The 71,659-nt window shown below is 43.1% G+C and overlaps 2 protein-coding genes and 1 pseudogene across 2 annotated transcripts; 1 reads left to right on the top strand and 2 right to left on the bottom strand.

Annotated features, from left to right (window-relative positions):
- Positions 1-18,464: 18,464 nt before the first annotated feature.
- LOC110545164 (cytochrome c, somatic) lies at positions 18,465-20,439 on the bottom strand. Its single transcript, XM_021631078.2, has 3 exons — positions 20,282-20,439; positions 19,259-19,436; positions 18,465-19,160 (listed from the first exon to the last, which is right to left on the bottom strand). Exons 2-3 carry the CDS (start codon positions 19,425-19,427, stop codon positions 19,012-19,014), a joined length of 318 nt encoding a protein of 105 aa, XP_021486753.1. The 5' UTR covers positions 19,428-19,436; positions 20,282-20,439; the 3' UTR covers positions 18,465-19,011.
- A 6,966-nt stretch (positions 20,440-27,405) lies between these two features.
- Spmip4 (sperm microtubule inner protein 4) lies at positions 27,406-55,419 on the bottom strand. Its single transcript, XM_021631083.2, has 10 exons — positions 55,293-55,419; positions 54,608-54,763; positions 48,449-48,625; positions 44,124-44,195; positions 42,214-42,243; positions 38,127-38,308; positions 37,739-37,827; positions 31,924-32,098; positions 31,543-31,634; positions 27,406-28,632 (listed from the first exon to the last, which is right to left on the bottom strand). Exons 2-10 carry the CDS (start codon positions 54,739-54,741, stop codon positions 27,817-27,819), a joined length of 1,767 nt encoding a protein of 588 aa, XP_021486758.1. The 5' UTR covers positions 54,742-54,763; positions 55,293-55,419; the 3' UTR covers positions 27,406-27,816.
- Positions 55,420-56,907: 1,488 nt separating this feature from the next.
- On the top strand, positions 56,908-58,866 carry LOC132652847 (HAUS augmin-like complex subunit 8; annotated as a pseudogene).
- The last annotated feature ends 12,793 nt before the right edge of the window (positions 58,867-71,659 follow it).

The raw sequence follows: 71,659 nt of genomic DNA, 5'->3' as shown, positions 1-71,659 counted from the left end.
GTTATTATTGCTATGAAGAAAAATTTAAAACAGAAAACATATTGATCATATTTTCCCTTTGTTTTCTATATTTATTTGCTTTTCTTGTTAATGTGGTTAGAAAATTAAAAATTACTTTAAAGACATATTCTTTTGCCTTTCTTTTCTCCATATTTTTACCAAATTTCTAAGGAAGGAAGGAAGAAGAAAAAGAAAGGAAGGAAGGACAGACTGAGTGGTGCACATGTAATCCAAGCACTGGGGAAATAGAGGAAGAGGAAGATCATCCTTAGCTACATAGGAAGTTCATGGCCAGCCTTGGGACACATGAGGTGTTATTTCAAAAAAAAAAAAGAAGAAAAAGAAAGAAAGAAAGAAAGAAAGAAAGAAAGAAAGAGAAAAAGAGTATACATACTCCCCGAGCCACCTTTTTAATGGTATTTGTTTTAATTATAGAAAATTGAAAAATTAAAGAAGCAGAAAGAGAACAGAGTAATGAGTAAGTTTCCATCATCTGGGGCCACACTGTCAGTTTGGTCAATCATGTTCCCTCTTCCCTCCCCCACCTTACCCTGGTTTTGCCCCCAGATTACTTTGATACAAATTCCAGACACCTTGTCTCTTAATCTCTAACTATTTGTAACATCTAAGACAATCAACATTCTTAATACTATCAAATATTCAGTCGCTCAATTTCCCTAATTGCCTTGTGCATTTTTAAGTTTGTTTGAATTAAGATTCAGACCAAATCAATACATTGCACTTGGTTGATGCATTTTTAAGTCTTCCGACTGTGACTTCCCTGCTTTTGTTTGTTTGTTTTTGTTTTCTGACAATGTCTTGAAGAATCTTGAGCCGTTAATCTAGAGGAGCGTTCTATAGTCTGGATTTTTCTCATTACACCCTTTAGGGTCACTTCTTGTATTCCTTTGACTCCTTATTTCTTGTAAACCATAGGTGCAGCTGGAGGCTCTGACCTTGAATATAGTTATCAAATTTATTACCCACCATTTTAGAATATTGCGGAAACTTTGATTGGAGCTTATTGCGACTTGTGTTGGTCTTCTACAGAACTCACATTTGTTCTTTTTTATTTATTTTTTTTAAGCCACTAAATTGTGATAATTTGCTATAGCAGCAACAGAAGAGAAGCAGCGTCCTGTTGACCCTAGTTAAACTGGCTTCCGCCTGAAGCTCTTGCTTCCGCTAGGACAAGGCATTGCAAGGCCAACCACTGTTGAGTTTCCCTGCCGGAACATACTCTCTTGAAAGCATTACCAGCTGCTTTTTGACAGCCTCCACCCCTACAGACAAGATCCACCTCAAACTCAGGGCAAAAACCTTAAGTTCCGTTTTACCTTCTTACCTTCTCTTTTACCTTCTTACCTTCTCCTTTTAATGGCTTCTCCAGACCCCGAGGCAAACTATGAACGGTATTTCAGTTTCCCCGTCTAACAACCTTCCTAAATTCAGACGCGGAACCGCCACAAACGCTGTAGCTTATCTGATTTTCTCCTTTGTTTTGCCACAGATAATTGGAACTTTTAGATTTTTGTTTGTTTGTTTTTGTTTTTGTTTTTTCCTCCTTGAGGGCTCCCGGGCACCGACACAGACCCCTGGGAAAAGCTGAGGAATTTTGAGACGTTCGCTTTGTGATTATGGAGCAAGCAGAGGGGTTCGAAGGATTAACAGTCTCCAGCTCAGAAAGCGTTGTGTCCTGTGGGATGAAAGCACTGAAGTCTTCCCCAAGGCGTCTTCTTCGTGGAGGGTTCGAGCGATGCCACGAGCGCTTCTTGAACCACGCCGGACCAAACTTCTGTTTTTGTTTGCAGATCTATAATTCCTCAGCCTGCGGATGGGCAAATCTTTGGGACCCAGATAATGAACCGAGACGATATTCACTAAACAAGAGGTAGGCAGTGTGAAGCTGTCTGTCGGTGTAGCTCGCGTGACTTAGGGAAATGCTTCTCCAAATAACGCGCGTGACCCGTGCATTCCGCGGCAGCCAGTGAAGCGTGCAAGCCTCGCGCCCTCTTGTGTTCTCTCTGAGGCCAAGCACCGGGGCTGGCTCTGATTTTCAAGGAATTTTTGGTTTGTTTTGTTTTCAGATTTCAACTTTCGTTTTATTTATTTGTTTGTTTGTTTGTTTGTTTGTTTTCTTCGGTTATTTTGAAAAGACCACCGCAGGGCATTAAACCGAACAGCTCCGTCTTCACCCAGAGAACCAAGCACGGCTGCCATTACCGGAAGGGTGGGGATCTGGCCTCCAGTTTCTATTCTGTCACCCTCAGAATCACGTGTTCAAATAGCCAGCTTCCGGGTGGCCAAGCCCACAAAATTCTCTAACTCTTCTCTGTTTCCCCCTACCCTCCCCAACACTTGGCCTTCCTCTGCTTATGCCTCCTGGAGTTCCCGGATCCTTATCTGGCTCTATAATGCATTATGATAATAAAAATCTAAGTTTAAACACACGTTTCAGGTTTCCAGGGAGCATTTTCATATATCCTACATTGAAAATACACCGTGCAGGGGTGGTTCGGTGGTTCTGCGGAGTCTGTTCCCAGCAGCCACGTCGGGCAGCTCACAACACCCTGTAACTCCAGCTCCAGAGGATCAAACGCCTCTGGCCTCCTCAGGCACCTGTAATCGTGTGCAGCCCAAACCGCCTGCAGCACACACACACACGTAATTTAAAAAAATAAGACACATCTTTAAAGCTATGTTGTGGGTGTCGACGGAGTATGGAAGCAGGGAGAACCCAGTTAGTCACTTGCCTTAAAGTCGGCACTGCAGGAAGAATGGGGAACAGACAAGAGGTCGGCACAGGCTTTACTTTTATGCCTTCCCCACGAACTGGGAAATGACTCACCAAAGACGGGTCCAAAGACCATAGACAATGACACCAACTTTAAGCCTTATACACTTATTTAAGCTTTATACACTCATTGTCTAACTTGGGCAAGCTATTTAACTTTGCAAGCTCTACTTTCGAACCAGTATTGATGGCTACTTGATAGGGCTGTTAGGACGACTAAGTGAGATAATTTGTGTAAAATATTCAGTGTACAGTGTCTGCTTAGAATCCATGTTGAGTGTTTTAGAAAGGTACAAGACAAATGTCACACATACCAGGCCATATCAGGATGACTTGAATTATTTATGTAAAGGTGTGGTCAGGAATGACTCTGAGAGGAAGGAGAACACATTCTGGTGAACAATGACTTAAAACCAAACTGCCACAGCTCTAAACACCACTGGGAAACACAAGCAGGATTTTCAGTCAAAGGCCGGGAACTGACTGTGAAGAGAGAGACAGATACACAAACCCCTACTGTGTCAAAACGGAAATGATAGCTGACAATCAAACAACAGGACACTTACACCTTCGCTCAATGTGAAATCTCCAACAAATATCCAGGATTTGCTGAGCGGGATTCTAGACTACACACAATCATCCGATTCTTCCAACTCTCCTTCAGGTAATGTGCATAAACATGTAGCTTGAACTTTCGGTAAAGCATTTATCAATCATGTCACTCACAGGGCCTGGTAGCCCCATGAGCCGCTGCTTAGGAAAGAGGACCGGAGAGCCCTGGCCAAGGGAAGTGGGCTGCAGGCTGGTTTTGAGTAAGAGATAGCTAGTGATTAGAATGGATACAAGGACCTAGCTACCTGGGAATCTATGTGGTTCAAAACCTTCTTCCTTTCAGGGAGAGATAACAAGGTCAAATGGATTGCCTCAGTCTGAACAGGAAAGAAGTCTGTTAGTCAACAACAGATGAAGAGAAGACCAGAAATAAAAGAAAAGAAAAGACTTAAAGAGGAGTCAGGTTAGTGCCAGTGCAAGAGATTAAAGATCCAACAATTCATTGGAAAAGGACAAACTCTTTAACCTGTCCCCTAAAACTGCCTTAAAGTGGGAAGGGTGCTGTTCTCGATAAACCCCATTTCTTAAGGGAATCTAAGAACACTGCTTCATGAAATTAATTAAGCAGCATGGGGAATAAAAAAATAACAGGACCATCTCCACCACCACAGAGCTAAACTGTAGTTGGGAAGATAACACAGATTGGCTCATGGGGTATTTATAAATTTCTTACTGCTAATCAGTAGTAGGGTTATGAAGAGACACAGAACATAAGCTGTGTCCTCTGAGACCAGGACCAGCGAATGGAAGGGCCGCACAGTGAGGGTGGAGAAAGAAAGGGACTGAAGGTTTTTACAGTTCTTTATCCCTACTGTTGCAAAAGAATCTGGCCCACTATTTCCATTCACAAAGAAGAGACTCAGCTTTCGTAATTCACGGCTACTTTCCACTCCCTAAATTTAGAAGGGATAAGACGGGGTGTGAGCTAAATCTTCCTGTTGGGAGCTAGAAGCCCAAGAAGACAGATGTTCCAGCTCTGTCAGCACCGTTGCTCAGCTTTCTATCATTGTGACAAAATCAACTTAAAGGGAGAAGGATCATCTGGGTCCACAGCTTCAGGTCGAGGTTACCTGGCTCTTGTTTCCGGGTCTGTGGTGAGAGGAACACCATGAGACGTGGAGCATGTGGTGGAGCAAGCTGCTCACTCATGGCTGTTGAAAAGCAGTGACATCGAGAGACAGAGACACACTACCCCCTTCCAGGACATGCCCCAATAACCTGCCTTCTCCAACTTGCCTCACCTCCTGAAGTTCCTTCCGCTCCTCAATACCACTTAACTTATGATCCCATCGCTGGATTAATCCACACGTGGCTCCCTGGTGACCCAACCACTCCAAAGGCCCTATGTCTGAACGCTGCACTGAAGATCAAGCCTTCAACACAGAAATGTGGGGGACACTTAAGACCCTGGAATACCACCAGCAGCCCCTATGGGAGCTTAGTTTCATGTCCACCTGTCTCATAACTAACTTTCTTAGTAAGTCAGACAACATTCTATATCCCTTTTGTTTTATTTACTTATTTATTTATGTTCCTTTCGAACTGAACCTATGTGCAGAAGAGAGAAGGTCATCTCATGAATAACTGTGGAGATACCAACATGGTGGTTCCATGTGGAGACAACTGAGACCACATAACCTTCAGCAGCTGTGGTCCAGACCTTCAGTGGAACCAGGTCAGCAGTCTGAATACAGCCTCGTAGACAATACATGATACACAGGCTTCTGTGTTTCTTTTCTTTTCTTTCTTTCTTTCTTTTCTCTTTCTTTCTTTCTTTCTTTCTTTCTTTCTTTCTTTCTTTCTTTCTTTCTTTCTTTCTTTCTTTCTTTCTTTCTCTCCTGAAACAGGGTGTCCTGAACTCACTTTGTAGACCAGGCTGGCCTTGAACTCACAGAAATCCTCCTGCCTCTGCTTTCTAGAGTGCTGGGATTACAGTCGTGTACCACCATGCCCAGCTCAGGCTTTTTTTTAAGAGCTGGGCCAATAAATTTTCACTGAAACAAAAAAAGAAAAACCTGATAAACGACAAAAACAAATTAGTAAAGGGATTTTAAAGTGTGCAGCAAGGCAGGCAGAAGTGGGATGTTAATGAATCCCAATAATTATTCATATAGAGTTAAAGATTTTCAAATTCCTGCCATCTTCTGGCTCTGCACACAATGAGGCCCAGGCATATTACAGGTATTTCATGATATTCCATGGGTATGTCGGAAGGCAATTCAGCATGAATTGCTCATGTGTCCTCTGATCCTTTGAACAGAACCTTTGTTCTGGATGATTTTATTTTAAAGTTGTTTGTACAAATAATAAAGTTGTTTGTATAAATAATCTTAGAGGACAGTATCATCTACACACACACATACACACGAGAGGCAGAGAGAGAGAGAGAGAGAGAGAGAGAGAGAGAGAGAAACTTTTTAGATATACTTAGAATTCTCCAAACCCTGTGCTCCTTGTGTTATTATTCCTCTTTGCACCATGCTGTGGGAATCAGGAGTTGAGAAAGTAGCACAAAAATGATATTCTGAAGCTGGGTGGTGGTGGCCCATACCTAGCACTCTGGAGGCAGAGGCAGATGAATCTCTGTGAGTTTGGGGCCAGCCTGGTCTACAAATCAAGTCCAGGATTGCCAAGGCTGCACAAAGAAATATTGTCTCGAAAAACCGAGAGAGAGAGAGAGAGAGAGAGAGAGAGAGAGAGAGAGAGAGAGGCATCTGGAAATTACAATTAAGAATACCATTTTGGGGGTCGAAGAGATGGTTAAGAGCACTGGCTGTTGTTTCAGAGTACCAAGGTTAAATTCTCAGCATCCAGCTGGAAGGTCACAACCATCTTTAACTCCAATTCTAAGAGATACAACACCCTCTTCTTGTCTCCTCAGGTACCATAAACACAACTGGTACACAGACATACATGTAGACAAAACACTTACATCCATAAAATAAAAATAAGTAACCTCTTTAAGAAAGAGTTGCTCTTTGTTTCTGACTGGGAGTCTGTATGTTTTACCAGCATCCTCAAAAAATGGCAGCCAAGAATGCCTGAGCATCTGAGCCCAGTGGAATGAATCCTGTGTTGTGCCTAATTTGCAAGACCCGGAAGGATTGCCAGGAGTTGAGTCAGTTGCAAAACACATGTGGATCTTTTTATTACAAGCTATAGCTTGAGCCCACACCCTTACTAACACAGTGGTTGAGAGCAGAGAGCCTTGTGCTCAGGGTAGATGGATGATTTAAAGATTCCAGTCTTTCCCAGCATGCCCAAAGCAGGGGAATTCCTGCCTAGCAAGCATCTATTGGTTGAAACACAAAAGGGGATGTTGCATTTTGAACTGATTGGCTATAGGAAGGCCCCCCAAACCATTAACTGTCTGGCTTCCCTTGCTTGGCTGTCCTAGGGGGGAGGGGCAGTCCGGGCCTGTTTCCTAGCAATTGTATCTTTAGTGGGCAGGAAAGGAATACAGTAAGGCTGGTTCCTTCCCACAGGTGGCTGGACATGTCTCCACCTGTCTGGCCTTTTTTCAGGCTTGTACTTTAAACTTTAAACCAATAGCTCAAAAAACTAATTTTTAATTCTTTGGTCTCTCACCTGAAGTAACAACTTTGTAGGTGGCTCTGTGGGAGCAGGACTCTCTCCTCAAGGGGGGGCATCTTCCAAAAGAACTTACTGTTTCATACCTTTGAGTTTGTGAGAATGAGTGGCAGCTGGCCAATTCCTGAGTTGCCCTTAAGGACTCCTCCCCGTCATCCCCATACAAAGCACTTAGTGCATTCCTTCCCTAGCCTCGGCATGCTGGCTAGTTTTTTGTTGACTTGACACTAGCTAGAGTTCTCTGGGAAGAGGGAACCTCAGCAGAGAAAATGTCCCTGCACAACTTGCCTGCAGTGCGTTGTCTTATTTAATGATTAATGTGGGAGGGCCTATCCCATTTTGAGTGGTGCTACCCCTGGGTTAGTAGTCCTGAGTTCTATAAGAAAGCAAGCTGAGAAAGCTTTGGGGAACAAGCCAGAAAGCAGCATCCCTCCATGACATCTGAGGTTGCTGCCCTGCCTGAGTTCCCGCTCTGGCTTAACTTGGTGAGGGAGTATAGCCTGAGAGGTGTAAGCTAAAATAAACCCCTTCCTCCCCAAGATGCTTTTGGTCATGGTGTTTTATCACAGCAATAGAAATTCTAATTAAGACACATACCCAGGCCTTTCTAACTAAACTGCAATTTTCTCAAGTCTTTCTATTCTCCTTTTTGCTTCTGATTCTCAGTTACAAACCTGGCTAAAGGGCAGCCAGCAATACCCACACCATGGCTGAAATGCTGGGAGGCCTTAAATGTCCTTCACAGGATTAATCACCTCCCACAAAGTGGTACAGTGCTGACAGACTGTAGACAAGGTCTTTATAGGGATCTAGTATATGTGGCCTTCGGTCCACACGTGAATAGCATCCTTGTTCCTATCTGAAACCACACATAGTCTTTACCGTCTACATTTCCAGCAGGATTGAGGGGCTTCAGAGTTTCACTAGAATTGCTCACTAACTTCTCTGATAGCCTCTCAGGCTTTCTCTAAAATAGTCTAAGATCTTCCCACAAAACAGTTCCAAAGGTTTAATAACAACATAGTCAGATTTAGTCATACAAATGTCCCTACTTCTTTGGTGCAGTTTTCTGGGTCAGTTAGCTTTCCATTGCTGTGACCAAATTATCTGAAAGGACAACTTAAAAGGAAAAAAAGACTTTAGTTGAAGGTTTCAGAGGTATAGTCCATAGTTCCTGACTATGTTAATTCTGGGCCTATGCTGAGGCAGAAAGTTACTGTGGCAGGGGATGCGGCAGAGGCTGATTACCTAATGGCAAACAGGAAGCAGACAGGGAAGGAGACCAGAGAACAATTAGAACTTTGAAAGCATGCTCACAGTGATCTACCTTTTCCAGCTAGCCCACACTTGCTTAAGTTTCCAGCACCTTCTAAAACAGAGCTATTAGCTGGGGACAAAGTGTTCCAAATGTGAACCTGTGGGGGATACCTCATGCTTGTATAACAAGTCTGCGGTTTAGACCCACTGGGATAGCACCAATGGCTGCACCAGGGATCTACTTCTTTTCTTTCTTAGAGACAAGTTCCTTGAGGCCCCCAGTGTCTCCTGTGTTCTCAGTCACTAACTAGTGCTTCAGTGCAATACTTGAATACATTTGTGGGGCTCTGTGTGGTGTTTTGATAACGTGTGCACACTGCAGAAAGATTGAAACTGTTAACATCTATCATCTACTGATTAATCATTCACAGTCTTTCAGAAACACTAAACTGGATGTTGAAGACAGGCTCCCTGCTGTGCCAGTTCTCCAAAATCTCTTCCTCATACCAGCCACCCCAGCCTCCTGTAAGCCTTTAAGTAACCAATATTATCTCTCTCTCTCGTCCCACCCCCCGTGTGTGTGCATCTGGAGGCCGGAGGACAACCCTGGATGTCTCTCCTCAGATGTTATTCAGCTTTTCTTTTCTCTTACTTTCCTTCCCCCGCCCCAACTGCCCACCCGTCTGTCAATAGGCTCTCTTATTGGCCTGGAGTTTACTGCTTATGCTAGACTATCTGGCCAGCAAGCTCCAAGGTCTTCTTGGCTTTGCCTTCCCAGAACTGGGATTACAAGTGTGAACTCAGGTTCTCATGTAAAACACAGATTCTTTATTCCTTCATCTGTTGATGAAAAGTATGGAGGTCTTAAGCTTTATTTCCGGCCTCTAACAATGCCATTTAACTGGTCACTAGGACCATTTTTGAGACAGCCACTTTCTCATTGGCAAGGCTCGTGACTACTTATGACTAGCCAGAGTTTTTCTAAGCAGGAGGTACAGCTATACTTGAAGGATCAAGGGTTTTGGATCTTTCAGGCTTAGTTCTTTGAATCTTTGTTCTACAATCTACTTGTTGATTAGCATTTTCAGCTTTAGTTCTAAGAGAGTGAGTTTTGTCAGTCCTTTAGTAAAGATTGTTGAGTTTTATACTCACCATTAGCTCCATGGGCTCTAATGGATCCAGCGGCTACATTTTAAGAGTGAACATTTTAATAAGTACCAGTCACCACTGCCATCCACAGAATTGTCCAGTGTGAAATGAAACCAGGCAGAAAGGACAATATGTAGCCATGCAATTAAAGTACAAAATATTATAACTATACATAGTCATGATAGCAATACAATAGTTACTGCTGTTGTTTTAGTGAGGACCTTTGACGTTTCTTAGCAAGACAGGAACACATTGACTAGTTTACAACCCATAGCAGAGAATACATTCAACAAGAGAGCTACCACAGTTTTGGTTTTTTGGGGGGTGATGGAAAACAGACTGAAATATAGCTGTGCTAGTTAGCTTTGATTGTCAGCTTGACAAAGCCTAGCCAGCGTTATCTGTGAGGAAATCCTTGACTGAAGAATTGCCTCAACTGGATTGGCCTGTGACCACCTATGGGGAACTGTTCTAGTTAACTGATGTGGGAGGTTGCAGCCCACGGTTGGCAGCACTGGCCCTAGGCAAGTGTTCCTGGGCTGTATAAGAAAGTTAATAAGTACGAGCCTGCAGTGAGCCAACAAACAGCACTCCTCCATGGCTTCTGCTTCAGTTCCTACTTGAGTTTCTACCCCAGATTCCCTCAATGGTAGACCTGGAAGTGTAGGCAAAATAAACCCTTTCCTTCCCTAAACTGCATTTGGTCAGTATTTTATCAGAATGAAATGCGGACAATATCTATGAGCTTTCTTTCATGAGTGACTAGGGACTGATAGAACATTTACTCTAGAAGTTTAAGCAGAATGGCAACAATCACTATAGAGCTGGAGGGCTGAGAAAGCAGCCAATTGTCTTTCCCAAAAACTTGGAGAAAGACCAAGTGCTGCCACAATGGCCTGTCGGACACTGAGGTTAGGGAGAAGCAGGACTATGGTGCTAGTCAAGGAGTTGGGGATGTAGTTTAGCTGATAGTGTTTGCCTAGCAGGCACAACATAAAATCATAAAACTGGGTGTGGTGGTGAATACTTGCAATGCTGGCATTTTGCAGGCACAGTCAGGAGATTCAGAAACAAAAGGTCATACTTCGCTATACATTGAGTTCACAACCATCCTGGATACATGAGACCCCGTCTTTGTGGGTGTAGAGGGAGGGAGAAAAAGCCAAGTGTTCTCCCTGTCATTAAGGAAGTGCTCCATACCAGGCAAGATCTGCATAGGGGCAGCACATTTATGACTGAGACCATGGGTCCAGGACAAAGGGACTGGGTGGTTGGATGGAGCAGTTTGATGCTCCCACAATTTTTGTTGAGAATTATTTTTTAAGACTTGTGTGTACAGAGGCTAATATATAAAACAAGAAATATCCAGCAATGAGTGACAGATCAAGTGTGGGACAACCCAAGGCACAAAAGTAATTTCTAGTTTTGATGAGCTAATGATAAAGACAGGAAATATAAATGGGTCAGATTTGCCAGCAGAGTTGAACAGTTCTTGAGTGGGGAGTGAGGACTGAAGGGAAAAAACAAACAAAAAGCCCCAACACACTACACATGGGATCTGATCAAGAGGGCTGCCAGTGGAAAGTGTCACACTGGTTTATTCTACAGTATCTTTTCATAGTCAGAGCAAAACACCTCAGTACAATGAAGGGGTTCACGGAGAAGTCAAACTTTTTACCTCGACCACCTGTCTGTCTGATCCTCACACAAACAAAAGGAAGTGAACGTGGCCAAACATCCTGCTTATCCCTGACTCCAGATGAAGGCCAGGGTGAAAACATGTTTTTCCACTGAGAGCTCAATAACAAAGCAGCCTGACAATCTAGTGGCTCTCCACAAGTTAAGAGTTTTCTTTTCTTTTTCTTTCTTTTTTGAGTTTAGTGGTGGCCCACACCTTTAATCCCAGCACTTGGGAGGCAGAGGCAGGTGGATCTCTGAGTTCAAAGCCAGAATGGTCTACAGGGCATACCTCAGCTTGTGGCCACATCATTTCAACCTTTGCTTTCTGTATCATATTGCTCTTTCCAACTCTGACTCCTGTTTCTTCATGTGTAAATATCTTTATTATTATATGAGGACCACATGAATAAACCAGGGTAAAGTCCCCCTGTCAAGATCTTTAATTTGATCATATTCATATAGTCTCTTTTGCACTACAATATAACTTTGAAGGCTTCGGAGTCAGGATATGTACATATTCTGTTACTCTCATTTAAGCACCTCATAATATGTATGGGTGTATCAGAGGTGTCTAAAATGCAGCTTAATGTACAGTTTGTACATTTGTACAGTTTGTAGATGAGAGATTAGACCTGGAAACATAAAGTCATTGGCATGTTAGGTACTTTGGATGTGGCTGCTCCTGAGGGGAGAAACGGTAAGGAAAATACTAAAGGCATTATTTTAGGAGATATTATTACATGGGCATCAGGATTAGAATTGATGCATGCAAAAAATGCTGAAATGGTAACAGTTTAAGTAAGAAAGAATTCTCTTAAAATGGTAATGTAGTCTGGTTTATATGGCATCTTCACTATACTGTCCATGGGACACATTCTTCCACCTTTGCACTTCAACATCCTTGGCTGCCATCTTCAGGTGCCACCAACCCAACATGGCTGCTCAGCAGTCATCCCTCCAGGTTTCTGGGAGGGGGGGAATGGGTGCAGAATAGACAGAAAGAAGCCTATTAATGGGATTGAGATCATGAGGAAAGGACAGAGAGGTTGTGGCTATTACCTCAGGGCACATCTTTGCTTCTATATGAACTCAGAGGTCCGGTTTAGCTGTGGTGCATTCAGTCCCCACTGTTGAGGTACTCTGCTTTCTGTGTCAGAAGAGGGCAGCCATTCCAACTGACTGAATCTATTAGTAACGACCTTGATGTTAACCTGCTTGTCAAATTTGGGTTGGAGAATAGAAAGAAAGCTATCAGAATCTTCAAGTAGGTCTCTCAACAAAATAACTTAGTGGATACATCTACATTTTGTTTTGGAGAATTTACCTGAATCTTGACCTGCAAATTAACTAAATTGCCCTTCACCACATTGAAATGCCAGCTTGGTATGCTGTTGGAATGGACAGGTCTTTTCTGTATTTTCCAAGAAACACACACACACATATATGTTTTTACATATATAAGTATATATCTGTGTATATATATACATATACATACACACACACACACACTCTCTCTCTCTAATCTGATTCACAGGTCTCTGTCCTTCCACCTGTGACCTACGCACTCAGCAAACAATTCACTGCGCTAGCACACTTAGCTTTTGTCATATTGCACACTTTACATCCAAGAATCACTGAAGCCCTGCTGCTCCAGAACCAACAGTCTTCAACAGTACCGCTACTTAACACTACTCCAAACAAGTGAACGGTGTACTGGGATGGGCTTTTCCTAGTTTCACGGGTAGAGGGTCCTCGAGGCAGCATGCTGCTTTGACCTATATTGAATCTCTGGGGAAGCAGATTGGACGTGTAACTCAACATTTCCTACCCCATACCTTCTCTAATGTAAACATTACCATCGTGACTTCTCTGTTCTTGAGATGACCGTTAAGGTTCAGGAAAACCTTGGCCAGGATTTGTGTTACACCAGCAAACCAGGTAAGAACTACGCCAGCCAGGTATGGTGACATGCTTGTATTCTCAGTGCTAAGGAGGCTAAGGCAGCAGTTCAGAGCAGCCTAACCCAAGGCAGACTGTGCCTCAAAATAACAAAATGCCAACCAAAACATCAAACTAACAAAACTCCAAATCTTTGTTGGGTTACTGGAAAAACATACCTAGAAGCTGAGTGTACAAACAGTAGGCACCCATTCTTCCTTTTAGTCTAACTCAACCCTGTTTAGGAACATTCTTAGGGGAATATCCAGGTTGCAGTTCATGAATTACTGGTCTCACACAGGGAGGGGTGAACTTTAGAACGACATGATGGATACAAGTCTCTAAAGCTGCCACTTGTGACCCAGTGAGCTTCAGGTTCACTCCCCATGGAAAAATCATGTGTCCTTTACTCCTAAAAATGCACTTTTATTACCGTAGACAATGTGGCAGTATGTCTGGTCTGGCCAGTCCAAAACTAGCTAACATCGGTTATTGAGTGCTAGTTAATATGCTCCATAGTTTTGTAAATTTCCAAGCTATGAGGGCTGATGTCAGTTTACACACAAGGAATCTAAGGTACAGAAAGGTTAGTGTGCTTGGTTCTGCTAGGTACTGCCAGCAGAAGGCTCAAATTTGGGAGCTGTTTTTCTCCAACCTTCACCAGTAAAAGCCACAGTTATATTTTAAATATAATATGTAAACATTTTGTGTACATGACTTAGAGAAGTTTCTCCTAGTTGGAAAGGTCCAGCCTGGACCTATACAGGCCTATTCAGGTAGGGACGGTTACAAACTCATTACTCACATTGAATAAAAAAGCTACTACTTAAGAATTTACACACAGTGCTTATTTGTATTATGGAAGTATGCCCTGAGGCCCCGAACCGAAAAGAACACAGGCATCCAGCATTTCACCTCCTGTAGAAGAGGGAGGCCAAGGGAGGTCGAGCACACTGAGATATCTGTATCATGCAGATACTGATAGTCTGACTGAACATTCTGAGCCATCACGAGATTAACAGCATTGCTCAAGGCAGGCAGGCAGCAAACCGGATAATTTTCCTTTTGTCCAGGAGGTAAAGAATTCCTGTGGGAAACTGGAGGAGCATCTGCCATGAGAAAGGAGTAGGGAGGCCAAGATGCTCGAGGAGCCTAACAACACAGTAGCTGCGGGACTGGGGAACTGGATACATAAAGAACAGTTTGACCAGGTGTCCACTGCTTCAGTGGACTTAGGGTTGGTTCTATTACAGGGACTGACTGTAGAAACACATGACTTCCTCCAAGACTCAAGTCAGGCATGGGGATGGAGAAAGTGATGGCTGAGGGCCCAGGCTGGGTTTACAGAGCAGATCAGGAGAGGAGGCACAAACGGCCATGGTAGAGAATGTGGAGAATTCAGAGCCCGAGAAGAAATCACAGTGAATGACAGCGGCCTGGGGTTTTTAAAAGTCCAAGTAGATAGGACAGACATTCACTGGTACGTGGATGACTAAGAAAGGCTATCGGGGAGCCTAGGTGAGCTCAAGGGCTTAGCGGGTGTGATGAGGGGTAGTAGAGACAAAAGGTTCATGTAGCTGTCTAGACCCCACCAGCAGCTGCCGGTGCCAGAAAGGATTGGGAAGATGCCATAGTTATGAGGCTTCTGTTGTAGACAATGTAGAGACTGAGGGCCACAGGGGCATAGGCCTGGAGCAGTTCCTATTAAAGCAAGTATTTATTAGAAGACAACCTGCTGGTTAATAGCACTTGATCAAATGGAACCCTGGTTCCATTTGAAACTCATTCCAGATCTGATACCTGTTTCTGGTCTCTGTCCTTCAGATACACATGTGGTTCTTGTACATAGATTCAGGCTAAACACTCATCACATAAAATATAAAAAAAAAAAAGATGCACTCACTATTATTCGTTTTTTTGAGACAGTTTCCCTGTATAACACTGGTTGTTGAGAATTTTTCTGTAGACCAGGCTAGTCTTTAACTCAGAGATCTTCCTGTCTCTGCCTCCCAGTGCTGGGATGAAAGGCCTGCACCACCACATCTAGCTTGAGATATGATAAATAAATAAAATGAGACATGACTCAGTTCATATGAAGTCACCTGGAAAGGGCAGGGGTCAGTCTATATGATAGCTAGCAAGGTAATTACCTAAGTAACCTTAAAGCTTTGTCTATCTATGAGTACACAATCTTGTTTTACCACCTGGCAAGTCTCTACGTTAGTGAAACCTAACTGTATTTTTGAGACAAGGTCTTACGTAATCTAGTGTGGCTTCAAATTCACTATACAGTCAAGAATGACTTTGAACTTCTGACCTTCCTGTCTCTACTTCCCAAGTGCTTGCACCACCACGCCTGGTTTAGGTACCACACCCAGGGCTCGAAACATGCTGAATAAATACTCTTAGCAACTGAGCTACATCCCTGAGCTGGTGAGACTTTCTTAAAGTGTCACAGTTTCTGAACCACAATTTCTATTGCAGTTCAGGCTGACATAGAATTCAAAATCCTCCATGTACCACATAACTGTTACTACCAGGTCTTAATGTAGCATGAAACCAGCCATAAACAACACACAAATGAACAAATGTGACCAATTCAGTAGGGATTTTACTTTCTATCAGGGGTGAGGTTGGATTGGGCCTATGTGTGATAATGTGACACTACTCTAATCAGTTTTAGTCCCCAGCCAACATTTTCTATGTTACGCCTCAAATAATACAATGATCTAGTCCAACAGTTCTTCCTCCAAGTTTACAATTCAGGCTGTAGACCTAGTAAATGTTAAAATACTACCTCTATGTTTAAATGTTATGTAGACACCTATTAAGAGCCCAGTGTAGAATGTGGTTAATTTCTAGTGAATAGGAAACAAAAAGGTAATTTCATTATGCGTGCCACAGCATGTGTGGAGGTCAGAGGGCAGGCAGTATGCCTGTCCATATGTCTTTCTTATGAATGATGAGTTGTATGCTGTTGATGGACAGGGAGATTACCAATGAACTACATTTATTCTTCAGGAATACAGGCATATGATAAACCTACCTAAGTTTTCTGTGTGAAAATAGTTTAGGATATGACTAGTTTTTCAAGCACATTAAATTCCCAACCAAAATAATTTAGAAATTAATTAAGTCTAAACTGAATACTTTGGGTTTTATTAAACAAATGGATGCAGCCAAAGGTCAGTGTGTGTCTCAGTTATGCTCTGAAGACTCGGCAGGGAACAGGCATCCTGGGTATATCTGCATGAGCTCACCTGGATGCTCCATGCAGCTCATTCAGAGCCCAGCAACGTCTTTGGCTTTTAAAACATTCTAACGAAAGGAAGCTCAAATAGGTACCACTAGAAATGAATTGGTTTCAGCTTACTTCTGAGTTTAATCAATATGGAATCATTTAAGACTACGTCGCTGTGGAAGGCTAGTCTGTTAAGACCCTTTTCCTAGACAGCCAGCAGGTACCCCAATATGTCATTTATCCAGCAATCTCCTGTGGTTAAAAAGGAACAGATATAATAGAATGCCTATAAAAGGGCAACAAGACAGAGGTGCCTCTCCGCTCACCTAACACAGCCAACTTAAATTCAACAGGCAAAACATTGTAAAATCAGAAGCAAGCATGAGATTTAGGCTAAGGTATTACCACTGTTCAGAAAGGCACTGGAATTTATGTACATAAGCTCTAGATATATGCCATAAATACAGCAGCCACTAGCTAGTTGTGGCTACAGAAATTTAGTTCAATAAGTTTTTTAGTCATCCTACATTTCATGAGTTTAACTGCCACAAGTGGGTAATGGACACGTATGGCTAAAAGAGCCATTACAGGAAGTTCTATCAGGCAGAGCTTTCCTAAGCATTCAGAATTTAGGTGGCACCAGGAAGCTCACCTCACTTCCCTTTGTGATACCACTGAACTAGCCACCTACAATAAGCAACTAAGAACAAGCAGATGAGTTAGAGTGGTAGCTTTTTTACCCCCTTTCCTTATTTCTAAGGGAAATGTACCCTTTATAACAAAGGCTGTCCTCTTTCTGCATTACTCCCAGGGCTTACCCTCTATATCACTACGTATTCTACTTGAGTCTAGTTAGCCTTAGAACATAGGAGGTACCAACTGTGCAATGTAGGCCATAGACAATGTTCTAGGTCCAGAGATTACAAATTAAATCTAACTGTGAGTCATCAGAAGGGATGCTTTCCTCAAGCTTCCACAAAAGGTATACCTGGTGAGGTAGGCAGCATGTCAGGAAATGACTCAGTCACCAGGGCTTCATCACTTCTAGGTTAAAGTATCTGAATTTATAAGCTATAACACTAACAAACTACCCGTTACACTAATGAGGCTTCTTTGAATCAATATTGAAACACCCATATTATAAAAACTTAAGCCAAATGTCTATATTCATCTTAATGGCTTGATTTTTTTTTCTTCTATCATTTGTAGGATACAAGAAAATGGTAACTCCAAGGCTTTCTTTCTTTGCACATTGGTTAAAAGGGGTTAAAAAGTGTCCCTTGAAAGTCCTTTTCAAAACTCAGGACTCACCAAGTCCTATGTTACAAAGCTCAACCTCTGAAGGACTTACAAAGTAAAAAGTTTATCAGGGTTAGGAACACTGATTGCTCTTCCAGAGGACCCAGCTTAGATTCCTAACGCCCACACTGCAGATCCCTCTGTAACACCAGTCCCAGGGGAACTAACAACCTCATCTGGCCTTCAAGGGTAATGCAGTATGTGTAGCACAGACATATAAACAGATAAAACACCTATACAAATAAGATAAATCTTAATCCAAAACTCCAAATTACAGAAAACTTTCCAAATTTGTTTCCAGACTGTCTTCAATTTCTTATATGATGTAAGGTTTATCAAAGTGTCTGTCAGACTTCAGGGTCCTAGTTAATCATTCTCCACACTTCTGAAGTCATCAATGAGGTTCTTTTCCTGCTATTACACCTAATTTCCCTACCGTTTTCTGTACAATTTAGGACTTAGTGAGTATGTAACTATTTCCGCTTATGCATCATTCTGACAAAGAACTAAGGGTGAAGTGTTGCTCTAGGTTAAGTTGTTCCCGAGATCAAAGGAACACCACCCAGTACCTTCACTAGAGCATGGCTTTCCAGCACGGAAAGTTGAAACAACTAAAATTTTAACAGTCATTAAACAAGGCACAATCAAAACATGATCTGTGATTGTTTTAAATGATATTCTTACTGTTGGTAACTTACAAACTATCTCCTTTTTTAACCTTTCCATCTAGTAAGTTGGCAGAGAGCACCATTACAACCACACAGACAGAAGTTCATTCCACTATTGTGTTTCTGAATGGGTGTTTAAGGATGATCCTGAATTACAGCGTCGTCTTAGATAATAAAAAATTAGAAAGGTCCAAGTTGCTGGTTACGAAAAGCATTTTAACTTACAGATGAACCATAAAGTATTAAATACTCTTTATTTGATATCTTACTCAGTGTCTTTCAGTGGTAAAAGGGCAGCATCCTTGACATAGGGAAGTCTAAATAAAACAGCATCATCAAGACAGTTGCTTACTGACATTTAGCCACTGCCTGAAACAGACCAGTGAGCATAAATTGAGACACAGGGGAGTCTTCTTGTTTCTGAGACAATGATAGAGTTTTCCCAGTGTTTAAACATATTCATATGCCCATTTATATAAATCTAAGTACAAAACCATTTAATAGGTTTGAGGTGACACCCCCATCTTTGTGGAAAGTAGCACATTACTACTTAAGTCCAATCTTATCTTGAGAAAGGGAGAGCAGTGATAGTCTATATGCAACTGGATGATTATTTTGAAAAAGGTCATATCCATTTTACTACAAGTCAGTTTTACTTAAATTGGGACTGTCCAACAAAAATATTGTTAGCCATTCATGATCTGAATTTTGATGTACAAATTAAGTTATGGTACAATTAAAAGCCATGAGACATTTGTTTTGTAATAAATAAGGCAGTGGAATTACTCATTGGTAGCCTTTTTAAGATAAGCTATTAGGTCTGCCCTTTCTCCCTTCTTCTTAATTCCAGCGAAGATCATTTTTGTTCCAGGGATGTACTTTTTGGGATTCTCCAAATACTCCATCAGGGTATCCTCTCCCCAGGTGATACCTAAACAGAAAGGGATGCAGCAGTTAAGTGATAAGTCTATGTTGGTTACACCCAAACAATCTGTGCTAAGGCTTAACAGTCAACAGTCCCCTACTTACCTTTGTTCTTGTTGGCATCTGTGTAGGAGAATCCAGCGGCCTGACCTGTCTTCCGCCCAAAAAGACCATGGAGATTGGGTCCAGTCTTATGCTTGCCTCCCTTTTCCACAGTGTGGCACTGGGCACACTTCTGAACAAAAATCTTCTTGCCTTTCTCAACATCACCCATTTTCTAATTCTAAAAATGAAAAGACCCAACAATTCAAGTAACTTGTTATAGTAACACATACAACGGATCCCAGTGACCATTTAAATCACTCTGCTACCAACCCACTTCTATTCTTACCACCTCTAATACAAGGCTGGATGCTACCTTAGTCCATTTGCAATATTCTTCGTTAGCAAACACAGTATGTAGGAGACCCTCCTTATAAGCGGGTCTGTATTCATGACAGGTTCATGCCCAAGGAACGGAAGTGGAAACCGAGCTCAAACCTCAATTCCAGAAGAGGGCAAGGTCAAAAAGTCACAAACACGAAACTGGGCTATAATTCCTTTAGGCTCAAACCACTACAATTCTAACACCTCAGGATGCTTAACTGCTGTCTGTGTTGCCAATTAAAGCCAATTCCAAAGATAAGATAAAACACATCAACAGGGTGGTGAGGCGGGGGGGTTCTTGGTGCTTTCACGCGCTCTGGTCTCAAGTGGAGGCTAAGTCGCTCTCCCTCTCGCATTAGTCTAGCACCGGAACGCAAAGGAGGGCTGGGGTAGGAACCTTCTCACTCTCGCGTTCTGAGACCCCGGGGGTGACCACGAGGTCAGCCATCCAGGCCGGTCTCAAGCAGACTGAGGAAAGCCGCCCTTCCAGACGCCTCCTCAGGTAAAGATCAGGCTCAGTCCTAGAGGAGCAGCAGCTACCGCTCCCTGAAAGGGCGGCGGGCGAGTCCCCTCCAGAACCCCGGGACCCGGCCCTGCAAGCCGCCTCCAGCCTTCCCCGGCCGCAGTCCCGCATGCCCGCTAGGTCAGGCCCGCGCCGGCCCCTCGCGCCTCTCCCGCCCCGCGTCCCCGTCGCGCGCTCACCGCTCCGGGCTGGTCGGCACCAGAAACGTTACGTCCCGAAGACCGACGTCCCGCTCTCTAGCCCAAGGACACGCCGGCCCGCGCCTATGTACCGGTGTCGGTGCAACCACACTCGTTCCGTCCGCCCGCTGCCTGACGTGCGGCAGCGCCCGGTGCTGCGCCGTGACGTAGCCGCGCCTCATTGGCTCCGGCATCGTCCGCGCTCGCCAGGTGCGCGCGCATGCGGCCTAGCATGGTAGGCTGTGCCCAGAGGGCGCCCTTCCTCTAGGGGCGTCGTGAGCCCGACACTTACGACAGGCGTGGACGTGGATGACGTCACCCCCGGGTGCCTGAGCCTGCGGACGCCGGGGGCGGGGCGGAGGCTCCCTCGGGATCCCGTGCGCGGCTCAAGTAGCACCCACGTCAGAGGGCTCCTGCCGCCGCCCGCGGAGGCTGCCGAGACAGCTGTCGGGTCGGCTAGCGACCTTTACCCAGGCTTGGTCAGGGCTCCCTGGCCGGCGCCAGCTGCACCGGCCTTCGAGTGGACACCTGCTGGTGACCTTCACCCTGTTAAACCATCTTCTTCCTTCTCTCGCGGTCACCCAGCGCCTCGGAGCTGGGGAAGGTGAAAGCAGAGCGCGTGAAAGCAGCAGCAACGCCCGGAGTCCCTGCTCCCTTCCCCGCGTGTTTAGTGGAAAAACGAAGGTGGTCAGACGAGATTTTGGAAAGAAAAAGGGTTTGACCTGATGAGAGGAGTATTGGGAATCCACTGGGACTTGCTTCCCTTCTGACCATATTGGAGGTGGAAGTTTTGTTCGCAAGCTTTCCAGTTGTGCTTTAAAACTCCCCGATACCCTAACTTCTCTCACTAGAAGTTAACGTCGTTATTCCTGTCCCAAATTCTGATGAGCGCAGGTCCTTTCCCTCTGTTCCGTCTAGCCTTGACATACTCTGTCAAGTGTTTACAGATGCCAGGTGTGCCAGGCTCTTCTCTAGGTATCTAAAATAAACCCGAACATTCTGGTAGAGTTTATTATATTCTACCATCCTTCCTTCCACCGTCAGATTGACACTAGATGTCGGGGCTAGTCTAAATGGCCGAAGATCCCTCTCAAGCCACTCGTCCTGTGATCTGCTCCAGGGAAGACATCAGTCTGTATGAGTACAGTTGTTCTTAGGTATCCCCAGGGACCGCTAATTCCAGAACAATTCCCAGAACCCACACAGAATTTCATAGGTGCTCAACTTCCTCATGAAATTGTGTAATATTTGCATATAATCTACACAGTCTCCCCAATATTTACGTAATCTCTTAATGTCAAATACAGTACTATATAGTGTCACTTAGGGAACATGACAAAAACTCTAAAGTCATTCAATATGCCTGAGAATATTGTAAGTCTTAACTACACAGTATGTGATGTGATCTGCTATTTTTGGACGACATGGATGTGGAATCCATACATGGAGGTCTGACTGTATTTTCATTGTTTTTGAACTGTCATAACTTTAATTTCTCCTTCTCTGACATAACTCTGTATGGTCACACCTCTTTATAAAACCATAGAAATCACACATATTCAAGACTTTTTGTAGCTTGTGGGGGCATTCATTAAGTATTCAGATATAGTCCTTATATTGGCTTATTTAACTTATTTGTATAAAGGCTTATTTAGCAAACTTTTTAAAGACCTGGCATAGCATATCTGTAGGCATTCACTATGTCTTTAAACCAATTCCTGATACTGCTTTCCAAATTTCTCCAAAGAAAATGTAGTCCTTACTGAGGTCATTATTCTCTCAGTATGTTTTCTCTGTGTAACAGAAGTTACTGTTCTTAGTTTTAAAGGAGTTGGCTGATGACAAGTTTTTCAAGAACATCCTACTGCAAATCTTATAGGTACACTAGTGACTTAGCTGACCAAGTGGATTGACATATCCATTTATTCCTGTATAGTAGTCTCAGTTGATTGCTTTCACAGCATTTACAAAGCCTTGGGTTTGATTGCTAACACTGCATAAATAGGTGATGGTGGTGATGGTGAGGTACACCAGAAATCCAGGCACTGGGAGGGAGGAGACAGTAGAATGAGAAGTTCAGAATCATCCTTGGCAAAACAAAAACAAAACATCTTATTTTTCCTTACCAACTATTTAAACAAGTGGCTCTCTGCTTGGACATGGTTCCGGTGTAGTTTATCCTTCAAAGGCTCCTGTCCTGGAAGCTTGCCCTGCGAATAACAGTATTGGAGGGTGGTAGGACCGTTAAGAGAAAGGGCCTAATGGGAGGAACATGACTTCTCAGTCAGGTCCCTTACACCTCGATTGATTCTCCATGAAGTTCTCTCTGGGCTCAAGTTGTAAAGGGCACATTAGTTCTCTCATGAGTGGATTCGTTCCTGAGAGAGCCAGTTACTGTGAAGGAGCAAACCTGGTCCGTCTTGTTTCCTCCTTTGCCACCAGACTGCCTTCTTGTGCTCCCTACCGTACGATGATGTTTGCCAGGAGGTTCTCATCAGAAGCTCTGAGTGTGTGTGTTTGTATTCTATATACAGCAAAATGCCAGCTACTATAATTCTGAAGGCAGGCCAGGGAGGAGAATAAGAGAAATGCCGGATAGATAGACAGTTTTGCTAACTGGATTTACTGTAGTTTAGTTTCCTCCTTTTTATTGTAGTAAAACACATCACAGAGTTTGCTGTTTTGTTCAGTGGTATGAAGTATAGGCATTTTACGCAACTGACCAGCATATGTGGATGGAACTCCATCTTGAGAACCTGAAATTTCATACCTGCTGAGACGGGTAACTGTCCGCTTGATCTGATTCTGTAATGTCCAGGTAGCTAGTACTATTTCTAGGTATGTCAGTAAAGTGTCTCTTAGAGACTGGCATTTCAGTCAGTGGATTAAGTAAGACAGGCCCTCTTTTATCCAGAATAGGTGGGCAAATGCAATAGGTTGAGGGCCCAGAGAAGGGAACTGCTGCTGTCTTCAGGCACCAGAGCTCCCTACTTCGCTGTGGGACAAAGAATTCTAGGTTTTCTGGCCTTTGGAACTTTCACTAGTAACCCCTTAGTTCTCAGGCAGAACTGCACTATTAGGTTCCCTGGTTGGGGCTCTCTGGGTTTTGAATTTAGTCATGCTACTTCTGGTTTTCCCAGCTTTCACATCATCCACAGTCATAAACCTATCAACCCCCGCATCTGTACAAATATTCCTCATTTTATTATGCTGTGCTTTTTTTCTCCCCTTTGTAATATTCTGTTTCTTCTTTCAGATTACAGGTTTGTGGCAATCCTGTATGGAACAAATCTGAAGATGCTGGGATTTTTGTGTTTTTGTTTGTTTGTTTTTAAGGTATATGCTCATTTCCTGTCTGTGTAGCACATTTTTGTAATTGAACAATATTTCAGTCTTTGCTGGTATATATTTGTTAGGGTGATCTGTAATGTATGGTCACTGATGTTATTGTTATAGTTGTTCTAGAGGCAGGAAATGCATGCATGCAAGATGGCACAGTTGTATGTGTTTTCTCACCACTGCACTGGCTCACTGTTCCTCTGTCTCTGCTTTCCACTGAGACACAATAGAATTGCATCTAGGCCTGTTACGAAAAAAACAACAACAACAACAACAAAAAAAAAAACAAGAAACCAACCAAACAAACAAACAAAAAAGAACATCTACAGTAGCCTTTGAGTCTTCAATTGAGAAGCAGAGAACAACATATTTTCACTTTAAGTGAAAACCCCATAGGTTTTTAAGCTCAGTCAGCAAAGCATAATGAATGTGAAGACAGCCCAACACTCAGGCTTCCTGTGACAAATAGTGAGGCTGAGAATGGAAAATGAACATTATTGAAGGCAAGACACTAAAAGCATTGCTCCAGCAGATACAAGGAAGTGAAACACCTTATTGCTGACATGGAGGCAGTTTAGTGATCTAGAGAGATCCCCATAAGCCAAGCCTAATCCACTGTAAGGTTTAACTCTTAAAGTCTACAAGGACTGAGTGGTGAGGAAGCTTTAGGCTAATCTGAAGGTAGCAGGGTGGTTCATGAATTTAAGCGAAGTTTTGTTTATTAACATAAACTTGCAAGGTGAGGCAGCCCGTGTAAAGCTGCAGCCAGTTATCTAGAAGACCCAGAGAAGATGATTTCCATGCTCTTAGCATTTTTTACTCATCATGACCCACTTCCTACCTTTCTTTGCCTTAATCCAGTGATCTCTAAGGACTTCTTACTCCTGATACCCCTTGCTTCCCAGATTCTGGCTGGGTTAGGCCAGTGGGAGGCACTGAAAACTTCCTGAAGGATGGGAAAAGGCTTCTTGCTGCTCCAAGTTTTTGGAGCATCACTATCTCCCTGCAGTTTTGACTCGGCCCACATCTCTGTGAACAGTTCTCAGCTATACTTCCTTCAGGAGTTCCTTTGAAGATCTGTGTCCAGCTAGGACCCTCATGAGTATAATTTCCCCCTTTCAGAGAAGTATCCCGTCCTCAGCCATGCTTGCTTCCCATGCCAGAGATGCTGGTCTCCTCAGCTGTCCTGCACTGTGGACTGGACGGTGAGAAGAGAACACCAGGTGGCTAAGTGGCTGCTTCCTATCCCCCAACTCCACCCCCTCCTCCCCTTGCTCTCAGATCTAAAGGCCCCTGGTGCTAAGTCTGAGTCTTTTGAGGGTTCTGCCATGTATTGTTGGCTGTTTCCTCTATCTTCAGTTTTATGTGTCCAGGTAGTTAGAAAGCATCTTCCTGATGTTTTTTCTTCACTAACCTGGCTGATTTGTGTGTGTGTGTGTGTGTGTGTGTGTGTGTGTGTTGTATGCTTGTAGCATATGGCACAATCTAATGAGCAAATTTTAAAAGGTTTTACTGTGTTTTTGATCATTTTAAGAGTGAAATTGGATCGGTGGTCTACTTTTGGAATGTCCATTAGAAACTGTTACCACTGAACTTTTTATTGAGCTATGTGGAGTATAGGTATCCGCTTACTCAGAGTCTCTCATTTTAACCATATCAAAGTGAATAGGATATACTTCCTCTTAAGAGTGGATGACTGTGACAGTGCTGAAATGAAGGCTGTGGTGCTTTTACATGGCAATGGGTAAATACCTGTAGTTAAAATGCAGTTGTGCACCCTGGAGACCCAAGGAAAAGATGTATAATTAAAACAAAGTTCCTTGGTCTGTTAGATGGCTCAGTGGATAAAGGTGCTTGCCGTAAAGCCTGACAGCCTGAGCTCAGTCCCATGATCCACACGAAGATGTCCTCTAATTTGCACATGTATACTATGTCATGCTTATGTGTGTCACACAGCCATAGAAAGAAAAAAAGGTGAAACTGTGCTGCACTGTGGAGTTGTATCTTTCAACATTGGTTCCGTAGAGGTCCAGTCCCGTGGCCTGTTCTCTGACTAGATAATAGGTTCTGAGTACCCTAATATGTTAACTGTATTGCACATCACCTTGGATAGTTCAATGACTTTTTTAAAAGGCATTTAATGTTAATTTTTAAATTTTTAATAAGTGCCAGTGCACAAATGCCACTGTCATGAGGCCTGCACATGCCTCTACCCACTGAGTCATCTGTCAGCTCAAAAGCATTTTAAAAATTGGGTGTATGTTATACACATGTGTGTTATGTGTTGTTGTTCATGCAAGATGTTTTCCTCTGTCACTGTCCTTTGAGGCAAGGTCTTTCCTTGAATATGGAGTTTGGGTTTTTCAGGTGGGCAGGAGCCAGAAGCCCCAGTGATCCTTCTTCCTCTGTCCCCACTGAGTGGACCCTGGCTGGCATATGCGGGCTCCTGTGTTTGGAGAACAAGTGCTTTCCCCTGCTGGGTTCTCTCTCCAGAACCTATATTATAAACCTTTTGATGTTAAGGATTGAACCCAGGCATGCTAGTGAAGGACTCTACTACTGAGCGACACTCGAGCCCAGTGGTCTACAAAATTATGAGCAATTTAGAAATTGTCATGTGATTGATTGCATTACAGTTTTCAATATTTTAATATGGAAATTTTGCTTAATACCTACCCACAATTTGTAATTTTAGCTCAGAATAGGTTTAAGTAATGTACATGTTGGTTATTGAACAAAAATAATTCAAAACATGTAACATTTTGTGTGAACCAGTGAGTTTTACTGGCATTATTTATAAGAATGTAGGTGAGGGTTTATTTGCAGGAACAGAAATGACTCAGGCGGCTGCATCACAGCTTGTCCCAGCATGGGTTGACAGTTCACAAAAGCTGGGACCTTGGGGCTCAGTGCCCACCTTGAGGTAGCTCATCATGCTAAGGCTCTTTCAGGCAGCTCAAGTGGCTTGCACCCTTCTAGGCAGCTCAGTGGATCTCTTTCTGTGGAGCTTGGCTGATCTGTTTTCTGTGAGCAGCTGGTCTTGTCTAAGCCTCCTCTAAGCAACTCAGCTATCCCAAACCCTAACTTTGTCATGTTGTTAACTTAATGGTAAATTACTTTTATAATGAATCTCATGGGCCAGTGAGATGCTCAGTAGGTAAAACGGCTTGCCACATAAGCTTGATGCCTGAGCTGGAGCAGTAGAACCCGCAATGGAAGGAGAAGACTCATGAAGGTTCTCTGACCCCCACATTGGTGCTGTGATGGGCACACAAACGCACAGAGCATCAAAGAGAACTTTTAAAAACACACCTCTTGGCACACATATGTGTTGACTTCCATATGGCAGTTACCTACACATTAGGCAAACACTTCAAAGGTGACGGTGTTGGGCTTTGAAATAACTGACATCCAGCCACACTTTTTCTTGCCAAAATTGGAAGTCTAATAAATTGGATTGTCACAAAATAACTTTACATGTATAAAATAGCTGTTTTCTATCAGAAGGCTATGGGGAAGGAAACACGTCTACTGTGTACAGGCAGAACATTCAGGATTCCTCTTGCCCACTGACTTGTCGACAGAATTGAAGTTACACAGTTTGGAAAGCCACTCCACCCTCATTTAACTGGGGATTTGAATTCTACCTCCTCCCTTTTATTGTTTTTGTGACGGCGATTCTCCTGTAACTCACTATGTAGACCAGGATGGTCTTGAACTCAGAGATGAATTTTACCCTTTTTACCCATTATTTTGTGAAAACATTTACAGAAAGAGATTGTTGACATTCTAACTTTATTAAATCATGATACATTCTATAGTTATCTGTTAAATAACTTCAATATTTGAAATTTTCAATTTTGCATTTCCTGCAAAACGATGATGTAAATTTTGTCTGCACATTGATTTTCATGACTTTGGAAAACTTCAGAGTGTAATTTGAAGATGAGATTAAAGACTAATTTTTTCCATGATTTTGATATTCTGTTGACAGACTGTTAAATGTTTTAAGAAGTCAGGACATTATTTTGGTTCCTCTGACCAGATCCTAACCTTAATTCTTAAAAACACAACTTCATTAATGTCATTATGGCTTAGTACAGAGAAAGAATCCAGCCAAATGCAGGTCACTCTGTGACATACTTTTTTTTTTTTTTCCTGCAAGAGGCTGGGATTTGAAGGGCAGAGGGAAATTCTCAATTATAGAAATAATGGGCATTATGGCCGTAGAACTGATGTCTCATCCCAGAATGCATTTTATCCCTGAGGTCTTTTTGTTCTTCTCGGATGGAGCTATGCAAACGCTTGTGTGCCATGGACTTTGAAAATGATTTCCTAAGATCTAGCAGGTTGGTCTGAGGCTCAGACGCTTCAGCTCTAGAAATCCATCCCAAAATAGGTCTTCTTTCTTCACGGCTTTCCCTGTCCATGCCCACAAATTCTCGTTTACTTAAGAACCTGTCAATATTGAAATCTATATCGCTTTTGTTTTGTAGAATATTAGACTTACTGAGGCGAGCAGGGTTGTGACATCTTGTATATGGGTCACGGAAGGCGGATTTAAGTTGGTCATAGTTAATGTAATAATTTGACTTAGAGTAGGATACAGGTAAGGGTTTCAACGCCAGCTGTCTCCGGTACAAATCATCTGTCTTCTTAGTGTCTGTGATTTTTGGAAATGTTTTTAGGTCATAAAGACTATTCATATCTTTTGTTGGGTAAGAAGTAGGGAGTGGATAGGTAGATATCAAGCTTTGTTCTTCCTTAATCTTCTCTTCGATATCCTGTTTTTTATGGGTCCTCCCAGGCAGGAAGTTATCCTTCATTGCCAACATTTCTATAGAACTGGGTATGAATCTGTGGAATGCACACACGACTTTAGGGGTACAATCTGGACAGGAAGGTCGTCGTTGCTCCCCCATAGCCTCCAGAGGTCGTTGTTTCTGAAGGAGCCGCGCAATTCGACCTTCCAAAGGTCTGGCAGGTTTTAAGGCAGTATGGAATTTTTCTTGCTATACCAGTGGAATAAAAGGGAAAAAAAATCAACTGATTAATAAATGTAGCATTATAATGATATGGCTACACAGTAGGCCAGTTTCATACCCATTTTCACTATCTCAGTAAATAGGAAAGGACTGGAAGTATACACACTAAGATCTTTCAGTTTTTGTTTAAAGATAATTGAATTTGGGCCCATATAAATAATCTTTCTCTTTTACTGGCTTCAGGTAAAATTAGACATACACATATATGTTTTATTTGGCTATAGACAAGCTTTTCTGTGTGGGAATTCTTGGCTCTCAGAATTTCAAAGATACAAAAGGACTCACCGGACTACAACTTATGAAATCAAGAGTGCATTGACTCTACTGGGTAGTTGTTTAAATCGTCTAGGCAAGGCAAGAATTCTTAAGCCTACATTGACTCAGAATCACCTTCAGAGCTGGCAGAAAGTGGAGTTCTAACTTCAGTTTTAAGACTAGGACTTGTAAGGTCTACAATGGAGTTTCTGGGGGATAAATGGAAGCATGTGTAAGAGGGAACGAGCCCATGTGCTCTGAGCCATCCTCCCAACTCAGAAACGTGCATTTGAACAAGTGTCATAGGTGCTGCTGAGGCTGGTGGCATGCTAAGTGCGTTGAGAAGCACCGTTTGGGGTGCTCAGTCGAGGTCTGGTTACTAGTTTTAGGTCAGTGCACATGCCGAGCACATGCCACCAGGTGTGCCCACTGCCCTGTCTGTGTTTCCTCTTGAGATGCTTTGAAAGTGTGCAGTCATATTCAGGACACTATTCTGGAGCTGTGCCACTGAGGGAAGAAGAGGTGATATTAGGGCCTGGGTGGTGACATGTGTGCTCTATTGGAGCAGAGGCGTGAATGAGAGCTGCGTGCTTTTGTTTTGACAAATGTGCATTTACAATTTGTACAGTTTTAATGAATGTATACTTCACATTGAACAAAAAGCAAAAAAAAAACAAAAACAAAAAAACAAAATTCACTCTGATAAATAGTATGCACATCCACTCTTAAGGGATAAGTATAGTAAGGTCTGTGCTTTCCAATGTGTAACAATAATAAAAATACCAGTGGCTGCCTAGAGGGAATAGATTATGCCAACGACTAAGTGTTGATGGTAGAATCTAGCTGGTGAGTATACAGGTACTAAAGGAAAATTACTTCTGTATGCTTGAAATTTTATAATAATATGCTAAAGAAGATACCAAAAAGAAGTATATGCATGTTGATCAGGAAAGGTAACAATAGTGTGTGTGTGTGTGTGTGTGTGTGTGTGTGTGTTTGTGTTTTTGTTTGGGAGGGTAGTGATGTAGTTCAGTTGTGGAATACTTGCTTAGAATCTTGGGTTCAATCTGAAGTGCTTCATAAAACTAGGCATAGTGGCAAAAGCCTGTAACCCAAGCATTAGGGGAATAGACACCAGATTGGGAGTTTAGGTCATCCTTGGCTATATTGAAACTCTCAGGCCAGCCTGGGCTACATGATACCCCATGTTTAAAAAAAAAAAAAATGTTGATAAGATAGTAAGAGTAGCATGGACTTAATAAGGGCCTTTGGATGATCCTTTTTGACTATCCTAGTTGGAGGAATTTCCATAATGAATCATTCATTGTAATAACCTTTAGCTAATCAAGCTTTAGTAAATAAACTGTGAGGGAAAGAAAGACACCAGCTTTCTGATATGCTTTACTACATTTGCCATTAAAGAAAAGGATATCAGATTTTAGTAGTATTTGCTATGTAAGCAACAACTTTTATTTTATGTGCATTAGTGTAAAGGTGTCAGGTCCCTTGGAATTGGCATTATAGACAGCTGTGAGCTGCCATGTGGGTCATGGGAATTGAACCCTTGTCCTTTGGAAGAACAGACAGTGCACTTAACCACTGAGCCATCTCTCCAGCTTGCAACAGCTTTCAGTACATTCTTTTTTCTTCTGATGTATCATGGGCTGGCTTTGAAACTGATATGCAGCTGAGTATGACCTTCAGCTCATGAACCTATTGCCTCCACCTTTCAGGTGCTGGAATTATAATTACGTGCCACGATGCCTGGTTTATGAGGTGCCGAACAATCAAATCAGGATTCCGTGCATGCTAAGGTAGCACACTACCAACTGAATATCACCTCTAGCCCCAGTACTTGCATGTCATTCTTTAAAAGGTTCACAGGGATTTTTATCACCACTAGAACAGCCTTCCCTGGAGTGGCTGTGCATGTTGTGCACAGCCCAGTGTCAGAGCATATAACTAATCCAATAGAGAGAGTGCCCATGCAAGTACAGAATCAAAACAGTTAAGAGCCCTTTGGTGGCTTATAAAGCCCAATTTATGGAACCAATTCAGGTATTTGATTTGGCATTCTCTTCACAAATGCTGAAGCTAATATAAAATTTAAGTGTTCAGTGTGATCTAAAAATAATCCATGTTTTCATATGCTTATAGTTATATATATGTTTCCACAATGTATACCTTTGAAAAATTGTTTTCAAAAGTTATATTCATATAGAATACAATTTATGGCCTCAGTAAACCAACAAATGAATATTAGGTCATTTTGCATTCTTTATATAATTGATATAACAGATTATATATTTTATTACAGGGCTTGATAATTTCTCCCAAGTCACTAGTTAAGCTTTACTTTTCGTAAGCAAATTCTTTTATGAATTATTTTATCAATGGTAGCATGGTAGAAAACGTTTAAAAAATAGTACTATGAAGAGTTGTTTTTCCAAATGGTGATAAGGATCTCTAGATCAGTTCTAGTAAGTTCAGAATTATCTTTCAACTAGATTGTCATTTTGCTTGGGTGTCCACAATACTGAAGACAGAAAACATGGGAAGAGACAAGGCCTGGATGCTCCCCCCAAACACACACATAACTGAGAGTTGACTGCAGTCACTTACAGGTTGTGGGTCAAATCCTATTTGTCCAGCTAGATCTGCTACCTCCTTTTCACGGTAATCATCCAGTTCAAGTGGGCTCATGGGCCCTGGACCTTAATGAGAAAATTGTCTTATTATTTTGATAAATGAAGAATGGTACTTAAACTGCTTTGTAAACAGGAAAACCTACCCATTCTCTTTATCATAAATTATAAGCAATAAAATATAAACCAGCCTACCTCCCAAATGCCCATTTAACAGAGAAACTGAGCTTTCCCATTAATGTGGATTAGTATACAATGAGTAACATGAAAGGACATCAGAAAATGGAGGCTTGTGATAGATAGCATTTGTGAGTGTTCCTTTTTTATTCTCATTACTTGTGTTAGCGGGGACTCATACCTGTAAAATCATGATTGTATGAAGTGATCCAGTGGGACCTCTCAAGGTTTCTTTGTATATTGGCTTCTTTTGCAGACTCTACAGTATCCCATGGGCTCACAGATGGGTTAGGAGCAAAGGTTTTAGGAGGTTTGGGGTAGAATATTGGCCTGTTTTTTTCAGTACATTTAGGAAACTAGAATATGAACATAAAGATTGCTGTTACTAATGGTATCTGCCCGAATGAGGGCTGGCTCACTCTCCCAGAAGGTAAGCGGTTGAGATAATTTCTTCAATAATTACTATATTCAAGCCAGGCATGGTAGTTGTAACTACAACCACATTTTATCAAGGAGATGTTCACATCTCTTCTCACATTCTCTGAGAACTTAGGTTGGAGTTTGTCCCTGGATACTCTTCTTCTAGTGCAATTTCATTAGCCATCCCGAGGGTTCTGTGAACCGCTGGCTGACTTTAGTCAAAGAGACTACTTCTTTGTCTTCTGTCCCTGAAAGTGAACTGCACGATGTTGGCCACAGCTGACAAAGGCTTAAGTCACTCACATTAAAATATAATGGTCATTCTTCATCTAGAACTGTAGTGTTATTTCGTATTCTCTAGAGAGCTGTGCATGTAAACATGGCTGGATGCATCTTAGTGTGGCTCTAACCGTTCAGTCAGTGCCTGGATGTACACAACTGGGGCAGAAAAGAAGGATCATCAGAGGCGAACATGTTCCAGGAGCACACTGGCTAGTGCAAGAGGGTAGGGGGAAGAGACCACAGACAGCTGTTTTTAAAAAGGTTACGACAAAACTACTTTGGAAGTTCCCTGAGGGAAGAGATTGATTCTAGTTGAATGGAGAAGTGAGGCCAGAGGCAGGGTGGGAAGGAGGGAGATGAGAGGGTACATGTTATGCTATGCCACAGCAACTAGGCAGAGATACAGAGACAAAGGGCTACAGAAGCAGACGTGGGGTGGAGGTGGGCAGTACATAACATTATGCCACTTGTTGCCTGCATGCCAAGACCACTGTTAATGTTTGCAGGGCCTGGGGTTTGAAGTATAAATGGAAACCTACCATGTGTCTAAACAGTTTAGCTGAAATTAACAAACTGGTATGTACTTTGACATGCCAGTTAGCAACCTGGAAAGACAGTTCCAAATTCAGACTTCTCAGTCTCTTTCAAGTTTATACTGCCAGATGCTGCACTTAGTCTCAGGGGGCTCTCTTCTACCTCCCATCACCCCCATTCTGGCTGGTAGCCGTCTCACTACCCCACTAGCCTAGAGCTGTAGACTGGCTGGGGATGTAGTAACCCTCAAGGATGGATACAAAGAAGAGTCTCTAGACTGGTGTGGGGTGGGAGACGGGAACACGTGCTGTACATGGATCCAGCCTCTTACTCCGTAAGTCCCGGCCCCACGGGGAGGAGCACAGTAAGAAGGGCAGGGGATAGCCATGAAAAGTTTCTAGGCCCAGGGGTGATACTGCTACTAGAATTCTTGTAATGTTGAGGCAGCTCCCATTTTAGGGAAGTAGAGAACTCATGTAAAAAAAAAAAAGACACGAGTCTGTGTCAAGAAATATTAGAGCTACCTCTATATGTTTGCTAATCTATGGCTTGCTTACTTAAGGGTAGAGAAAGCTCCTTTAAAAAGATTTATTATTAAATTTTATTTGCATATACAATATGTATGTGTACTTGTGAGTTTATGCAGGAGCCCACGGAAGCCAGAAAAGGGTGTTAGATCACCTGGAACTGAAGTTACAGGCAGTTGTGGATAGTGGGAAATAAACCCGAGTGCTCAGCAAGAACAGCAAATGCTTTTAACCAGTGAGCCATCTTGTCCAGCCCCCCAGAAGCCCCCTTTGTTTCCTTCTTTTTCATTATTTGCAGAGCTAGCTTATTTGAAAAAATAAGGGCCTTCTTCAGATACTGTTCTAGGAGGCGTGGCTAATTTATTTTATACTGAGTGATCACTTGCTGAGATGCAGTCTAGGACACAGAAATTAAATATGAAATGCAAGATTTAGTGTTGTCTATGGTGTCTTGGCAAGGGTTTTAATAACCAGGAAACATTCGAGTGGGGCCTCTGTTAACGTGGAAAAGTGAGCTCCCTTTCAAACAGAAGCCAAGGCTCTGTCCAGATGCTTAGGTTTAAGGAAATCTGTTTTGTAATGAACATTAAATTAATAAATAGACTTGGAGAGTCTCTGAAAATTGTTAATTAAGTTCAAAGTTTAAATTAAGTTCAAAGTGAGCTGGGCACAGCAGTGTACACCTGTAATCCCAGCACTCAGGGAGGCAGAGGCAGGCAGATCTCAGTGAGTTCCAGGCCAGCCTGGTCTACAAAGTGAGGCCAGGACAACCAAGGCTACACAGAGAAACCCTGTCTTGAAAAACAGCAAACAACAACCACCAAAAACCGAAAAAGCAAAGTTAGGGAAGTGTATGGCGCATCCTTCTGGGATTAGATCTCATTTTACTCAGAAGATGATTACAAAGTACATTTCGTCCTAAAGACGCAATGCTAAGTGCACTCTGTTATTGAGAAAGCAAGAGCAAGGGGATTTAGGCTTGTCAGCAAATAGTGACATAAGCAGCCCAGAATAAACAAATGTTAAAACTTGCTTGTTTACCAAAGGAATGTATGTCTGGCTTAGTAATGGCTGGAAGTGGCCAGACAGGAGATCTCAGAAGGAAGAAAGTAGGGGCACAAGAAGACCTGTGTTTTAGGGTTTAATTGCTATGAGGAGACACCGTGACCAAGGCATCTCTCAGAAAGTAAATAGTTTAACTGGGGCTGGCCTACAGTTTCAGAGGTCTAGTCCATTATCATGGTGGGAAGCATGGCAGCTTGCATAGTGCTGAAGGAGCTGGGAGTTGTACATATTGATCCACAGGCAGCAGGAACGGCTGTGTGTCACACTGTGCATAGCATGAGCATAAAAGCCTGCCTCCAAGCCTGACTCCACAGTGACACACTTCCTCCAACAAGGCCACACCTCCTAATAGTGTCTCTCCTTATAGGCCATGCACTCAAACATATGAGTCTCTGGGGGCCATTCCTATTCAAACCACCACAAGACAACCTGGTTAGAGCAGCAAGTACTTGGTAACAACTCAGTTGAGAAAAGAGTCAGATCAAACACAGGGATACTGTGGGCTTTCGGTGGGTATGAGGTACCCAGAGCTCTGCAGTTCTGATCGCATAAGCTTCAAACGTATCAGGGAGGATGAGGATAAGATGATAATATTTAAAATATTGTGTTAAGGACTAAGCCCTAGGCCAGCGAGATGGCTCAGCAAGCAAAGGTGTCTGCCATGAAGCCTGACAGCCCTAGTGTCATCTCAGAATCCTTGCAAGGAGGGGAGGATGACACCTGGAGGTTGTTCTCTGAGTGCACAAGCGTATCTACACACCACCACTGCCAGGCGCACGCCTCTAATCCCAGCACTGGGAGGCAGACAGGTGGAGCTCTGAGTTTGAGGCCAGCCTGGCTTACAGGTAAGTTCCAGGACAAACAGGGCATTTTTTTGGTTTATTTCGAAAAACAAAACAAATCAAAAAAGACTAGTTAGACCACAAAAGTGAGATTAAACACTGGGGACATGAAAAAGAACAAACCCAGTAGAAAATACTGTCGGAAGCACTGTATATGAGAGACTGGGATGCAGTTAGGCTGGTGGTGTGAATGCCTAGCATGACTAGCACCCTGGGGTCCATCCCCAGTGCTGAATACAACCAGTGTGGTGGCACATACCTGCAATCCTAGCACTTGGGAGGGAGGGAGGAGGATCAGAAGTTTGAGGTCATTCTTGGCTACATGCCAAATACAGTGCCAATCTGGGCTACATAAGGTCCTGTTACAATGAACAACACCCCTTCCAACCATGGTGGAAGATAAAATACCACATACTCTGTTCTCAAAGGAGTTCTAATCAGTTGACAGGCTGTGGATTGGTGTGGAGAGTTACTGGCTATGGAATATGGGAGGTGTTAGCAGAAAAAAAATGTCCCTGCTGGACTGACAATAATGTCTTATCCAGTGTTTTCCAGTTTTTATATTATTCCCCAAATTTTTCATATTTGCAGGCCAGCTTTACAGATAAGTTAATCAGAGCTCAAAAGGAGACTATGCCTCCCATATCACTGAGACAGCAGATGCCCACAAAGGACAGCTACTAACTAGAACAAAGGCCTCCTGACTTAGATCCCAACAATGTTTCAATAGAAATGAATTGTTGAGTGAAACCCTGGAAAATGAGCAAATTTTAGGCAGGCAAAAAGGCCCTGGAAGAGAGCGTCCCATGGCAGGAATCTACTCAGGAAAAGTGGATGAGGGAAAGAAGTAAGGTGGTTTCCAGAGGGCCTTCCTAACTCACTACATCATTGGACTTTATTTCCACTTGGGCAAAGAGGAACCCAAAAAGGAGTAACATGGTGAGAGCACATGGTAGAGACGCTGACTCCCAGGACATGAAATAATGGGGTTGTCGCCAGAATAACCTTTCCTGTTTCTGTTGCTTAGGTAACAGATTTTGCCTAAAGGAATTAGAGACCTGTGATGTTTTTATTTATCTGCAAGACTTTTAAAAATGATAGTTTATTTATTAAAAGGTATATAATTATAAAAATATATATAAACAGAGATGCTGTTAAAATGATTGTTCTTTTAGACATACCACAAAACAAACAGGAATTTTTTACTCTGTGGACAGCTGTGTGGCCTGCCACACTGGTTTCCAGGGAAAGCTCAGATGTTTCCAACCTTCCATTACTAACTGCTTACCTAGTTCACAAATTCTTGGTTGCAAGGAGCTACTGTATGGAAGAACCTGACACTGCCCTTAGAAGCCACTTGGCCGATAAGTGCTAGCCATTATTATTTTTCAATGCCTAGATATGCTCCCGGTGATTGACAGGTTCTCCTTTTTCATCCATGCGGAGTACAGGTGAAGAACAGAGAAAAGCCTCACAAGCCTGAACTCTGTAATCACTGCATGGTCACAGTCTCAGTGTCCCCATCTACAAAATGGGTTTGGTGGTAATTTTATAAAATCACTGTAAGAATTAAATGCTGTATCTCAAATTGGTTTGTACGCAGCAATTTAAAATACCATGTTTTCTTTTAGACTTTGATACAAATGCATTAATAATGACTAGAATGAAAACAGCTTATGAATCCTTTAAAAACCTCTCATTATTTTATGCATAGGTGGAATTATGTAAAGTACTTAATATATTATGAACCATAAGGGTGGAGTTAGAGGATACAAAGTCTGAGAAATGCAGTCCTTCCCCAATGTAGTTTCAAGGACACACACCTGCTTTTGTCTGACTACTCTTGAAATGCCCCATACTTTTCATCAGTAAATGAAATCAGCTAATAAAATTAAAAGTGTTCAAGTTAAAATTGCCCTTTTCATTTAGATATAAGCAGTCCACCATGTGAACTTTTATGTGTTTGATGTATGTACTGTGTAGGTGCGTAGGGGGGGATGGGCATGTGTATGGGAGGGTGTGTGTGTGTGCATCCTTGTGGAGACAAGAGATCAACACTGGGTGTCTTCCTTTCTCGTTATCCATGTTATAATCTTAGAACGAGGCCTGATTAAATTTGGAGCTCAGTGATTCGGTAGACTGGTCAGGTTCACCCTGCATCCCAGCTTTTTGTGTAGGTACTGGAGATCAGAACTCAGGTCTCATGCTCTCACAGCAAGTAGTTTACCCACTGAGCCATTACCCTAGTCTCATCTTGTGCATTTTAAGTGTCTTAGGTAAAATTATATTAATTTTCCCTTAAACACACATTTTGAATGATACTTACATCATAATATACACCCTGACCTGGCCAACACAATGCTTTTCTCTTTGACTCCATGGGAATATCATGCAGTTCATATCTGTAGGGGTTACCTGAAAATTGAAGCGAAAGTAATTATTCTGAAGAGATCAGAGCTGCATTTTAGTTAACCACATCTCTGGGTGTGCTAAGACATGAGGCCAGGTGAGAGGTCTGTTTCTCCAGAGGCCGTGCTGGAAGTGCAGTATGTCTGCAGAGTCTGTGTCTGCAGCAGACTGCAGCGAAGTTATCTTTTTTAACCCACTGTGACAGGCCACTCCATCTGCTGCTCTCCTTGCCTGCTTTGATCTTACTACGGGATTCATAACAATGATAAGACAACATACAGTTTTGATTTCAAGTCACATTCTACCTCTTGTCTTCAAAACCATTGTGTCGTAGGCCTTGCTAGGTACGGTAGGAGGAAAAGGCTGCTGGCTGCGAGCTTTAACACCAGTGTAGAGGTCCTTAGGTGAGGTGAAGGTCGGAAACATGGCACCACGGCTTGTGTGTGTATGGTAGGGATGTTCAATTGGATACGATGAGCAGATTTCTCTAGGATTTAACAAGCAAATAAAAACAGAGAAGTACAATTAAAAAAATCAAATATTTACTGGGCTCCATTGCTGTGGTGGATGCTGTTCCCTGTGGAGATGGTCCAGACCACATTCCTCTATTCACAGAGCTAGCATTCTGTAGAAGCTACCATAAACAATGAAGTCTTAATTTTGCTAGACAAATCAAAACTAACTTAATCTGAAAAATAATCATACCTAATTATTAGTGAGTATTTCCTAAATTGCTAATATAAAGCACACAGTGTATTAATTAGTCTTACAATTTGTAGGAAATATAGGAAGAATTTTTTGTTTCTTTTAACTTCCACTTCATATTTTCTTTTAAATTTATATGTGCATTGGTGTTTTGGCTACCTGCTTGTCTCTGTGAGGTTGTTAGATTCCCTGGAACTGAAATTATAGACAATTGTGAGCTGCCATAGGAGTTCTGGGAATTGAACCTGGGTCCTTTGGAAGATCAGCCAGTGCTCTTAACTGCTGAGCCATCTTTCCAGCCCCACAACTTCATGTTTTAAGAAGATATATATATATATCTAAATCTTGAGGAAGCACTATTTGTAATTGTCGGAGAAAGCACCAGATCAATTTCCAAGTCTGGTTGTACAAGTTTACATTCCCACCAGCAATTGAGGAGGGTTCCCCTTTTTCCACATCCTCTCCAGCATGTATTGTCACTTTAGTTTTTGATCTTAGCCATTCTGATGGGTGTAAAGTGAAACCTCAGGGTTGCTTTGATTTGCATTTCCCTGATGACTGAAGTTGAGCACTAAGTGTTTCTCTGCCATTCGATAGGCATATGTCCAAAATATGCTCAAGTACACAACAAGGACATTTGCTCAACCATGTTCATAGCAGCTTTATTTGTAATAGCCAGAATCTGGAAACAACCCAGTTGTCCCTTAACTGAGGAATGGCTACAGGAATTGTCGTATGTTTACACAATGGAATACTACTCAGTAATTAAAAACAAATCATGAAATTTTCAGGCAAATGGTGGAAACTAGAAAGATCATCCTGAGTGAGGTATCCCAGAAACAGAAAGACACACATGGTATACACTCACTTATAAGTGGATATTAGACATAATATAGGATAAACATACTAAAATCTGTACATCTAAAGAAGCTAAGCAAGGAGGACGACCCTGGGTAAAATGATCAATCGTCATTCAGAAAGGCAAACAGGACAGACTTTGGAAGAGGGAGAAAACAGGGAATAGGATAGAAGCCTACCACAGAGGGCCTCTGAAAGACTCTACCTAGCAGGATATCAAAGCAGATGCTGAGAATCATAGCCAAACTTTGGGCAGAGTGCAGGGAATCTTATGAAAGAAGGGGGAGATAGAAAGACCTAGAGGGGACAGGCATTCCACAAGGAGAGTAACAGAACCCAAAAATCTGGACACAGGGGTCTTTTCTGAGACTGATACTCCATCCAAGGACCATGCATGGAGATAACCTAGAACCCCTGCACAAATGTAGCCCATGGCAAGCTCAGTCCCCAAGTGGGTTCCCTAGTAAGGGGAACAGGGGCCATCTCTGACATGAACTCAGTGGCTGGCTCTTAGACCACCTCCCCCTGGGGGGGCGGGGAGTAGCCTTACCAGGCCACAGAGGAAGATGATGCAGGTAGTCCTGATGAGACCTGATAGGCTAGGGTTAGAGGGAAGGGGAGGAGGACCTCCCCTATCAGTGGGCTTGGGGAGGGAGGGGGCTACAACTGTGATACAAAGTGAATAAACTGTAATTAATAAAAAAAAAAAGTTAAACACACACAATCATTTTGAGCATCTGGCCCAGTAACCCAACATCTTGGACAGGACTTCCAACCCAAGCCGCTTGTTTCTTTGAGAGGTCAACAGAACACAGACACACACAGACATAGCAAGTTATTTAGATATTAAAACAAAAAAATAGCACAGAGAAGGAAAAGTTATAAAAGATCTAATTTTACTATTGCTCGGAGAACTGCCACAGACTAAGGGACAGTGTAGGTGCTGTACAAATAAGAAATTTCAGATGGAGAGGTCCGCAGACCAGAGAACAGTGTTTAATTAGAATGCAAGAAAACAAGACAGCTGTTACAGGTTTAATTGTTTCCTCGAAAGCTCTGCGTTGACATCCTATCCCCAAGGGCCTTATATTGTAAACTAATTTAGAAATAGGGTCAGTGTATGTGTGATTAGGCATGAGGAGGTCATACTGAAGTGGGGTGGGGCCCTAATGTGAAGGCTGTGTGTTTAAAAGAAAGTTAAACTTGGACACCCAGAAGCATGCACTGAGAACACCAGGTGAGGTCAGAACTGAGAGGTCACATCTATAGGCCAAGACTCTCAGCAGACTCGGGCTAGCCAAGGGCAGGTTCCCTCACAGCTCTTAGAAGGAACCAAGCCTGCCTACACCACAGTGCTGTATTTCTAGCCTGCCACTTAGAAGCTCAGACTCAAGAAAGATGAATGTAACCTAGCAAAAAGGGCTTCCCTTTCGTACCCTGTGTGAAGTGCTTTAAAAATCCCCAAACAAGAATTCTTCAAAGATTGCCTTTTAATACCCCTCTCCCACAACCTTGACATAGATTCTGACTGCCTTTTGAGAGTAGCTATTCACCAAGGCTGAAACACAGTTTTAAAACCTAACGTTTCCAGTGAGGTGTGGGAGAACGTCGGTCTAGCAGCAGCTGCTGCTCAGATCTGGTTACTTAGGCCAGTCTCTAATAAGAGGAGCTCTGTATGTTGAGGTTCCGGCTGCTTCTAGGAGGAGGCAGGAAACGAACAGGCTGACCCAGCAATGTCCTACAGCGCCAGAAGGCGAGTAAAAACAGTAAAACCTTTCCATAGCCCCACTACAGTGTGGGAAATGTTAATACAGGAACAGGTTCAAAGAACAGCTTTCGGCCAGTTTGAAACAAACAAAAAAAAAGTGGCACTGGATTACTTCCTGAGTTCCTAAACCAAAATAAACCAAAATGGGTGATTAAAAAAAAAAAAACAAAAACACCAAAACCAAACCAAACCAAAACAACAACAAAACCCACACAAAAGAGTATGTAAAACTCCCATGCAAAATAACAGAACAAAAAATTTTGACAGAGATTAATGTAGCTCAGGCTGACCCCAAACTCAACATATAGCTGAGGATGACCTAAAACTCATGATTCTCCTGCCTCTGCCTCCAAAGTGCTGGGCTTACAGGAATATGCTGGGAATCAAACCCAGGACCTGGTGCATACTAGGCAAGTTCTACCATCCTAGCTACATCCCAGCCCTAAATAATTTATAAAAGTGTTTTGCCCTTAAAAGGTAGCTGGGATTGCCAGCATGCACCACAACGCCCGGCTTCACCCTCAAAACTATTAAGATTATCAAAACAAGTAAAGTCAAAGGAGCTGACCCAGCCAAGAGGCACCCAAAGGAGCTGACCCAGCCAAGAGGCACCCAAAGGAGCTGACCCAGCCAAGAGGCACCTGGATTAAATGCAATATGGTGTCGTAGGTGCAATCCTAGTGCAGAAAAAGTCAGCATCAAATGTGATTAGACCTGAAGTGTGGACTCATTAACGGCAGTGCACCGTCCCTGGCTCATCTGCTATGAAAAGCATTCTGCATAAAAGCTAAGAGACAGCAGGGAGAGGAGGGGTACATGAGGAAGTCTGTTTTTAACACATAATACATTTATAAGCCTAAAGCTATGCTAAAATAAGATTGTATTTTAAGAGACTGACTGGATAAAAGTGAAGAGAAATAAAATATCAGTGCCTTGGGCTTGTCCCAATAGCTAAAATGTTCGAGAAATGTTTCACCTGTGTTCATACCCATCTAAGTCATAAGCAGTCCATCATTTTTTTTTAAGTATAAAAGGGAGGAAAATATAAAGTATATGCTTACCCCACTGTTGAATTAGGTGGTTTGGGTAACCTAGAATAGAAATAGGAAAAAAGTACCAATTTAAGTGGGGCTTTTAAGGGCCTGAATTCCTATTAGGAACTTAAGAATATTAAGCTATATTCTGTGTTTAAACTATTTTGACATGTAGGCATATTTTTACTGCCTTACACAATGATAAAACACAGGCATGGTATTTTCATATCTTAATTGCCCTATATATCGATTTTCCCACTGATTTCAACTTAGTCCTGGTTACCAAACCTTTTGCATTTTTTATTTGCAGGGAAGGTTCAGGGGCTACAAGTTCCTGTTCTTACTTCCTCGGTCATAATCAGCCAGAGCACCCTGAGAACCTGACATCATGTGTGATGCAATTACGTGTCCTAAAGTGACCTGTGTGGCCTGGCTGGGAGGATATATAAATATTGGGTATGCTGTGTCCCTTTGCCCATGACTGCTGCTCTCTCATGACAGTGGATATTGCACAGTCCCCAGAGGGTAGAGTACGGAATCAGCCAAGTTCCCAGAGACCTGGATTTTCTGAACCAGTCCATTTTGCTGTGGTGTACTTCGTGACTACTCTGAACCCACAGGCCAGGAGTGAATACCGTGGTCCTGGAAACAAGCCTCTGCAGAGGGAAAGTTATCCGCTGAGTGGTGACCTCAGCAATTGCTTTCAGCTTATGTCATAAGCCTCTCACAGATGTTAGGTGTAGAAAATAATCAGAATGTTATCATTTCACAACCAAATAAGTCAGAAGATTTTACTACACTGCTAATTGCTTTAGATATCCTTCATGCTGGATATATTCACAAGAAAGCAGCAAGCCATAGAGCTGTACTATTCTATAGTGTATTATAACTGCACAGTTCACATGAGCCATAACACTTTTTATCTTTATTTGTATTCCGTGGGTGTGAGCTGAAAAAAGAAATCATTTCCTGTCTTCCAGCTATGTTACTGAGGCAGAAATATGGGAGTGCAGGAAGTGATGAATATGTGAATCCAAAGGATTTAGTGTTGCTAGGATGACTACTATATATTTATATATAAATAAAATGAGTTGGCATCTGAAATTGTTCTTATGTGACAATGTTTGCTATGACAGTTCATGACTAAAATGGACTTGAATCAAAATGAAAAAAAATTAGATGAACTATTTCTTTAAAAAATTAAAAATTTAAAAAGATACAAACTAACAGATGTTCAGACATCTGTCCATTAATTCTACCATGTTTGAATTGAGTTAATGAAACCCAATTGTGTACAACTTGGACAAACAAATTTTGGCTCCCTCTAGTGGCTGAGTCTTATATTACATTAGCTTTTTAGCCCAAATCTTAAGGGTTCAGTGTTACTTCAGTGCTTCTGTAATTGCTGTATGTTCATTGTACATAGAAACTCGGTTCAATATGGAGATGGCATCTATTTTTATTTGAAAATAAACCCATGCCTTTTCAGTATACATAAGAAGTCACTTCAAAACAACAATTTAATATGATGGGCTATAGTACCTTAAATCGAAGGTAAGGTAACAACACCCACAAAGAGAGAGTAAGAGTAGGTGATCATAATAGCTCTGTCCTCATAAATTCCAATTCCAATTTTGTTGAGGAGCCTTGGCATTTTCAGTGACTCTTGGGGAACATCTTACTAGCCAAGAGGAGAGAGGCAGGGATGTGATCCAATAGGCGCTTTGGTCCTTAGTTTGCACGGGCTTGTTTAAAGACTACAGAATCTGTCTGGTCCATTTGTTTCCATTTGTTTATAGCTCATTTCTTGTGTTAGTGATTTTTACTATGAAGGAAAGTTTTGTTTCTATAAAAGGGCTTTTAAATTTCTTACATAATTCATTTCTACTTGAAATGCTCTGTGATCTCACACATAACAGCCCCTGCCAACAACTTACAAAGAATCATTTCCGTAGACATCACTTTTCTTGTTTTGTGTCAAATAGTAGAACTGTTCAATAGGAAGATTTCTGAAAAGATAACAGATTAAATTAAATGTATTTTTACAAAATTAGATAGTAAGGACAAACGGAATACAGTCTTGACTATATAGAATTTCTATATAGAATATATAAAAGGTAACACTTTAAATTAGCTAAGAAGTTTTCAGTAAGCAGGATGGGAAGACTTAACCATCTCAACTTAGCACTTCAAAAGAGGTAATTTCAGTTATAGTAAAACCTAAAGAGCATAGAAATGGTGGCACACCTGTAAGTTCACAAGCAGAAGGCAGAGCTAGGACTTGCAGGTTCAGCTTAGGTCGCATAAGCAGACCTAGCTGTTAAAATTGAAAATTAAAAAGGGGGCCCGAGATATGGTTCAATGGTTAAGAGTGTGTACTGCTGTTGTGGTGGCCGAGAGCTCAGTTCCCAGCAGCCGCTGGGGGCTCACAGCACTTTGTCCTCTGTGGGCAACTGCATTCATATGTGCATACTTCAAAACAGATAGGTATCATATGCATAACATTAAAAAGGAAACACCCTCTCCCCAAGTACCCAACAAGGGGGCAAATCTATTCAAATAAGTATTTTTCCACCGATAGATTTTTTTTTTTCTGTTTTGGGGGTTGTATGTGCATGTTCATATATGTTTGAGACAGGGCCTCTTGTTCACTTTACAGCCTGATCTCAGCCCCTTCCCTCCTCTCCTGACAGTTCTACCTTTATGCCCCCCTTCTGCCCATTCCCCTCTTTCCTCCTTCCCAGAGAGGGAGAGGCCCCCAAAGGTTACTAACCCACCCTGCATCTCAAGTCACAGCAGGACCAGACGTATCCTCTCCCACTGAGGCCTGACAAGGCAGCTCAACTAGGGGAAAGGGATTCAGAGGCAACAGAGTCAGAGACCACCCCTGTTCCCATTGTTAGGCTTCTGTCTGCAAGCATAGCAAAGTATCATTAATAGTGACAGGGTTGGCTCTTTCCCATGGGGTGGGTGTCTGTTTTTTTTTTTTTTTTTATTTATTGTTTGATTCTTATCTGGTGATAAATTTTCCATTTTGGACATTAGAAATTATTCATGCAGTTATATTAACTTTTTAAGTACAACCACCATTACCATTAAAGACCACCAAGAAAAAGTTCACCAATCGTTTAGTTCACATAATACTAGAGATCTATTTAATATCTTTTTATCATCTTACAGTAGCTTAGTGAAGAATCTATTTACTTTTAAAAATAAATTAACAATTTTGCTACTTGACTAATAAGTTTATAAGTAAAAGCATTTATGAGAGTGAAAGCAAGACCATGCATTTTTGATTGTTGATTTTATTCTTTCAGTGTATGGATGAATTGGGGGATGACTGACTCAACTTAGAATTTGTGAAGTTTTCACACATGGTTAGGTAAGTATTATTCAAGATCCCTTTAGAGAGCTTTCCTTAGATGTAGCCATGTTAGGAAGAGTTAGAGGAGCAATGGCTTCTCCCATGGCATGACAGACCTGCTCTGTAGCTAATCTTCCCTTAGCCTTGCTCTTTCTGTTTCCTCACTTCAAATGCTCTCACCAAGGAGCAGGCACCTGTGCTCCTCGTTAGTGGAGCTAGTGAAGAAAGAAGGAGCCCACCCTGTCCTAGTCTGTGCCTGTTGCTGTCATAAACACTGACTGCAACCAGCGTGGAGAAGGTTTGTTACATCTTACAGGATATGGTCCATGGTTAAGGGAAGTCGGGGTGGAACTCAAGCAAGAAGCTAGAGGGAGACAAAGCAGAGACCACAGAAGAGGGGATACTGCTAGCTGCCTTGCTCCCTGTGGCTCAGCCTCAGGAAAACCTACCTAGAGTGACACTGCCCAGTGGGCTGGGCCCCCACACCAGTCGTCAGTCAAGGCAATTCTCACATAGGAGCTCACAGCAAGTTGGATAGAAATAATTCCTTACGTGAAGTTCCCTTCTCTTAGCTGATTCTAGTCTTTATCAAATTGACCAAAAACAACGAGCACACATCCCCACAAGAAGTGTGTGGTGTGGAAACAGAGAACCCAACTGAAATGCCCTTTCCACCCAGGGAAAGTGACGAGTGTTTCAAGAGCAATATTTTTATAAATTAATTGAGGCTTGACCTATCAGAAAGCTGGAAAATATTTTGTATACAAGGCTCTTTTTAGAGAGAAAGAAAAACATTGTTAAGAAAAGACAGTCTTTACAGTTGTTTGCCAAGCTGTTTGCAGTATGCTAGAAGATAAGACTGTCTGAAAGATGTTTTCAAGAGAAAAAGATGCTAAAAGGACAACTTTGACATAAAAGAGCACAAGAAAAACAAATACATCAACTTAGACTCAGGGTGAGGGAAGAGTGACATTTCTAAGGTGAACAGTCCTCCCTCCCCAGGTTCTTAGGGCTGTGCAGTCAGAACAATGAGCCTCTTCATTTCAAACTTGATTTCTCTGAATATTCAAAATCAGCCTTTTTTTTTTTTTTTTTTTTTTTTTTGCTTTGCTTTGCTTCAACACACCAGAGTTCTGTGTGAATCCTCTGATTCTTTTAGAATATTGTGCGTTTTTTGACATACAAATGTTGGGACCACAGCTGTGCATCTCTCGAAGAATGTATCCCAGCTGCTAAGCCAACTTTTGCTATGTTCAGGTTACAGAATAGATAATGAATATATGGGTCAATTGATAAGATGAACAGGTGGAAGTCACTTGGGGTCAAATCCCTGGACTACGGATTTGCAGTGTCTGGCCAAGGGAAGTGACAGCCTACAGTTTACAAAGACTTAACCAACTGTAGCACAGCTGAGTGTTTGTGTGGAGGTGGAGTCTTTAAGGTCAGTTGAACAGGTGTTTGAATTTGAAGTCCTTAGTGAGTCCTGATGTCTGAATCTTCCCACTTGGTCTCTGCTGGGCCTTGTTCTTATTTGTTGAGGCTTACAGAGGGTCGCTGGCTTCGCATGGCCCTATTATTAACATTTCATTTTCTAGATGTGGCTTATCTTTCCTTATTTATTTCTTTCACATGCTTTAGAATAACGAGAAACTAGATACCTAGACTGTTAGTAAACCAGGCAACTGAGAGTGTTAGATAAGGCAGGAAGACTGTGCCATAAAAGGATTCCATTCTGGGTAAATAATAATATCCTTTAGCAAATAATGTGGCATTTAATTTAATTTGCTGCTTCTTTTTTTTTTTTTTTTTTTTTTTTAAGACCCAGGGCCTGTACATGCTAGGAAAGTTCTTCACCCCTGAACACTGAACTATACCCTGAATCATTTTTTCTTTAATTTTTGTTTTGAGACGGGTCTTTTTTACCAAGTTGCCCAGGCCTTGAATTTCTGACCCTTTTTCCTCAGCATCTTAGCCAGCTTGGATTCCATGCCTGCACGTCCAGGTCTAGGCTCCTTCAGTTTTATGTTTTGAATACTCTTGCTGAAGAAATGGCTTTACAGTTTATTACTTATGAGCAGGACAGTAGGTTCAGTGGGTAAAGGAGGCTGCTGCCAAGCGTGACCAATTCCTGCAGCCCACATAGGAGAAGCAGGGAACCAACTCCCAACATTTTCCTCTGATCTCTATGTACCCCAGGACACATGTGAAAAAAAAAATCAACCTGAAAATAGTGTCCTGCAGTCCCAAATACTTCAGTAAAGATTTGTGAACAAACTAGAAAACAGAGTCTCCAACCAAAAACATCAGTACAAATTGGGCCAACTTTTTGCTCAGGCAAAAACATTTTTAACTTAAAAACATTTTAAACCTTTGATCTCATTTAGTTTGATTTTAATTTTATGTATACGAGTATATGTGCTTGTATTTATATCTGTGCATCACATGTGTATAGTACCTTTGCAGTCCAGAAGGGGGGTCAGATCTCCCAGAATAGAGTTACAGATGTGTTAGCTGCCATGTGGGTGCAGGGAACCGAACTCAGGTTTTCTGGAAGAGCAGCCAGTGCGATTAACTGCCAAGCCACCTCTCAGATCTCATTAGGTAAGTGACGAATTAATCAAAATTTCTAAATCAATACTTTACTATCTCAAATGACATCAACATAAAACAAAACAAAACAAAACAAAACAAAACAAAACAAAACAAAAAACCCTACAGACTTACCGCAGACCTACCTCACAATTGGGAAGCAAAGAATTAGTTTCTCTCTTTCTCTTTGTGTCTTTTCATAAACAGTGGAAGAACTCCAGAAGCAGACATGTTAACAGCACTAACAGTGAAAACGAGACACGGTTAATGAAGACCTTGTGTGAAGTGACAGTTGGGAAGCTCACTTACTTTGGCCAGGTCTCCCCACCAAATCCATAGTGCTGATGTCCTTTGCTCATGACGAGGGGAGGCTCACACTTCGGCCTGTGTTCTTCAGGAAGGGCAACTGGGACAATGCCACCATATTCTCTTTCGGCACCCCATGGAAGCCTGCATTGTGGCAGTGACTCCCTCATGTCCTGATAACTGTAAGAAAACATAGGTCCTGCTTTCAGAATATAGGATTCTCAGATTATGATACTCTCTGGTTATTGAGATAGCATGTGCCCGCTGAAAGAACTAGGTTAGTCCTCCCCACACCTGTTTTATTTATTTTGTAAAAATAGCTTTATTGCGATGTAACTCACATGCCATAGAATTAATCAATTTTAGTTGACTTGTTTACAGCAGCTTAATTATAATGACTATTTAAATATACTGTCTTTCATACTATTTTCCTGACCTCAAAAAGAAGCGCATGTTCTTTTGCTGTTGCTCTGTTAAGGAACCCACCTTTACTTCACCTCAAGCACCTACCTTCTTTGTAGACCTTCATATAAATGGAGCCTTATACTACGTGGTCTTTGTGTTGGCTTCTGTCATTTAACATAATGCTTTTAAGGTTGGTATATTATGTGATATGAACCAGGACTTCATTCCTCCTAGTGGCTGCATAACATTCTATCAATGGGTACTCCATTTTGCTTAACCATCCATCAATTGATAGATATTTGGCTTTTAAGATTATTGCTTTACTAAAGTGGTATTTTTGAGTACTTGATTTAATTTTCTAAGGAGCACTACCAAAAAAAATGAATAATATGGCTGGATCATATGTTAATTTGTGTTTAGTTTGTTGGGGAACTGCTGGGCTATTCTATAGCAGATGCTTTATTTTACATTCCTAAAACCATGATGTAAAGATTCAAATATTCTGTATTCACTATAGCACTTGTTATTTATGTTTGAAAAAGAATTATAACCATTTTCATAGATGTGAAGGAGTATATCACTGTAATTTTGTTTTGCATTTTCTTAATGACAACAGCACTTTTTGTTACTTCTTCTTTGGATAACATCTATTTGATTTTATGCTTTTTAAATCTGTTTTATTTCTTAGTTACAAGTTCTTTGTAAGTTCCAGATACCAGTCTTTTATTATGCAATATGCCCTCCTGTATACCTTCTTTTCACTCTCTTGAGAATATCTTTTGAAATATCAAAGTTTCTAATTTTGATGTTCAATTTATTTTTACTTCGGTTGCATGGATTAGGAAGTCATATAAATATATTGCAAATCCAAAATCATAAAAATTTACTCCTGTTTTTCCCTCTATGAGTTTTATAGTTTTAGTTCTTGCTCTTATATCTGTCTCTGAATCATGATTAAGTTTTATGTATGGAGTAAGGTAAGGGTTAAACTTGCTCCTTTGTGTTTGGATCTTCCTGGCATCATCTGTTGAAGAGGCTTGGAGTGCTGTGAAGGAAGAGTATACTATTGTCAGGAGTTACTTGCTTCCCAATAGTTCAGTGAGGTTCCCTATGTGCTATGCAATGATGGGACCTCTAGGGGAAACTTAGGAATAACTGGGGAACTAGGAATTGAGCTTTATATGTGGGTCAGTGTGTTGCTGAACAGAAACAGCCTCGTCTCAAGTCAGAAGCTTAAAAGTGCTACCCCATTCTAACTTGGATATTTGAATAAGTTTGAGAGATTTGTAAAGACTTGAGTAGAACTTAGTTGGTTTTTTTTTATTTTTTATTTTTTGCCATAAAAATGGTTTTGTATCTCTATTTTCAGGACTGGTATAGAGGTCAGGAATTTGTGGGCACAGTGGAAGAGGGCCATGGTGAGAAGTAAAGCATGAGAGAAAAGCAGAAGCGTCTTCTGTAGGCTTCGTGTGGACTATGCTCTGAGGGAATGTGGGAGGCAGTCAGAGACATGCCTCTATGCTCAGAGGCAAGAGATGCTGATACTTTTGTCTCTCTGTCAGCGCAGTCCATGGCTTAGAGCCCTCCCCCCTCCCCCATAGTAACTGGTAATTATAATGGAGAATTAACACTCAGGACTGCCTTACAAATGGAACTAAACCTCACATGAAATTGCTAGATAAACAAGCACTAAGCTGTGGCTCATGGACCTACTGTTTTGTAAAATAGTATTTTACTGCAATACTGCCTTTCATTTATGTATGACTAGTCTGTGGCTGCCTTCACCCTTTAACAGCAAACCTGACTATCTATGATGAAACTGTGAAGCACAAAATACTTTGTCTGGCTTGTTCAGGAGAACATGTCCTAACCAGTTTAGGAAAGCTTGGTGACTGCTACTTTGGGGTCCTGGCAAACAGCATTCAGACCTTTCACTCTCCCCAGCTCTATGACCAATACACATGGTTTAGGGGAAGTGACAAGGGAAAATATTAAATACTTGTGATTAATGAGAAGCTAAGCTTTAATTTTTGAGTTTGTAAAGTTAACATTTAAATTATAAATGAGTCAATTTCTCAATATCTGACCCCAGTAAATTACACTGTCCCAGAAGATGAGCCAGAAGAAAATGTTAATCAGTCATACATATTGGTACCCAGTGAAACTAGAAAGTTGGAAAATCTTTTTTAAAAACCTTTAAAATTAGAGGTAATGCTTAAATACCCTCTGATCCTCCACTTGCCCTGCTCCTGCAGTCTTTCTCCTCTGTTCTGGGTGGCAGGGAACTCATGGCAACTTAACTGCCTCAGTCTGCCGAGAGCTGGGATTAACAGGTGTGAACCACACCTAGCATGTTCTTTAGATACTCATCTACTCAGCCACCATCTCTTAGCCTATACTCAAAACACTGTACGGAAGAACTGTTTAAACTATAAGTTGAGGTTTTAGGATGAAATAATTATTTCAAATAAAACACTCCTTCTTCACAAAGAGAATAATCATGAAATTGTTGGTGCTTTACTCTGTAGCCACAGAAAATTGTTTACTTTGTTTTAGGGAAGGTTATGGGTGAACCTAAAGATATTAAAGTTACTGTGTAGAATCAATAAAGTTGAGTAAGAATCAATCCCAAATGTAGAGGCCTCAATTTGGCTAGTAACTATGGGAAGGCGTGGTTACAAGAGAGCTCATAATAAACTTATTTTAGCCGGTAGAGAACTAATAGCAGTGTGTGTATGTATGTATGCGTGTGTTTATGTTTCAAGAATCAGAAAGCAGTGAAGTTCACCCAGAGCCAAAATGGAAGGCTATACTGAAATCCTAAGCAATTTTCAGGACATTTCTTTAATTGGTATATTCCTTTGCCTGGTGAGTTAGAGAACTTGCTACAGACAAGAAGTCAGCTGAATGGGAAGATGCGGGGAGGGATAATGATCCTCCCTGCTGGCCTAGCCACAGTTAAATCTGTCTGTCTGTCTGTCTGTCTATCTATCTATCTATCCATCCATCCATCCAGTTTGGCGTGTATGTATGCTGGAAATTGAGTCTAGAGCCGTGTGCATGTTAGGAGGAGCCCTCCACCAAAATATTTCTAGTTAAGTTGAAAGTCTGAACTTTCAACAAAAAATACACAAAAGAATATGATGCTTTAATTTACTTAACATTTTCAAAGGAGAACAAGTAAGGTTATTATAAAAGAGTGCTACGATAATTGTTCTAAAACATACAAGAGAATAAAGTACTTGAAATGAAGACATACACATTAGCTTGTGCTTTGATCACTGGGTAAAGAGCCTATTTCTGGCTCTTTTACTGTTTACAGTGCTTTCTGCTAACCCAGTCTTCCTTGGGGTCTTCTGCTCTGTCTCTGCCTTAGTGTGCCAGAATAATAGGTTAAGCCTGGAAATGTGTATTTTCACAAAGCTTCTCAAATGATTTTTTTGGTAGCCCAGGCTGGCCTTGAACTAATGAAAATAGTTCTTCTTAGTTCAATAGTTTTGTCTTAGCCTCCCAAGTGCTTGATTTACAGGGAAAAGCTACTATGATTATCCGTAGGTGATTTAATATACTCTGCCTGATTGCCTTGCCCAGTATATAAAGAACAAAGTTGGCTGGTGTAAGGAATTGCCAAATTAACTCAAAATCTGTCATATTTTGCAAGGGTGTGTCTGTCTCTATGTTTGGAAACGGAGGCCCAGCCCAGGGGCTTCGTCTCCACATTGCTCCTTGCTGCTGCTGCGCCTTCTCATGTTGGTCATTGCTATATTCCTCATATATCTAGCATGGTATGGTTGGGTGTGAGGAGACCCTCACTGTCTAGACTGGTGGGTTTTTTTTTGTTTTTTGTTTTTTTTCCTGGGTAACAGACCACTCCTTTGGTCTATTTTACTGCAGATCAATATGAGGGTAAAGTTTCATAAAAAAATCATTTAGATGAATTAATGATTTTATAGAATTCCTGTTTTGATTTACATAGTTTCAGAAAGTTAGATTAAGATGTTTTTGTCAGTGGCTCTGATGTAAACAATCTCCAGGAACGATTTCAAGTCAGAAAGGCACACTCATCATAGTTGAGCGGGGGATTTTTGAGGTCAGGGAACAAGAAGAATGGCCCACATTAGCACTGGCTGGCGTGACTCTCGCCAAGGCTGGGCTGGTGCTGATTAATTTCTTGTACCCATTTTGCCCTCAGCTTCCTGTTAAGATGTAATAGAAATTGTTCATGAGTAGATGTGCACCGTGAGGATTTAAAGTAGAAATGACTGCTTGTTTTTATATGAAAGTTTAGATTTGTGCTTCTTTTAAGATTTTATAGGATTTCTTTTAAAGATAATCGATTCTTTGTAACTTAGATTGCCAGTAAAGAGAAACTGGCTCAAAAAATTACCTTGCTTGCTTACACTTTGTTAATCTGTAACAGGTTGCTTTGTTATGAATGTATGTGGGCTCTTGGGAATGATTTGTTTCTCATATTTGTGTTTCACCCATAATACATAAAATATTTGATCATGTGAAGATATTGGGGAACATGTTTTTCTTACACATACTCATTGTAATTGTTCACTTAAAGAAAAATGGAATGTAACCACATTGTGAATTTTCTTGTGCTTGAAAGATTTTTCTGAGATATATAAGCTGTGGGAGAAAAAATAAAGTTGGAGTTTTGTTCCATCTACAATATATATATATATATATGTGTGTGTGTGTATATGTGTATATATGGTTGGTGCTCACTTGAGTTTGCTCCATCCACCCAATATGTGTGTATGTATGTGTACATGTATGTAAAATGGTTGGAGCTCATACTTAGGAGTTTGCTCCATTGACCCAGTGTGTGAATGTGTGTGTGTGCTATGTATGTGTGTGAATGTGTGTGCATGTATGTATATGTGTGAAGTTGTTAAAGCGTGTTAGAACTTGCTCATTGGAGCTTGTCTTGCTTCATCCATCTAGTGTGTGTGGTCTTTTTCTCTTCCTCTTCCTTTATTTAGTACCTGGCTACAGCCAGCAACCCCTCTTGGAAACCATCAATTCTGGCTTAGAGAGTCAAGCTTTTTACCCTCAAAGAAAAGTCTACTGGGTGATCATATGCCAGTTACAAGGAGTACTGGAACCCCACCACCACCACCACCAAGGAGCCATCAGCTATCTCTCCTGGCACCCCCTCTTTGCCCTGCCTCAGTTTACCCTTGTGATGTCAAAGCTGGCTGAGACAGAGAGTTGGGCAAAGTATTTGTCTGTATCCCATACATCGTAGGTGAGAGGAGGATAACGGTCTCACTGCCATGGCCGGCATGGCGAGCCAAAGAGCTACAACAAACACACAGTGCAGGGCTTCCACAGCAACCAGTTCCAGGAGCATTTCTGGACTGAAGGTGCTGGTGGATACGCTGTTAATGGATACCACAATACTCTATTGAAACAGATTACTCTCCAAGTGAGGAAGGGGACCGTTTTAGGGCTCTGGAATGGAGATGTAGGTTGGTGTAGTGTCTCCTTGTGGGCCTGGGTTCAGAATCCACTTCTAGAATGCAGTGGAAGGAGTCGATGTCTGCCTCGTTACAGTGTACTCCAATGTACTTTTCCAGTTTGAACAGATTAACCCTGTAGTTTAGTCATGTTTTGCCTTCTCATTCACGTGGTATATGGGAGAGCTAAAGTGTGTGTGTGTGTGTGTGTGTGTGTGTGTGTGATAGAAAAGGTCAATGTTGTAATGAAGGCTTTCTTTTGCATTTTTCTGATTTTTTTTTTTTTTACCTGTCTTCTGAAGCAGTTGGACGAATAGTCGTTTCGAGCGGAGTGTGCAGCTCGTTAGAATAAAAGGTGTCTGACAGGAGGTCAGCGCCTTCAAGCTCCCTACAACAGTAGGGCCTGCCATGAATTACCTCCATGCTTCTTGCCTTAAAAGGTAGTCTGGGGAGTAAATAGATAAATAAAAGATGAGCATTTGGTCTGGGAAACTGTCCCGGTTAGTATTATGGTGTCTCTGCCTTAGGTCGGACAGGAAACATTTTCTGCTGCCAAAGTTCTTCAGCTCATCGATGCACAAAAATGATAGGCTTATTTTCTGACTTCTTGTGAGGGTCTGTGGACCCTGTCAGCTGTAATAAACAGTAACATGAACTTCTGTGGGCATAACTTCAGCTGAAGCAAACCTGCAAAGTGGGAGACGAGCACATGGCGAAGCAGTAATGAGTGCCCTAACTACAGTTCACGGCTTGCCTCAATTTTAACACTATTGGAGAACAGTCAGGTGGCCTTCCTAAGCAGGGAGACTCGCCGTCAAGAGGCGCAGAGCCTTTCCCCTCGGGAACAGGGCGGGTTCACAGTTAAACTGGGTGGTGGGGTAGCACCGCCGGGTTCCCCACCCGCTGAGGGCCAGGCCGCCCCTGCGGAGGACCCGGGGACCACAGGCTCAGCGCAGCCAGGGGGTCGCACGCACCTGGCACTCTGCCCTGGGAGCCTTGCCCGACCGACTGCGCCTCCCCTTCTAGTCGCGGGAGCTGGTGGGTCTCCGCGGGGCGTGGAATTTCGTGGTCTTCCGCACCTGCGGGGCCCCGGGAGCGTGCGGGCAGGTGCGGGGGAAGAAGGCCAGAGAGCCTGGGTCGGACCGGGGGCGGGGTAGAGGCTGCCTGTGACGGCGACGGTGACCGCGCACTAGGTAACACATCCTGAGGGCGGGGCGCCCGCGTGGCGGCCGGGAGCGCAGAGGAGCAGCGGGAAGCCCCCTCGGGTTGTTTAGTAGCCCCTCGGAGCCTCCCGGGCCAGGAGACTTGGGAGAGGGGCCGGAAGTGAAGCAAGTGTGTTGGCGGCTAGAAGGAAGGTGAGAAAGTGGGTTCTTCTGCCCTCGAGCGCACCGCAGAACCCTGGCTCTTGGAGCCTTCAAATCCTGGCCCCGCCCCCAGCCGCGGGCCCCGCCCCGAAGGCCCCGCCCTCGGTCTCTTTCAGCTATGGACCGGACTCCACCCCAACTCCTTATTCGGGCTTTACCCCCGCCCCCGCGCCTGTCTTTCCACTGCCCCGCGCCTACCTCTTCCCGGCTCCTAAGGGCACCAACCCCACCTCACGCCCCGCCATAGGCTGACCCAGCGCGCCCTCTGGTGGCGCCGTCTTGGAAATTCTTTCCTCTCTGACTGGTCTATAGTTTCCCTAGTGCCAAGGGAGCAAGCCTTCTCAAGGTCTGAGAGGAGCAAAAGCTCGCGTCTGGGAAGGAGGGCAAGGTGATCTTGCTGCAAGAAAACGGAGTCTGTTTGCACAGTATGAGGTGCACTTTAGGTTTCTGACAGTAACAGAAAAGCTCGAGGCCCTGGGTACCCCTTCTCCTGCCTGGCGGCTCACCCACTTTATCTCTCTGCTCCGAAGTGTTGAAAGAGCTACTGGCAGCCTGCTGAGCACTAGATCAGAGAAGGGGACAGACTAAAGCCCTAAATTATGGATAAAGCTGGTGTCCTAAACCAAGAGGATGAGGAATTTGGGAACAGGGCGAGTCCTGGCCTATGGGAAGAGAGGATGGAATTTCTGTATTTCAGGGGAACTTAAAAACCATTGTCTTGCTTCAAATCAGCAGTGTCTGGCTTTTCTCAATGCTGAGGTTGCTTTTTTTTTTGCAGACTAGAACATTACAAACTTTTTCAAAAGTCTTTTGAATTTGTTTCCAACACTGTTAGGAAAAAGTGGTGCGGGTACCCTGGCAGGTTGGGGCTGAGGTGTGCCGCTAAGGTATCATGCTACACAACAGATTTAACACAAGATGGGGAGAAGGGAGAGTGAAAGGTATTCTGGGAGTGGGGACATGAGAGACAGAGGGACAGAGATGAGGAAATAGAACAAAACAGATCTGGAGTGCCAGGACCTTTCTAAAGGGCATGCATGTCGCATAGTGGAAACATGCAGCACCTGGCAAGGGGGTGTAGGTGTGGGGGGGAGGTGGGGTGATGATGCACGCTGCTACCACCGAGCTGCTAAAGGAAGGCTGGTGGAGCACCTGATTTACAGCATTTTTTATTTATTATAAAAGGTGGAGAAAGAGCAGACCCCAGTGTGATGGTGAGGCAGGAATGAGGACGCCATGCTCTTTAAACGGCTTCCTGCTGTCTGGGGGGGCCACACCTTTGGGGACCCAAGAAAGCTGGGGTGCTGCTCAAGTCCTGGGAGAGCTGGCTCTTTCACTCGCCATCCAGGTCTGTGAGACCACCTGCAACTGGGTAAGTATAGGCCTAGTCAAAGCAGTCTGTGAGGCTGACCACCCAGCGCTAGCCGATTTGAAGCTGTCCAGGATACAGATTGAGGGATCACCTGGACCTGGAAGGAGGCAGAAGATAAAGTTAAGGGGTTTAGGGGGAATTTTTTTTTCCTTAGGTATGCATTTGAAACTTTTAGGCCCATGGTCCTGGTAATTGAGGGAAGAGTCCCAGGAGCAGAAAAGGGAAAGATCCCATCCTCAGGAATAAGCAGAATGGGTAGACGGGGAAACAGGCTGTTGATATGGATACTTATCTGGAGTCCATTTGAACCATGAGCTAGATTCAAGACTATTCCATAAAGCTTACAAAAAATAATTAAGTTTACAAAAAGAGAAGTTTAACACATTAGCATCACCATTTTTTGTAATCTGTACTGAAATGCACACTGTAGAAAAGGCGGTAGACTCACACCTTTGTGTCACAGTAGAAACATAGGAAAAGATTTTGGGTTAAAAACCTGAACACTGGGCACATCTTAGGGCCATATTGAAGCCATGCTCACTTACATTGCCCTTTGCCAGGTGATTCCAACCAAGTACAAGCCTGGCCCTGCACCTAGAACACCCTCCTCCCAGCTCCCAGCTAAGTAGTGCTCCTTGCCTCTTAGCAGCAGCCCAGCTTAGAGCAGAAGGCAGGAAAATGGCTAACTTTTCAGAGGGGGCCTGGGGAAGCCTGAGCTACCGGTGCCCAAGACAAAAGGAGGGCGCAGGGAGCAAGAGTGGCCCAGGCCCGATAGCTTCCATCCAAGACGACAACTAAGGAGGCTTCTGTAGCAGCCAGAGGGAAGCCTGGCTCAAGGGAAGAAAGGCCATTGCATCACTAAGGAGCAAAGCCAAGTGATAGGGACAGGAGACCTGCAAGTCCACCATGCTGGCTCCACCTGACCTAGACCTCTTGGCTATCCACCACAAAAACATTCGGGAAGGTTCTCCAGCTAGACAGGACAATGTCAATGAGAGCCGAGGTCAGGTCCTTTACAAGCCCTCAGAAAAGGAAAGCCCTTCCCAAAATCAGGTGATGTCTGCAGGAGACCATGGACATGAGTTGCAGATGCTGCTGCTGACCCTGCTGTCCCATGTTAGAGCCTTCATCCTGGAGGAGAAGACTGAGAAGGACTTGGCAGCCATGGGCCTTGAGGAGAGGCTGCAGGGGCAGGCACCGGAGTGGCAGCAACCAGCTCCTGCTCTGGCAGAAACATCAGGAGCTGGCCACCATCCTCCAGGCCCAGGTGGAGGTGCTAGGCCCTTTCTAGGCCATGGCAGACCCCACCCTCCCCACCCCAAGTAGCAATACATACACTGGCCACAGCCCCGGATACCACTCAGCATGTTCTTACCTGTGCAGGCCACCCATGTACAGGGAAGTGGGCAGGCGCTCCTCCATCTGCTGCTGGCCCCGAGGACCACGCTACAGCTCTTGGGTGAGCTGGACATCTACTCCCCAGATGCCAGTCACAGTTGTCTGCTGGAGAAGCTCGAGGGCTTGATCACACAGAAGAACCTGGAGCTCTGCAGGATTATCAGCCAGGTGCCGGAATTTTCCTCTCAAACCAGGAAGTCTGGGAAGAGGCCCAGAGCACCCCTACCTGCAAGCCCTGGTACTTCAGTTCAGATGCCCTCGGGGGACACCTCAGTCCCCTCCAAGGACAGCATGAACCACAGTGCAGGCCTTACCCCGAGTGCCTCAGGCAGCCTGTCTTGCCATTTTCTGAGCATTTCCCAGTTGCTTTTTTGGGCTATTTACATGCCCTCAGGCCTTGTCCACAGGGACTGAAGGAGTTCAGATGACGCAGTATTTTGAAACTTTTGTGCACTTTTTTCCTATGCTTTCCACTTGGGACATCATCAGCACTTCTGGTTTGTGGTCTTGCATTTTGAGGCAGGGTCTCTCTGCAGAGTCCTGGTTGTCATGAAACCAACCAAGTAGCCATCAGGTCCCCACAACCCAGCACTCATTTTTTAAACTCTACTTTATTTGGGGGTGTTTAGATCTCTACCTCCTTTCTGCCAATCCTCCAAGCCCTAGGTAAGAGAGAGGTTAGTGGGGAGAGGGGGACTAGACCCCTTTAACTTCTCCCAGCTGTTTAGGGTCAGTGGATGGGGGGGGGGGCTATACCAATCTCCCCTCAACACCAAAATCATCCAGCAAGTCTCCTCCGACCACTGTGCCCTAAGTGTCTGTCAGCTCCAAACTGCCACACTGCCCATCTCTGATTTCTCCAAACAGCTACACGCCACATGCAAAGCCCCACCTTCTGTTTCTCAGCTCTCAAATTTATCCTCAGAGCCCTAGAACATGCCCCTTTTGAGGTGTGAAAGGCCATTAACAGCTGGCAAAAGCCACAGTCCCTCACAGGACAGTTAACAGCTGTGGACAAACTATTGCCCAACTAAAATCCCATGCTTGGGATTAAAATAAAACCATATTTATATAACATAACTGAGTTTACAAAGAAACCAAAACTTCCATTTCAATCCCCCCACCCCCCCTTTTTTTTAGCTCTGTGTAACAGCCCCTGTTGTCCTGAAACTCTTTGTAGACCAGGGTGGCCTCAAACTCAGAGATCCACCTGCCTCTGCCAGTGCTGGGATTAAAGGCGTGCACCACCACATCCAGCTATACAGGAACACTTTAAGGTGAGCTCTGGAAGGACAGATAGCTCCTGTGGAGCAGAAAGGCAACAGCTCGCTTGATTTTGATTTTCAGTACAAACAGACCATGAAAGAATGACTTTTTTTCTGTTTATCCAGAAGACTGGATGGATGTATATACATTAGACAGTTTAATACAAAGAAGTGTAGGGGAATGTTAATTCCAAACCTGGCTGTTCTGGCAAGAGAGTACCTCCAGAGATTTTCTAGGTCTGTGTGATCTGGTTGGCAAGAGATCACATCCAAAGATCTTCTAGGTTCAATACAAACTGGCCTTTAATCCAGGTGACAGAGGTAAGCAGATCTGAATTCAAGACCAGCTTGGAATAGAGCAAGTTTCAGGTAAAGAAAAGCTTAGATCCAGGCATGGTGGTACATGCCTATTATCCCAAGCAATGAAGGTAAAATTAGTTTGTAGAAGAAAGCACCTATGTTTGAAAGTGATGTCTAATCGAGTGGCAGAAACAGTGATGAATCAGAGAAAGATTTGACAGACTAGAATATTCCCAACTCTCACAAGAAGAGAGAGAGCGCAAAGGGAAGCTACTTAATGCAGATAGAGAGGAGGAAGTTTTTACAAGGCCTGGAAAGAAGCCATCTTGAATAAGTCATCAGGGAGAGGAATTTGAACCAGAACAGCTGAGTTGAGTCAGCCAGCCCAGTGCTCAGTAAGAACAAGAGTGGAGCTCATTAAGCAGTAAGTCTCAGAGGCTGAAAACATAGCCCTAGGTTCAATTGCAGGGAGGCTGGAAGCTTCAGGAGTAGGCATAGGTTAGCAGATGGTGGCAATAAGCCTCCCAGACAATAACTGAAACAGGAGAACAAAAATTCGTTTTACAGAGAAGCACTTTAAAGTCTATATTTCAAAGGCAACCAAAGGAAATTTAAAATTCTGAGCCTTAATTCAACAGTAGCACAGCCAGGGAAAGAAATCTGAATTTTTTTTATATATATATACCTTAAATCACGTTCTTACGACGACATAATCTTTCACATCCTCTGACCTTTATAACTTGCATTTACCCCTCACCTTAAAACTCCTTCTTAGACCCTAAAACATTTACTTAGATCCTCACAAATTAAGCTTTAGTATCCCCAGACCTTACATAAACTTTATACGTTTTTACAATCTAATTATTCATCATGAGACACAGGTGGTTGATGACTGGGACCAAGCATTGTAAAGTGAGTGATTTAAATAAATAGTAAAAAAGTTACACCGAAATCTGTTTTGCAAGTTTCTCTCCTTTCTGAGGCCGGTAACAAGGTAAACTGTGTCTGGACCTAGTAATAGCTCTAGGAACGTGAGGCCTGTGGCCTGAGTTTTACACATGAAGAGAACTAAGAAGACAGCTGAGCCTTGGTTGCTGCTGATCAACTGACAAATCTATCCCTAGCCTAGTTGTCAGCCCCATCAGAGACCTGAGGAGGAGTTTCTCCTGAGTAAACAGGAAACACAAACCAAGCAGCTTCCAAATCTCTTAAAAATGACTCTTCCCAGCCAGGTGGACAGTCACCCTAGATTTCTCTGTGGTTCCTGGGGGCAGAGATCGTAGGACAGCATAAATCTTCGGCTGCCAGGCCCAGAAGCTCTGACAGACTTTCCTGTGGAGTAGGAACTTGGGGGACTGGGTTACCTTGCCCAGGCAAAGCAGGGCAACCAACGCCCCAGCGTCCTCTCAGCAGTGGAGAAGGGCAGTCTTTTACCCAGTGGCCAGCTTTGCCACATTTAAAGCAAGCTCCAGATGGAGGCTCTTCTGTGCCTATCCATCTTTGGAGGAGATTAGGGGTGTTGCCAGGACCTGGCATGTCTACCATGGAAAGCTTTTTTGTTTTTAATTAAACATTTTAAGTGCTATGTTCTGCAGATCTCTGAAGGAGTTGAGGTACCTTATTTGTTAAGTATGTTTAAACTAGGCATATTTCTAGCTACTTGTTTTAGGTTTAACTTTGAAAACCTATACAGAAGCCTAAATAAGACTTATCCCTGTAATTCATTAGTACTTTGCATTACTACAGGTATAGTTCTGAAGACATTAAAGAATTTGATCATTCATGAGAAGACTATCAACTTGCATGTCTTAATTATCCTTAATAGTTCACCATATTTTTTAGTAGCTTTTATAAGGCTAGGATTTTATGTTTCAACCCTGAGCAGAGAGAGGCTTTGGGTCTGCAGGCTGGCTGTAAGGCTAGAGAAAGCCAGGAGGGAGCAGGAGAGAGAAGGAAGATGTCCGTGTGGATTAGCAGGATGCAAGAACGAGGGGACAAAGCGGGCAAGAGTGATGCAGCCAGCAGCTGAAGAGTCAGGATCATGATCCACACATACCTTAAGAGGGTTAGATTAGCGGGTGGTCTGGAGCAGGTGTGTGCTGAGCGCTCACTGCAGTTGGCCTGCTCCTTTGCCGCCAACCCCCCAACTCCCCACACCCTTATCCTGCTGGGTCCAGCTCAGACTCCCACTTTACAACAAACTTACAGACAGGACAGGACAGTCTGGGGAGCTCTTGGAGCGACGAAACAAGTAGGGAATGGGGATTTTTTTTTTTTTTTCTATGTTCCCCGGATCGCTTGGGCGGCAAGTTGAGGCCAGATTCTACTGGAAAAGGGGTGGTCAGAGGTTCTCCAAAAGGCATCCTAAGGGGAGCGAGGAGGGAGACGATTCAGTTCCCATAGGTGAGCTAGAGAGGGAGGTCCACAGACTTGAGGCCCAAGGTGTTTCAAGGACTCAGGGAAGACTGAAGAAAGAAGGTACAATCTGTTCAGTGGGTCATCACCGACCTGAGCAGAGACCAGGGGCTAGAGACGACACGGGTGCTTCATACCAGGGCTTTCGAACGAAGCCAGAGGATGAAAACCGTGTTCAAAAACCAAAACCTCACCCAAGGGTCTGGGGCGGGTAACTCCGCTGGAGACTCTGGAAGCGTTTACTCCAAATGCGAGGGTGTCGGTGACGGGCGAGGGGCCCAGCGTTGGGTGGAAGGTGAAGCGGTTGCAGGCACAGGTAAGAGAGAGGGTCTTGGTGTGGCTCAGTCCCATGAGAGCGGCGTGAGCGGGCACCAGGGTAGCCTACTGAGTCTTTGGCTCTAGTGTTAGGATAAGCAGCAAAAGGTACCTTGGCAGTTTGGTGAGCTGCTAAGAAGATTACACCAAACAACAGATCTAAGGCAAAAGGTTTGGGCGCTGCGCGGGACAAAGGCCTTCTCAGGGTGAGGACTTGAGAGAGACACACAGAGCTGGGTGGCTGGGACCTTTTAAAGGGCGCGTGGGTCACACAGTCGCGCTGCACCTGGTGAGGGCGTGATGACGTAAGCTGCAGCACGCTGGCGAGAGCCTCCTTTACAATACCACTGAGCTCCAAGGTGGGGTCTGTGGGATCCTATACACTCAGCCCCGAGTCTCTGCTCCTCTCTCCCTGACGGACCAGTGGGATGGTGGAGTCGGGAGGCGTTCATCTGCCTCTCCCAAAGGCCTGGGCCCTCCCGTATTTCCTCAGTCGCGACTGCAACCTTGAGAGAAACTAATAGGAAAAAAGCTGGAAAGGTGGTGCACTCCCGTACTCCCGGCGCTTGGAAGGTGGAGGCTCAAGGTCATCCTCAGCTGCAGTGACGCTGGGGCCTGCATTAAGACCCTGTCCAAAGAGAGAGAGAAGGGGGCTGGCAGAATAAAGATGCAAACTTAGGTTTCTAAGTCAACCCATTGAAAAACTGGCAGTGGGAACGAAGGTGAGGCACGAATGAATTCCTCAGACGCTGTAAGCAAGCCTCCAATTAAAGGCTTTCTTTCATCAACTAATCCTAAGACTTTCGAGGGGAAAGCCAGTGCCACAATTCTGAACCAGATATGAAGCAAACTTTAAATCCTGGCCAGGTCCACCCCTGCATTCCCAGGGAGTGGCCCCAGTCACATTTTGTAGGGGCTTAAAAGGGCAAAACCCACAATTCATTGCAGTTTCCATCAGGTCCAGTCACGGGGAAGGTTACATCCTGCTATATTTTCTGCCTATGAGCCTCCTGCCCACACGTGATCAAGCAAAAACTTGTTTAGGGGAGTGAAAACACGTGGCTTGTTATTTGCCAAGAACTACAGCTCCCAGCATTCCAGGAAGTTGCCTTGTCCTTGGGGTGGGGCTTAAAGGTCAACTCTGGCTCTTACACTGCCTTGGTCATAGTGTCTCTTCACCGCAGTAGAACAGTAGCTACGTCATTGCTCCTCAGCCTGGAAGACGCTGATGGAGACAGCGGGGTGAGCGAGGGGAGAGCCGCCTTGACACAGTTAGCCATCATTTTTGTTTGGATTTGTCTTCAGTTTCTGGCGGAACTCCATCCTAATCTTTTTAGCTATTCGCTGCTTCACTGTGTAGGACCTCCCATTTAATTTCCCGTCTTCCCGCCTCACTCCGTGCCTTTATCTGGATTACCTTGTGGCAAAATGTCTGACAGAAATGGTTTCTGAGGGTAGCTTCCACCAGGGGAAGACACAGTGGCTAGAGAGGCTTCGTCTGAGGTGGGGACAGCTTGCAAGCTTATTCACACCTCAGGTAGATGGGTAAGCAGAGAACAGGACCCCAAGCAGGGCTGAGTACAGGAACCTTCAAAGCCTGCCCTGGATGGTCTGCATTCGCCAGCTAGGGTTACATAATGTCCCCAAGCAGCCAACAGCCGAGGAGCAAACATTCAAGACCTTTAACCTGGTGGAGGCTCTTCCTGGGAAGAAACTGAGCCTGACAGTTGAGTGAAATACATTTGAAGTTTCATCCTTGGTCTATGCCTGTGGATGTGGGAACACTAGGGAACTTGTGGCAACTCTAGGTTAAATGAATGTTAAATATAATTTTAAAAGGGAAAAATAGTGCATAGTTAGTTCATGAAAGGAGGCTGGCATATAATTTTTTTTTGGGGGGGGTGCTTCAACACAGTTTTTCTGTATAGCTCTGGCTGTCCTGAAACTCCCTCTTCAGTCCAGGCTTGCCTTGAACTCATAGAGACCTGCCTGCCTCTGCCTGCCTCTGCCTCTGCCTCTACCTCTGCCTCCCAAGTGCTGTGATTAAAGGTGTGGGCCACTAGGCCCAGCTAGAATGAGGCTCATTAGAAGAGCCTTGAGGCCTTGCCCAGGGCCTTGAGCTGGGAGAACATTAGAAAGACAATATACCGCGGTCTTAAATGGAAGGAGAAGCTTCTAGGGGCTTCATTATGAGTGAGAACAAGAGACAGGAAGCAAGGAAGCCGCCAGCCATAAGGTTGTGTGGATATGGGTGGATGGCACAGGCCAGCGCAGCCTCTTCAGAGAAATCCTCAAAGGAGATACATGACCTCTAGAACCTTTCTGAGTAGCTGGACATTTTACATCACAAGATTTAGTTCAACATAGCACATATGGCAAGGAGCATAGGAGAGCCAGACACTGGCTAAGACCATAAATTAGGGCTGGAAAAGCACAGCACAGGGCAGCTCTTTACTCTCTGCTCAGGTATAGAGCATCAGGGGCTCATGGGTTATGATTTGATTTTTTTTTTTTTTCTTTTTTTCCAGGCTGTAGGATCCAGCTTCTTAATAGCTATGGCTGTCTTAAAGGGGTGGGCCTCTAACAGTATGGTAGTGTATTTAAGTTTTTAATTTTAATTCAAGTGAGTGTTGTTTAGGTTGCAAACCTGGGGCAAACAGCTGAGGTGCCTATTTAACATATCAAAGCAGAGACAGGTTCTCTCTGTGTCCCTCAGAACCCACCTGCTACAGGGCCCTCCTGGCTGGTTCATCAGCTCAGGCTGCTCTTCCCAATATAATCCAACCATTTTGGTTACCAGACTTTTGTACCTTTGGCCTCCTGACAGCTGCACTTGGCCACCCTTCTCTCTCCGTTCCTCCCCGGGTCCCCGTTCTTTTCACATGGCACAACTCAGTCTGGTCATGTCTACTTTGGATTCTCCCAGATGTCTCTGCTTCTGGCTCTGCTCTCCCACAGGACTATAATAAACTTTCTCCTTCACCATACCTAAGGGCAGACATTTCCTCTTCTTTGTTTCATTTTTTTTTAAACTCAAATGTAAGGGGTAGAGAAATATAATTATTTTTACCATTGAAAAGAGGAAAGGGACACTGCCTTTTTTTTTTTTTTAACAGTTATTCTTTGGAAATGCATCTCTGCAGAGACGTTTTAAAGAATTCTGGAATTTTGGTTCTTTACAAAACATAGAAACATTAGGCTGTGCTTTTGTTTTAATCCCAGGTGTAGGGATGTGGGGCTGCTTCGGACTGTCTGCAGCAGCTGACCGTGATTTGCCTCGTGCTCTAGCCGAAGCATGGTTTTGCCAGCTGCAGATAATTTCTGAAATTGTGTGATGTTTGAAATTCTTGAAATTTTTCAGAGGGTACATAAATTCAAGGGCCCCCAAAGAGGTGGGGTCAGTGGCTGTTGGTCATTTAGGGAGGTTAGTAGCCACCGTCAAAGAAGAAATGAAAGTAAAGAGATTAGATTCAGGGACTTTCCTAATTCCTCTCTCCCTTCTGTCCTTGTTTCTCTCCTATCTAGTGTTAAGTGGTGAGATGGGGGAGGGGTGATGAAGGGTGGGGAAATGGAAGAACCCACAAAGTAGCAAAGACCAGCTAGGCATATCCCCTGAAAGGCTCTCAGGGACGAGGTCATACAGGGTTGGCTCTACATGTGTGAACAGCATTTGATCCCTAGCACTTGGGGTGTAACTCATTTGCCTCAGCACTAGTGACACAAGTGACCTGCTCACAGATAATCACAGCGTCTCACTACTTAGGTATACAGTGACCACTGGTATCATCAATACCTTCACATCCCGTTTCTACTTGAGGCAGTTTGACCTCCTTGACCTCTTTCTCACCTAGCAGTCCTTCACACATGGAAGTAAAATTTAGGAATGAAAAAAAAATGCCTAGAATATTGTGTCTGGGTTGACAAAAATTCCAGATCATGATGAAACCATTTATCTTCACTTAAGGAATTTGCAGGACATATATAATAATTTAAAGCTTGAATTATAGTCTATAACCTTTCTTTTAAATCTTATAGAGACCTTTAACAAAGTGGCATTTCAAAAATGAATTAAGTTTTTGAGGGAACTTCTTGGCAGATAAGAATAAATGAAGAACAAATGAAGAAAAACTGGATCTTAGTCCTTGCCTGGAAGATGTATTAGAAAGTCTTTGTCAGTACTTTTCTTAAAATTTGCATTTAAAAACATGGAACTTTGTGCCTCATTGGTTTCAGGATATGTACCTACTCACGAGGAAGACAACCAGTGAGCATGCATATTCTTCCCTGAAAAATTACATGAAGACGAGCTAAAGGACTCTCCCTTCCGTTTTTTATTCATTTATCCTCATCTCCATTCCCCTCTCTCATCTACTCTCTGAAACCCTCCTTCTCCCCATGAAGTCTTAACTCCTTTCTGTGTGTGGCCCACTGAGTTTAATGAGAGCTGTTTGCATGAGCAAGGCCGGAAGCAAGGCTATTTGCCCACACCACTGACAGACATCCCCTCTGGATTGCCAGCAATCCCTTAAAGAGTCTGGGGGCACCATGAGTGGCTTTGAATGACTTGTTAATGAGAATATTTTTTTCTCTTGCATGGTTGTCTTAACCTATTTTCTATTATACCTGGATATAGTAGACTGGCTAGTTTTTGTTTGTTTGTTTTGAGACACAGTATATATATATACATATATATATATATATATAACTATATACCATGCTCACACATATAATACATGCCACATATATTTTTATATCAATGACATAAATTAACCAACTGTGGTACACACACACACATATATACATATACACACATATATATTATATATGTATGTATATAGTAAATAATTATTCAGCCCTTAAAGAATAATGAGATCTTATTACAAAGCCAAAACATGAATAAGCTTCAAAGATATTTTGGCAAATAAAACCAGCCAGACACAGGAAAAAGCATTCAAATATATGAGCCTATGGGGACTCAAATTGCCACAAACTGTGAGTTAGAGTAAACCCCCTTTCCCTTAGGTTGCTTGTATCACAGCAACGGAGGAGAAAATAAGGTCAGTGCCCATAGCGGCTCACTCCTGTAACGCCTGCACTGGGGAAGCAGAGGCAGGAGGTGAGAGCTCGAGGCCATTTTGAGCCATGGAAGATCCCACCTCAAGCAAGAGCAAGGTTAGCACTTGTGGAGAGACGAAGGCTGGAGGACAGGGCAGGTGTTGAGGTCTATCTGTGCTGAGGGCCAGATAAATGCTGGCCAACACTGGATCTGGGGAGCGGGCATAGCTTGTCACAGCAGTCCCAGGCTGGGTGGAGGTGACCTTTATACTCCTGTCTTGATCCTGTGTTCGTTGTAGATACTTATGAAAGCCATGAAGCTCAGTGTGGTAGAGGCAGCCCGTGCCACGACCGTCACCTTGGGCAACAAATCCTGCCTTGAAGGGAGACGGAGGTGCCTGGTGTCCACTGTGATGCAAGTTTTCCCATCTCTACCCTTTGTTGAGAATTTGGATGGGTATGAAATAATTCCATTAAAAGGAGGAAAATTCTTTTTCGGACAAGTTAAGTTGTTGGGTGTGGTCTGAACTTGGGATGCTAATTTTTCAACCCAAAGGGATTCTTTTCTTTCTTTTCTTGAGATAAGGTTTCTCTGTGTGGCTTTGACTGTTCTGGACTTGATTTGTAGACCAGGCTGGCCTCAAACTCACAGTGATCCTCCTGCTTCTTTCTCCCTGAATGCTGGGATTAGAGGTATGCGCCACCGGGGATTCTTAATAGAGTGAAGAGAGATACCAGTAATTGTCTTTGGTTAAGAGGCACAAATTGTTGTAGGGACCAAATTATGCTCAACCCTCCCCAACTTCACATGGTGACGCTCTAACCCCCAGCACAACAGATAATCTGGAGAACAGGGTGTTGGGAAGAAATTGGGTTAAATGGATGGGGCTTCTGATCTTATAGGAGAGACAGGAAGAGCAAGAGTCGAGACTGAGAAGTAGAGGGGAGAGTGCTGTCTCAACGTGCACAGCCATGGAGGAAAGGACACATGACTATAGCCATGAGAAGAGAAGTTGGCCGCCTGCCAGCCAGCAAGAGCCCTCTGCCATGCTGGCCTCCTCATCTCAGACTCCCAGTCGCCCGCCCTGTGGAAAGTGTATTTCTGTTTTTTCTGGTGACTAGGTGTTGGCTTGCCTCAGGAGACTAATGCCTGTGCAACTGTGCTTAGGAAACTAGACCTCAGTGGTTAGGTACCCGTAATCTTACTCTCTCTTTTTGAAAAATAATTATTTATTGTGTGCGCATGCGCATGTGTGTCGTGGTGCGCACGGGGAGGGCAGAGGACAGCTTGCAGGAGTTGGTTCTCTCCTGTGACCACGTGAATCTCAGTGGTCAGGCTTGGTGGCAGCTCTCCTCCCCCAGCCATCATGCCAGTCCCTCTCCTTATGAGCAGTACAAAATAATGGGCTTAGTCATGACATTTTCAAACACACGTGTACCTGAGCGTATCCTTGCACCTTGCTGTGCCTGGCGTTAGCCTGCAATCACTGTTCTTCAGGGTGAAGAAGAGGAAGCCCTGCCACCCTGCCCCACTCCCAGCTCTTCCACACCACTTCTCTGCTTTTTGTTTTGTATTAGGGTGGGTGTTGGCCGCAGGCCTAGGAAGTGGAGAGAGAAGAATTGTTTAGGTTAAAGAAGAACGCTTTAGAACTGAAGCGATTTAGGGCGGTGGGTAAAGCCACGAGAGGTAAAAGCGGCCTGAGGCATCAGAGAAGTCACCAACTTCTGTGATGGGTAATTCCTGGCTCCCTACCATTCCTCCACCAGCCTGCTACCGTCTCCCTCTTGCTGTCCACTGATGATGGCCAAGATTGGCAGGGTGGACGGAGAAAGAGGCAGTAGTTAAAATGTCGCCGGCTCGGACGGAAATCCAAGAGGGATGATTTACCGTGCTGCATTTTAGTTGAGAGAGTGAAGAGGTTATGTTTTCTAATCAAAGTAATGCTTCAGTTACTGAAGTGCTAATAGCTTCATTGAAAGGCCATTTCATTGAAAGGGAAACAAATTCCCTTTCAACGAAGGGAAACAATTCGCCTCATTAGAACTATTATTAGTTCCTGGTAAAGAAAGTTCATATTACAAATACTCCTCGTCCATAGCTGAGCATTTATAGCTCTGTGAACTCAGGGACAAACCAGTTCTAGAAGAAACACCACCTTTGCATTGCATTGCGGGTATTTTAAGACAGAAAGAAACTTGCCTGTGACAGTTCTAGGGATGCTAGCCTGCTTTAAGCAACCCACCTTTCTGGGAGGATAGACTAGACTCAAAGGGATACTTACTTTTACTTTCTGTGGACTGTTGAATATGCTCATTTAATGCTGACCCTTAAGACCGTCAGTGGAGCATTATATGGGCAGGCGCTGCACAGAAGACAGGGCGACCTCGAGGGCCTTTGTTGTAGCGCAGGCTGTCCTTTTAGCTTGAGAGTTTAAAGCTGGTAGTGCACAGATTGCAAAATGTTTTCTGCCCCCTAGTGGTTAAAAGGTATTTTGCAATGTTGGCTCCACTCAGTGCTTTAAATCACAAGGGGAAAAGACAATTTTTGAACGTGTGAAAATTATGTGATGCACTGCCATAGCTAATTACTTTTATTGCAAGAAGAACAATAGATTCTGCTTTATTAACCACAATAGAAATCCTGGCAAGAAGTAAAATCAATTTTGTAATATTTCTCCTTCAGGATTAAAATAATATTTTTCTATTCCCACAAAGAGAATGTTAATTTGACATCAAATTATTATAATTTAGTTCCATTCCTGATTTTAGTAGTGATTTTTCTTTTGGCTCCTTTCATATTTCCATTCCTATATTGAGGATGAGGATGTGGGTAATAATTCTTAGTATTACATGCCCCACAATCATTTTATGTTGTGAGAGGAAAATGCTATGATGCAGTCTATAAGGAACTTTTTCATTAGTTATCTTTGGACATCTTTTGCACTAGTTGCTGATGTAGGTTTTTTCAGACATCAAGTGCAAAGTTTCTAATTTTAATTGACTTTAATATGAAACAGACAGGAACTAATGTAACGCAATGAATTGTTTTATTGGGCAGAATGTGAGCGAGTTCTCAAGGTCAAGAGAAAGTGTTGCAAAACAGCACATGAACAATCATAACTCTTTTTTTGTTTTGTTTTGTTTTGTCTTTTCAAGACAGGGTTTCTCTGTATAACCACCCTGGAACTTGCTTTGGATACCAGGCTGGCTTTGCCCCACTCCCAACCCCCTTCCTGGCATTAAAGACATGTGCCTCCACATCTGGCACCAAATTTCATTTCATTTCATTTCATTTCATTCTTTTTCATTTTTCTGAGACAGGATTTCTTTGTGTAGCCTGGCTATCCTGGACTCACTTTGTAGACCAGGCTAGCTTCACACTCACAGAGATCCACCTGCCTCTGCCTCATGAGTGCTGGGATTAAAGGTGTGTGCCGCTGCCACCATCTAGCAAAGCAACTTTTGTTTTGCTTTGTTTTTTGAGACAGGATTTCTCTGTGTAGCCTGGCTGTTCTGGAACTCACTCTGTAGACCAGACTGCCCCTGAACTCAGAAATTCACCGACCTCTGCCTCCTGAGTGCTGGGAATAAAGGCTTTTCATTTCTTAGGAGACTTACACTAATCAGACTCCATTTTCATAACCATTCTTACATGTCTCCTCGTGTCTGTCTGCTGACAGAAAACTGCGCTCTTCCAGGCATTTCCAGGCCATGAATGAACTTAGGCTCCAGGTCAGTACAGTATGTCAAAAGCCATGAGTGAATAAAATGGGAGAAAAAAAAATGACTGCAGCATAGCCTCCTTTGAGACATGCTTAAAGACATAGAAGAAGAATGTTTAGGTGAAAAGTTTTAAC

The sequence above is a fragment of the Meriones unguiculatus genome, chromosome 3 (assembly GCF_030254825.1).
Source record: "Meriones unguiculatus strain TT.TT164.6M chromosome 3, Bangor_MerUng_6.1, whole genome shotgun sequence".
Taxonomy (NCBI): domain Eukaryota; kingdom Metazoa; phylum Chordata; class Mammalia; order Rodentia; family Muridae; genus Meriones; species Meriones unguiculatus.
Note: the sequence above shows the minus strand (reverse complement) of the source record. Positions and strands in the feature narration are given on the sequence as shown.

Bases quoted from the DNA above. Each gene is read 5' to 3' on its own strand.
- LOC110545164 (XM_021631078.2), bottom strand. From the start codon at position 19,427: ATGGGTGATGTTGAGAAAGGCAAGAAGATTTTTGTTCAGAAGTGTGCC. The intron at 19,161-19,258 runs GTAAGTAGGGGA...CTTTCTGTTTAG, and splicing joins AGATGCCAACAAGAACAAAG to GTATCACCTGGGGAGAGGAT.
- Spmip4 (XM_021631083.2), bottom strand. From the start codon at position 54,741: ATGGAGGTAATTCATGGCAGGCCCTACTGTTGTAGGGAGCTTGAAGGC. The intron at 48,626-54,607 runs GTAAAAAAAAAA...GTTTTCTTACAG, and splicing joins CCAACTGCTTCAGAAGACAG to TTATCAGGACATGAGGGAGT. The intron at 31,635-31,923 runs GTATGAGTCCCC...TTTCTCATTAAG, and splicing joins ATACAATCATGATTTTACAG to GTCCAGGGCCCATGAGCCCA.